The sequence below is a fragment of the Camellia sinensis genome, chromosome 10, assembly GCF_055761805.1.
Source record: "Camellia sinensis isolate YWXY chromosome 10, ASM5576180v1, whole genome shotgun sequence".
Classification (NCBI taxonomy): domain Eukaryota; kingdom Viridiplantae; phylum Streptophyta; class Magnoliopsida; order Ericales; family Theaceae; genus Camellia; species Camellia sinensis.
Window position 1 is genome coordinate 68,196,606 of NC_138970.1, and position 72,089 is coordinate 68,268,694.

At 38.0% G+C, this 72,089-nt stretch overlaps 2 long non-coding RNA genes and 1 pseudogene across 3 annotated transcripts; 2 read left to right on the forward strand and 1 right to left on the reverse strand.

Annotated features, from left to right (window-relative positions):
- Nucleotides 1-9,913: 9,913 nt before the first annotated feature.
- On the forward strand, nt 9,914-13,081 carry LOC145801646 (uncharacterized). 2 transcript variants are annotated; one of them, XR_014343275.1, is made up of 3 exons: nt 9,914-10,107; nt 10,838-11,010; nt 12,379-13,081. It is a non-coding gene; the product is annotated as an uncharacterized LOC145801646 (long non-coding RNA). The 2 variants fall into 2 exon arrangements; XR_014343276.1 differs by having other exon boundaries at nt 10,838-10,882; nt 12,379-13,080.
- An 8,516-nt stretch (nt 13,082-21,597) lies between these two features.
- On the forward strand, nt 21,598-24,231 carry LOC145801647 (uncharacterized). Its single transcript, XR_014343277.1, has 3 exons — nt 21,598-21,697; nt 22,428-22,472; nt 24,005-24,231. It is a non-coding gene; the product is annotated as an uncharacterized LOC145801647 (long non-coding RNA).
- A 10,992-nt stretch (nt 24,232-35,223) lies between these two features.
- Nucleotides 35,224-35,769, reverse strand: LOC114317423 (pentatricopeptide repeat-containing protein At5g39710 pseudogene; annotated as a pseudogene).
- Between the last annotated feature and the right edge of the window lie 36,320 nt (nt 35,770-72,089).

Genomic DNA, 72,089 nt, shown 5'->3' on the forward strand with positions numbered 1-72,089 from the left:
CGTTGCATTTAGATGTTGAAAACTTGTGATTGACTTAACATGTTCTCCAAAAATTTATTCCAAAATATATTTTATAGCGATCCCGGTATTTCCTGTTGTTGTTTAACTGTAATCCGGACTCGGTTCCGTAGATTCGTTGTTGTCTTATCCTCATTTCTATCCCCTTCTCTTTTAATTAGAGTTTTGGGTTGTGTTGGGCAAGTTGGGAATAAGTTGGTCATGTTTTAAAACTTCGAAATTTTTGCCCAGGTTTTGGTCTCTCCGCTCGAGCGGCGATTTGACGCTCGAGCGGCAGTTTGGACGCTCGAGCGTGAATTTCCTTCTCTCAGCATTTTGGACATCTGCAGAAAATTCTGGGAGAGTGAATCTGGCGCTCGAGCGGATCTTGGGATGCTCGAGCGTGAACCTGTGTCTGACGCTCGAGCGGGGTGTTTTACGCTCGAGCGAACCTGTTTTTATATCAGTCCGTGAAATCACTTTTTTGATCACTTTTTGATTTCCTTTCTCTCTCTTACTTTTTCAAAACCTCCATTGGAGAGCACCTCACTCTAAAACCCTAACTTCTCTCTTAGGATTGATCTAGTAGGAGTTGTTTTCTCACCTTGGGCCTTTACAAAAGTTGTGTTGATCGTAGAGGGCTATCTTTTAATCTGAAAATTTCGGGATTTGGAACATTTCCGGTTTCTTCATCTCCTTCGTTGAGCCCCATCATTCGAGGTAGGGATATCCTACTCCTCTTTATGAGCTTTGTCTTTGAATTTTAGCATTTTGATATGTCGGGGGTTGTTGGGTAATTTTGAAAAAGGTTTGGGCCTTTGTGCAATTTTACAAAAGTTGGGGATTAAACATATAAACCTATATGCATGTTAGGCATAGAGAAATGAGATTAATGTTGGGACATAGATGGAAATAGAACCTTAGGGTTGTTTTGTGAATTATGGTAATTTGCCCTAATTGGTTTAATTAATTAACACATATAATTAATTGAAGAAAACGAGGAATTGAATTGAGAATGTTGAAATTGGGAATGTATGGGACTAAAGAGTGTAGTCGAGTCTTTTATTGCTCATCTAGTTGAAATGTTGATATATTATCCATTTGTGCATTATTTCCTGCTTAGAAATAATTGCTTTGGGCTACCGGTGGAGGGTAGTGTTGATTGTTGTAGACAATGCATGATGATTAGGCAAACTAAAACTAATCAATTGGATGTGTCATAGAGTATGACGGTTGATAGAATACGTTAACTTTATGTGTTGGTTGAGTGTGTATATGGCCTATGTGTTTATATGCATTATGTGTAGACAGTTGATAGAATACATTAACCTTATGTATTGATTGATTGCATATGTGATTCTGTATTTATATGCATTACTTGTGTATGGGAGGAGATGGGGGATGTACTCCACGGTTTAGGGGAAGATGGGGGATGTACCTCTAAACAGGTTAATGGTTAAGGGAAGATGGGGGATGGACCCAGGGATGCAGCTCATATGCTCTCCCATTGAATTGTTGATATAGCTCATATGCTTATCTGTGGTAGTATTGATATAGCTCATATGCTTATCTGTGGTAGTATTGATATAGCTCATATGCTAATCTGTTGAAGTATCAATATAGCTCATATGTTTATCCATTGAAAGTTTGTTTGATTTGATATAGCACCTATATGTTTATCATCATCGTTTGCGAAGTATGGAGGTAGTTTATGTGTTTTTGATACAGCACCAAAATGTGTATCCACTTGGAATTTCGAAGGTGTTCTAGTGATGAACTATAATCTCATCAAATGTTTTGGCTAGAGTATTAAGCCTTGTTTTCAAACTCAAAGTTGAATAAGAAATGGAAAGTGAATTGTAACATAGACTTGACTGTCATGAAATTGTAATAAGATGTAAATGGAAGTTTAAGTATTGACCATCTATCTGTTGCTAATCTTTTGGCGTTGTTCATAGTCGGTTTAGTATATTTCTACTGGGCTGTGGCTCACCCTATAAGGGAACATCATTTTCAGGTACAGGTAGCATGCCACCTCCGAGGACATAGCTTGGGAGGCTAGAGGCAAACATACTTTTGTTGCCTTTTTTTCTTTGATTGTATTACATATAGATTCAAGCCAAGGACTTAATGTGTAATTAAGTTAGCATTCTCTTTTGTAACCGAGGGTCAACTTGGAAAGCTGTAAGCCTGTAACGCCCTCAAAATTAACCCATTATATATATATCATAAACATGCATTATTTAAAGAAGATGATTAATTAATTCATTCATCAGAGTATTACTAAATAAAGCATTACATGTAACATCGAATAAAATGCCCTACAGGCTTACATCTTTCCAAGCCAACACTTGGATTCAAAAATATGAGTTCTAATCTCAATACAAGAAAAGCCCTAGGCTTGAATGTTTACATGTACAAATAAATATCAACTATTAAGTAAAGATAATCTTCTTCAATCCAGATGCCAAACCCTCCCAAGCTAAGTCCTTGGAGGTAGTTTATCGCCTGAACCTGAAAATGATGTTCCCATAAAGGGTGAGCCACAGCCCAGTAGAGATATACTAAACCACATATAAGCAATGAATAAAGCAATAGCATTCAACAGATGGTCAACCAAAATAATCAATTACTTCATTTTACAGTCTCATGACACTATTGCCAAAGATACGTTTTACTTTCCAATTTTATCCATATGGCTCAGAACCTGGCAAAACTTACAACAGTGAATCACATATATCATATTCACATCCTTCCATTATCAACAACAAATGAGACTCAAGCTCATATCAAACACTTCATACTTCCAGATTGATACACATTTTAGTGCTGTATCAATAAAACACTTCTATATAAATAAGCACACATAAAAGTGATGCTAATGGAGTCCATCCCCTATCTCCTCCCAAACAAAATTCGGTTTAGAGGTCCATCCCCTATCTTCCCCTAAACCGTGGAGTACATCCCCTATCTCCTCCCACACACAAAACAATGTATGCAAATGCAATGCTCAATCAATACACGTATTTTCTGTATCAATGCCATAGTCAAAATTAATGATTTAACCAATGTGATTAGTTTCAGTTATTCCTAATCCACATGCAATGTCTACAACAATCACGACTATCCTCCACCGATAGCCCAAAACAGTTATTTCTAAATTGAAAATAACCATGTCAACAATTCAATAGACAAATGATACCAACTACCCAATTATGCCATTTAATCAATAAATTCCCCAATTCCATGAATTTAACCCTCTTTTCCCAAAATTTACCCAAGTCTTCCCAACATATCAAAATACCAAAACTTAGAACAAAACCTATAAAATGGAGTAGGAAATCCCTACCTCAAAGAAAATAACCCGAATGGAGAAGATAAAGATAAATGCCCAAATTCCAATGTGCTCCAAATCACCAAATGTTCAGATTAGAATGAAGCCCAAGCCGTCCTCTATCTTTTTAATGAAGGATCTAGGGTAGAAATACACCCTAAGTGGATCAAATCTAAGAGAGAAGGTGAATAGGGAGAGAGAAAAGTCGGACCTAGGGTTTGGAATCAAAAAGAATGTGAAAAAGACTGATCAAAATCCGCTGTTGCGTATATAAACTGGACAGGGTCGCTCGAGCGAAGACTTGGTCGCTCGAGCGACCAGACACAGAGAAACTACGCTCGAGCCAAGGAAGCCTTGCTCTTGCCATCAAGCCAAAAGCTCGCTCGAGCGAAAGAAAGCTCGATCAAGCGAAGAACTCAAACCCTCAGGTCTGTAACCAGACATACGCTCGAGCGAAGGAACAATTTCTCGAGCGAAGAACGAACTAACTCGCTCGAGCGAATAAAAGCGCGCTCGAGCCAAGAATGCCAAGCTACAGGTCCAAACCTGAAACAAACTCTCGCTCGAGCTACCAAACCCCGGCTCGAGCGAAGAACCAAAAACAACAGCTCGCTCGAGCGACAAACTCCTCGCTCGAGCGAAGATCCAAAATACTGGACAGCAACACTTGATTTCTAAACCCAACCAACCTGAAACAAACCTGCCCAACACATCCTATAATTCCAAATGAGAAATAAGGGACAACAACAACCGTTATACAATGACAGAATCTACGGAACCTAAGTCCGGATACAATAATCAAATGGGAGAAGACCGGGGTCGCTATAACCTCCCCCCCTTCAAAGAATTTCGTCCCCGAAATTAAGCATACGTTTTTGAAAACAGATTCCCTTTTTTAACAATTCATTAGTAAACATCTTGACCCAAAACTGGTCATTTCATCTCTTTATCAAGAGGCATCTCATATTAAATATATAACACAACATATATCTCAACCTGTATCATTATTATGCATTATTCCTTTCAATGTTAACAATCCCCATATCATATTCAATTGCATGATATATATAACACACTAAGCAATGTAATCAACATATGCAATGCTATACTAAACTTCTATAATGAAGCAAGTTTCAAGATACACCCCTTCACCAAAACATACTCAACGTTTTACAACTTAAGATATATGTAAAGCCCTTAAGTTCAACAATATTACAAACTCTAAATACAAGATTACAAATGAATAAACATATCCGGGTATTTTTCGCGGACTTCCAATTCACGCTCCCAAGTGGCTTTCTCCACTCCATGATGTTTCCACAAAACTTTTACCAAAGGGATGGTCTTGCCTCGCAAAACTTGATCCCGCCTATCCAATACCCGAACCGGTCTCTCCTCATACGAGACATCCACATCAACCACTAAATCGGTCCAATCCAACACATGTGATGGATCCGGCTCATACTTCCGAAGCATACTCACATGAAACACGTCATGTACTCCAGGCAACTGCGGCGGCAAAGCTAAACGATAAGCAGCCTCGCCAATCCTCTCAAGGATCTCAAACGGACCAATAAACCGAGGGGACAACTTCCCACTCTTCCCAAACCTCATCAAACCCCGCCTAGGTGATATCTTCAGAAAGACATGATCACCCACCTCAAACACCAAAGGTCTCCTCCTACGGTCGGCATACGATTTCTGACGACTCTGTGCTGTAACAAGCCTCTTACGGATAAGCTCAACTTTCTCCGTCGTTTCTCTCACCAACTCTGGACCCAACAGAGGTGCATCACCCACCTCGGCCCAACACACAGGAGATCTACACGGTCGGCCATACAAGGCCTCAAATGGTGCCATCCCGATACTAGACTGGAAACTGTTATTGTAGGCAAACTCCACCAACGGCAAGTGCCTCTCCCACGACCCACTAAAGTCTAGAACACAACCCCGAAGCATATCCTCAAGTATCTGAATAGTACGCTCGGACTGTCCATCAGTCTGAGGATGATAAGCCGTGCTAAAGGTCAACTTAGTGCCTAAGGCACTCTGCAAACTCTGCCACAACCTGGCAGTAAAACGAGGATCTCTATCTGAGACGATCGTCACTGGGACCCCGTGCAATCTCACTATGTCCCGAATATACAAGTCGGCAAGATGATCTACCGTATCTCTTACGCGCATAGGAATAAAGTGCGCCGACTTAGTCAACCGGTCTACAACCACCCATATAGCATCACTACCCCGCTGAGTCCTCGGAAGACCTACAACGAAATCCATAGTGACATGCTCCCACTTCCACTCGGCAATAGGCAAGGGTTGCAACAAACCCGCTGGCCTCTGATGCTCGGCCTTCACTTGTTGGCAAGTAAGGCACTTAGATACGAAAGCTGCCACATCTCTCTTCATACCCTGCCACCAAAACTGGCGACCCAAATCCCGATACATCTTAGTGCCTCCCGGATGCACCGCAAGGCGTGAATGGTGGAACTCTCGGAGTACTTCCTCTCGGCAAGACTCCGGCACAAACAGACGGTCTCGGTATCTCACACTGAGGTCGGGATACACCGTCAAACCTTTCTCAACCTTTCCACCGGAAATCTTCTCACGGAGAGATTCTACCTCAAGGTCACCTCTCTGAGCCTCAAACACTTGAGCCTCAAACACTTGAGTCACAAGCGTAGGCTGAACAACAACAGAAAACAAGGCCGCAGCCTCAACGGATTCGCCCAGAAATAAATCAAACTCCCCAAGTGCACCCAACATCTCCCATTCTCGAATGGCTATACTAGCTATGTCGCCAACAGGTTTCCTACTAAGGGCATCGGCCACCACATTGGCCTTTCCCGGATGATAATGCAACTCAAAGTCATAATCCTCTATGAACTCCATCCACCTCCTCTGCCTCAAGTTCAAGTCTTTCTGTGTAAACAAATACTTCAAACTCTTATGATCCGAGAACACCTCGAACCTCTCACCATAAAGATAATGCCTCCAAATCTTCAAGGCAAATATCACAGCTGCTAACTCTAGATCATGTGTAGGGTAATTCTGCTCGTGAATTTTCAACTGACGTGAGCCATAGGCAACTACTTTCCCCTCTTGCATTAACACACAACCCAGACCCTCTCGTGAGGCGTCACAATAGACCGTATAACCCAACCCTCTCTCTGGAATAATCAATACTGGAGCGGTAGTCAGTCTAACTTTCAATTCCTGAAACGACTTTTCACAAGTCTCACTCCATACAAATTTGACTCCCTTCCGAGTCAGTCTAGTCAACGGTGATGCTAATCTGGAGAAATCTTTCACAAACCAACGGTAATACCCAGCTAATCCCAGAAAACTGCGGATCTCAAATACACTCTTAGGCTGTGCCCAATCCTGCACTGCCTCTACCTTGGAGTTATCAACAGACACTCCGTCACCAGATACTACATGGCCTAAGAATTTGACTTCCCTCAGCCAGAACTCACACTTCCCAAACTTGGCATACAGCCTATGAGCTCTAAGTAACTCAAGCACCACCCTCAAGTGTGACTCATGCTCCTCCTCAGAAGGCGAATAGATAAGGATGTCGTCCACAAAAACGACTGCAAACCGATCCAAGAATTCCCGGAAGATCCGGTTCATCAAGTCCATAAAGACTGCCGGTGCATTGGTGAGTCCAAATGGCATCACCAGAAACTCATAATGGCCATACCGCGTACGGAATGCCGTCTTCGGAATATCCTCTTCCCTGACCCTCAACTGGTGGTAACCTGATCTCAAGTCTATTTTAGAGAAACAACGGGAACCCTTCAACTGGTCAAACAGATCATCTATACGAGGCATAGGGTACTTATTCTTAACCGTAGCCCGGTTCAATTTCCGGTAATCTATACAAAGTCTCAAAACACCACCTTTCTTTTTAACAAAGAGGGCTGGTGCTCTCCACGGCGAAACACTAGGACGTATAAAACCCTTGTCTAGCAACTCCTGGAGCTGAATCTTCAACTCAACTAACTCGGCTGGGGCAAAACGATAAGGTTCCATAGAAATCGGCTCCGTGCCGGGCACCAGGTCAATAGAGAACTCAGTCTCTCGATGCGGTGGCAAACCAACAAGATCCTCGGGAAAGACATCCGAGTACTCACAAACCACCCTTGGCAACTCCATCTGAGTCTCAACATCCTCACTAATCGAAAGGTTAGCAAGTAGACCACTAAGCTCACTCCGTCCTCGCGGAACATACCCCGGTGGCAACACATCACCAACCCGGTCCCCCAGAAAATGAAAATACTCTCCGCTCACAGTACAACAAGTGACCCTCTGGCGGTAGCAATCAATAACTGCCCGGTATGACGATAACCAGTCCATACCCAAAATAACATCAAAACCCCTCATAGGCATAACTACAAAGGAAAATGGGATTCTATGATAATCAACCTCTATATCACAACCCCTAACACCTTGTTTCAAGATCAATTCACCCCCAAGAGGTGACACTACACAAATAGGAGATGCTAACTGTGCTAACTCCAACTCCAAAACAGATGCAAATGCAGCAGACACAAAGGAATGAGATGCACCTGTATCAATCAAAACATTAGCAACCGAGTTGCAAAACAAGAAGGTACCTCTCACAACTGATGGTGCTGGCACAAGATCCTGCGCGGTAACAGCATATACGCGCCCAGACGACCTCTGATCAACCTGCTCAACCCTAGGAGTATAAGATTGCTGCACCGACTGAGACGATGAAGCCCCCTGATTGGCCCTCGAGGCCTGACCCGACTGAGCTGGCTGCTGACCCTGAATCGGCCTCAAACCAGATGCACCCGGTGTGCCACCCAACTGTGGGCAATACCTCTTCATATGCCCTGGTTGACCACACTGATAACACGAGAGTGGCTGACCTCTACCCTGACCCTGGCTCTGAGATCGAGCCGAAGAAGATGCTGCTCTCTGAACTCCTCCCCTCTGAGGACAAACTGGAGACTTGTGGCCCAGCTGGCCACACTTGAAACAGGTAATGTCTCCCTGACTGCCTTTCCCCGAACTAACACTCGGTACAGGAAAAGTCGATCTATAAAAACTACCTTGAGACTGTTGGGGATTAAAACCCTTCTGTCTCCTACCATCATTCTGACCATCCTGACTCCTCTTGGAGCCCTTCTGCCCTTCCTCCTCCTCCTGCATCATGATTTCCATGTGGGCTGCAGCATCAACCATACGCCCATACTCCCGAATCATAGTTCCCCCAACTCTTAGCTTGAGGCCACGCCTCAACTTCTTCTCAAACTCAATACAACGGCGTTCCTCAGACGCCACCAACTCAGGTGCAAACCTGGACAAACTAGTAAATGCAGCCTCGAATTCGGCCACTGAAGAACTCGCCTGCTTAAGCTGACAAAACTGGTCTCGCAGCTTCTCCCTGACTGCTGGAGATAAGAATTTCTCCTGGAAAGCATTCACAAAAGCCTCCCATGTACCTCCTATACGCCCCTTAATAAACTTCCACCACTGACCTGCATCCCCCTTCAACTGGAAAGATGCCAAGATCACTTTCAACCCCTCGTCTTCGATGCCAAGCATCTCAAACGTCTTCGTTGTCTGTTCGAGCCATTCATCTGCCTTAAGCGGCTCTTTAGGATCACCCACAAATTCATCCGGGTTAGATCGGAAGAACTCCCTCTTCAGAAAGGAAGGTCCTGCATCCGCAATACAAGCCTGAGCTTGATTCTCAGCTCTGAGAATGCCTACTGACTCCCTGAATGCCCCTGCTATCTCTCGGGCTAGAGCGCCCATAGCCTGCTGGCCTACTGGCTCGACCACATTGGCCTGGCCAATTCCCTCTTCAACTGCCGGAATCTCCTCTGGCACAGGCACCTCCTGCCTGCCCGGCCTACCACGCCTACCGCGTCCTCGTCCTCGTCCTGACATCCTAATAAAGGAAACAAAGACATTAGCACATTAATAAATGTGCCGAAGCAAAACACTCGCGTCCTAATGCAATGGACAACAATAATTCATTTCACGTAAGCACACAATCACATAAGCACCTACGAATTTCATTCCCGGATGAGGATAGTCCCAATGCGTTACTATAGTTCCGGTTGGAAGTTGTAACGACCCCAAAATCCGTATTAGAGATTACCTTTACGGCCTATTGTGTTAATGCATTTTGATTTATTGATATGTGTTCAAATTGAGGAATTATTTGTCGAGCCACGACTGTAAAATTGAAATTACCGACCTTTACGGGTTCAGAAATCAAAATTGAGTACTTGGGTATTTTAATGGGAATTTTTAAAGCTATTGGGGAAAATTAATTGAAAATCTATTTTGTCTGACTCGTTAATGCATGTTTAGGTGGTTAACTTTATACTGCAAATTGAAGGCCCTAGAGGTTTCAGAAACCAGAACAGGGGACATATTTATGATCAACACAATTTTTAGAGTCACCTGGGAACTGTAATTGAAATTTAATTTTTCGCGATTCGTAAGGGCGTGTTTGGCTATTCTTATTGTTAAAAGCTTAGATGTTGGTTATATGTATATATGGTTATGCTATGTGAGTGGTGAACTTATCATTTGGAAGTCAAATGAAATATTTGGGGGAGAGAGAAGAGAACCGTGAGAGAGAGGGAAGGAAGAAGAGGAAAGCTCCTCTAATCAATACTCATGGGGTTTTGAAGATGCTTGAAGGGGGTGAAGAAAGAAAAAGAAGATCATCCATGGGAAGCTTGGGAGGAATTGGAGAAAGCTAGGAGAAAGACAAGGATGGAACTAAGGTATGATCATCTATCTTGAATCCTTATGTTTGAGACATCAATTTCATGAAATCATGATAATAAGGGAAGCTTTGAACCCATTTGAGTTAGGGTTTTATGTATACATATTGATGGAACCTTGATTTCCTTAGAATTTCTTGATTGAAGAAGTATAGGCATTATATTTGTGTATTTTGAGGTTATGATGGTTGATGGAGAATAATATTGTGAAATTGGTCATGTATTAAAGGGTTTTGGACTTTGATTTACATGTAATTAAGGTTTGATTTTGGAAATGAAAAGCCCCAAAGTTTCAGCCATTTTCGGACAGCAATCTGCCCAGAGCCGCACGTGCGGCCCTGTTTCCCGCACGTGCGGGAGACAGCTTTGTCCAGCCATCTTTGAATGAGCATATCTTTTGCCTCGGGGCTCCGTTTTGAGTGATTCTTGAGCCTAAAATCAAGCCCCGGAAGTCTAGTTTTCAATGGAAGTGGTCTCACTCCCAAATTCTAAATAAAAAAATAGTTATGCCCAAATTAGTGACTACTGTTCACTTTCTGTCAACTAATTTTATACCATTTCTTCACCTAAACCATTTTCCATTGATTTCTCCTGTTTCTGTGACATGGAGTATAACTTATTAAGAAATAATGAGCTTGGTACCACCATGGCTAATTAAGTGAATGATCAAAGAGAATAAGTAAATGATCGAGTATAATCTCATATTATGTGTTGTGCACTGTACTTGTAGGTCGAGACGAGAACATCGTCCTATTACCACCGGGAACTGATCACTGTGAGTAGTAGTTCTGCAATCGTACGTTTACTTACCGTAAATAATTCTTATTGTTAACGCATTGTTCTTTGTAAGCATTTATGTTGTTTAGGGATCGATGAGAACATTGAAAGATTATGTGCACTTCGGTATGACGCTGAAACTACTCTACATTCTGATTATGGTTAATGGTTAACCTTAATGTATAATAACCTATAAATTACCTATAACTCCGCACAAGAATTATTAATATTATGCAACTGGTTAGCAAGAAGGGATTATGAATATAGATCCCGCTTAATGGGAACATGATATTTTGAATGTCCTATCCTGGACTCCTACAGCCTTATTTAGTTCGATACATGTTTTATGACATAGACATCTGCCTAAAATGGATTAACGAAATGAAAATCGAACAGAACCATGGGTTTCCTTATATGTCAAAGAATCGAATATCAATAACATTGTTATATGACTCACGTTACGGTGCGACTTGTTCTATCCCCACGAATAGTACTGTAACGACACATGTGTTTCTGTAAATAATTATTATTAATACTTTGTTATATGTAAGATGACTATGGCTACATGTAATGAATCATAAAGGGAAATTTATGTGCACCATTGTGAACGGTATTTGTATGAACCTGGCATTATTATGTTATGTTTATTCACTTCGTTTATGCTATGACATAATATGAATTGTTCAGTCTTCAAGAACTATTGATTCCTAGTACGAAACTAAGTGCTGCAATGCGAACCACCTCTTGAGTCCATACATACAAGAGCTGGGCTTAAAGCCGATTTGGTCCCTTTATGGGTCACCCGGTTATGTGAAATTACGAAAGATATAATTTGTGAAGATATGAAAAGAATAACTTGTGAACTTATGAAAGATATAATTTGTGAAGATATGAAAGGAATAACTTGTGAACTTATAAAAGATATAATTTGTGAAGATATGAAAGGAATAACTTGTGAACTTATGAAAGATATAAATTGTGAAGATATGAAAGGTATAATTTGTGAACTTATGAGGCCGAGGGCCACTTTTTGTGAATTTGTGAACTTATGAGGCCGAGGGCCACTTTGTGAATTTGTGAACTTATGAGGCCGAGGGCCACTTTGTGAATTTGTGAACTTATGAGGCCGAGGGCCAACTTGTGAATTCTGAAATTATGTGGCCGAGGGCCAACTTGTGAAGTATGAATCTGTAACTTGTGAAACTATGAATCACAAAGGCCGAGGGCCAATTTGTGAAGTTATGCATCTAAGTGAAGCCAAGGGCTAATTTGTGAATGTGTGAACCCATCAGGCCAAGGGCCAACCTATGAAGTTATGAACCGACAAGACTGTCCTGAAATGTGTACGGAATCAGACTAACCACAGGATTTTTGCATTTACTTATCTAATTAGAGAAATGTGTACATTGTAAGTAAATTAAGTTAATCTTTAAATTGTTTATGTACTACTGTTCACTGAGCTTGACTCACTTTGTCTTATGTCTGTTTCTGTAGGCACTCCACCTGGAGGTCAGTTTTAACCCATGGCATCCGTGCCTCTTTTGTCAACCTCAGAGTATCCAGGCACTTAAGTGAAGGCAGCCCTTTTTGCTAAACTTTTGATTTTACACTCTGATTGTTTGCTTAAGGTCGATGTATATATAATTCCTTTGCCTGTCCATGTTGTTTTACGCCCAATTCTAAGGGCTGGGTCTGTATATATACATATGTACATAGCTAACTCTCTGGTGCACGTCACTGTATGTTTATTTGCCTTATGTTCTGTCTGTGATCCTGGCATGATAGTGGTCGCTCAATGGATGCAGTTCTTTTATTTATGTTAATTTATATTGGTAAATGCTTCCGTTCAGGCCCCATATGATATGTATACCAGGTTATGCGTCCGTTTCTGTGTAGGTCATGCCCAAACTTTTAGGGGCAAGTTTAGGGCGTGACAAGTGGTATCAGAGCACGAGTTGCTATCTCACACACGAGTCCATTGAGCCTTAGGGTGTCTAGAAAAGACTTAGGCATCATGCATGACATTTTGAATGAAAATGGAAAAATTGATAGCAACGTTAAATGTACTCTGTTAACGCTAACGATTATAACCCATGTCCATTATATATTCTTTGTGTATATTGTGAATGATTGTTATGTAGAACATAATAAGACATGCAGATGCGATTAAATCAACAAAATTACACTGCAGAAGCGTGGTAAGGGTTCGAGCTGATCGGTAAGACCATTCATTTGTCAATGATTAAATAAGATGTAAGGTATCGGTCGTTATTTGTGGATTGGAAGTTACTTACCATCTGTTTAGGTGAAGTGATTAAACTCTAAGTATAGAATATTTCTAAGACTAAAGAAAATGATATAGTCCTCTTTGCCACAACAATGTTTAGATCTGTGATTTCGAGCAATTACTACACATGAGTATTTTGATAAAATGTGTTTGTGTGCTAACTGAAATTGTGCTGAGTACGATTGGCTGTAAGAAGAAGTTAGGCATATGATGACCCCTGTTAGAATTGTGTAATTTGCTTATGGAAACCTGCGATCTGGAATCTGTAATTTGAAATTTGAAGTTGAAATCTGAAAGCTAACTCTGTTATCCGTAATCTATTTTGTCATGTGTAAACTGTAATCCGTAATCAGGATTTCTTATAAAGAATGGTTGAACAACATGGAGGACCTTACCAACATTACGTGTCTGTTTACATGAGACTTGTAACAAGATAGACAGTTATGGACTACTTCGAGATCAAACTAAATGATTGATAAACGGATAAGTTACAGTAAGAATTAAAAATTCTGTTTCTGTATACTAATGACTTAAGATTGAGAAATTATTTCTGTGATATACTTCTGCGTAAATGTGCAAATGTTAGATATTGCAATTGTTCTGCACGACACTGTGAACTTAAAAAAAAAAAAAAAAAAAAAAAAAAAAAAAAAGAAAACGAGTGGGCATGGGCATATTCTATATTGATGGCGAGTTAACGGTATGTACTGGACATTTACCTCCTCCGGTGTACTTATATTGATTTGTATAATATGTGCGACGTGATTCCGAATTGATTTCTTATTTTATTAAACTGATCTGGCTAAGTGTTCTAACTCTGATATTAAGTGGTCAAATTATTTCGTCGCTAAATTGTTGAATTTCAAGCCAATATGGAATCTGGATGGATGTGAATACTGTAAACTTAAGGGAATCTATGACCTTATGGTTATGATTGATTAATCAAGCATGATTTTGAATTTGATTTTTGACTTTGTTTTGAGTGGCTCCCTTTGCTCAAAATAATGGTTGTTATAGTTGTATTTAATGTACGATTGAATTTATGACGGTATGACCAAGTATCTACAATGGTATGTTTGCGTGAATTTATAACACTATAGGTTATTTACTTTGGTATAGTCATAACTACTTGATTTCTCCTTGTGCTACTGTATTTAGAAGTAATACTGTGAAGAATTAACGATATTGATTGGGATTCTTCTTCCCATCGTTCCGATCTTGTTACGAATTAGTATGTATGGTTTTAAATGCATATAACGAAATGATTTTGTTGTGTTTTCGGAAATGGAAAATACAAAGAACAATTGTGAAGCTAGAGACTACATGCCTATACGACTTATTCATGTCTATTGAAATGATGTACAGCTTGGGTTACCATCTTATCACTAAGTGACTTCTATTATAGGAATTACCAAGTGCTGAGATTTGTATACGAACTATTAATGCCCGTTAACCATAAAGGTTTGAGCCGCATTTGATTTTACTAATAATTTACCCTGAACATGTAATTCCTTGATATGGGATTTGAGCTGTTCTTTGGAGTCTGTTAGAAATTTGATTTGAACTGATAATTTATAACAGGTACGACAGAAGTCACCAAGTCGTTGATTTAGAACATATGTGTTATTCCAGATTTAATTGTTGTAAGAAGCATATGCCTTTGAAACGTGAGTATGTAGTAATGTCTCCTTAACCTTTGAGGAATTATGATAATGGGGGTTGTTGTGAACCTAAAGAATTTGAATTATGTTTAATAGCTTATGAGTTGCATGCAAGCGAATACTCGAATGAATTCATTTCTGTGAGTAATAAATTGAAATGTACAAGATTCATGAATAATGAGATGATGTTTTGATGATATTGAGTATTTTTATTAATTGGGTTACCAATTAGCTAGTAAAGATGGATTACTTGTGACTCTTGGAGCAAACTCCATTGAAATTGACTAAATAGGATTGTGAATTGTTAAATAATTGAGAAATGTTGTGTACCCAAGACGAAACTGGACTTGTGGCAGGGTGAATCAAGTTTGGAGGACCAAACTTTTTAAGGTGGGGAGGATGTAACGACCCCAAAATCCGTATTAGAGATTACCTTTACGGCCTATTGTGTTAATGCATTTTGATTTATTGATATGTGTTCAAATTGAGGAATTATTTGTCGAGCCACGACTGTAAAATTGAAATTACCGACCTTTACGGGTTCAGAAATCAAAATTGAGTACTTGGGTATTTTAATGGGAATTTTTAAAGCTATTGGGGAAAATTAATTGGAAATCTATTTTGTCTGACTCGTTAATGCATGTTTAGGTGGTTAACTTTATACTGCAAATTGAAGGCCCTAGAGGTTTCAGAAACCAGAACAGGGGACATATTTATGATCAACACAATTTTTAGAGTCACCTGGGAACTGTAATTGAAATTTAATTTTTCGCGATTCGTAAGGGCGTGTTTGGCTATTCTTATTGTTAAAAGCTTAGATGTTGGTTATATGTATATATGGTTATGCTATGTGAGTGGTGAACTTATCATTTGGAAGTCAAATGAAATATTTGGGGGAGAGAGAAGAGAACCGTGAGAGAGAGGGAAGGAAGAAGAGGAAAGCTCCTCTAATCAATACTCATGGGGTTTTGAAGATGCTTGAAGGGGGTGAAGAAAGAAAAAGAAGATCATCCATGGGAAGCTTGGGAGGAATTGGAGAAAGCTAGGAGAAAGACAAGGATGGAACTAAGGTATGATCATCTATCTTGAATCCTTATGTTTGAGACATCAATTTCATGAAATCATGATAATAAGGGAAGCTTTGAACCCATTTGAGTTAGGGTTTTATGTATACATATTGATGGAACCTTGATTTCCTTAGAATTTCTTGATTGAAGAAGTATAGGCATTATATTTGTGTATTTTGAGGTTATGATGGTTGATGGAGAATAATATTGTGAAATTGGTCATGTATTAAAGGGTTTTGGACTTTGATTTACATGTAATTAAGGTTTGATTTTGGAAATGAAAAGCCCCAAAGTTTCAGCCATTTTCGGACAGCAATCTGCCCAGAGCCGCACGTGCGGCCCTGTTTCCCGCACGTGCGGGAGACAGCTTTGTCCAGCCATCTTTGAATGAGCATATCTTTTGCCTCGGGGCTCCGTTTTGAGTGATTCTTGAGCCTAAAATCAAGCCCCGGAAGTCTAGTTTTCAATGGAAGTGGTCTCACTCCCAAATTCTAAATAAAAAAATAGTTATGCCCAAATTAGTGACTACTGTTCACTTTCTGTCAACTAATTTTATACCATTTCTTCACCTAAACCATTTTCCATTGATTTCTCCTGTTTCTGTGACATGGAGTATAACTTATTAAGAAATAATGAGCTTGGTACCACCATGGCTAATTAAGTGAATGATCAAAGAGAATAAGTAAATGATCGAGTATAATCTCATATTATGTGTTGTGCACTGTACTTGTAGGTCGAGGCGAGAACATCGTCCTATTACCACCGGGAACTGATCACTGTGAGTAGTAGTTCTGCAATCGTACGTTTACTTACCGTAAATAATTCTTATTGTTAACGCATTGTTCTTTGTAAGCATTTATGTTGTTTAGGGATCGATGAGAACATTGAAAGATTATGTGCACTTCGGTATGACGCTGAAACTACTCTACATTCTGATTATGGTTAATGGTTAACCTTAATGTATAATAACCTGTAAATTACCTATAACTCCGCACAAGAATTATTAATATTATGCAACTGGTTAGCAAGAAGGGATTATGAATATAGATCCCGCTTAATGGGAACATGATATTTTGAATGTCCTATCCTGGACTCCTACAGCCTTATTTAGTTCGATACATGTTTTATGACATAGACATCTGCCTAAAATGGATTAACGAAATGAAAATCGAACAGAACCATGGGTTTCCTTATATGTCAAAGAATCGAATATCAATAACATTGTTATATGACTCACGTTACGGTGCGACTTGTTCTATCCCCACGAATAGTACTGTAACGACACATGTGTTTCTGTAAATAATTATTATTAATACTTTGTTATATGTAAGATGACTATGGCTACATGTAATGAATCATAAAGGGAAATTTATGTGCACCATTGTGAACGGTATTTGTATGAACCTGGCATTATTATGTTATGTTTATTCACTTCGTTTATGCTATGACATAATATGAATTGTTCAGTCTTCAAGAACTATTGATTCCTAGTACGAAACTAAGTGCTGCAATGCGAACCACCTCTTGAGTCCATACATACAAGAGCTGGGCTTAAAGCCGATTTGGTCCCTTTATGGGTCACCCGGTTATGTGAAATTACGAAAGATATAATTTGTGAAGATATGAAAAGAATAACTTGTGAACTTATGAAAGATATAATTTGTGAAGATATGAAAGGAATAACTTGTGAACTTATGAAAGATATAATTTGTGAAGATATGAAAGGAATAACTTGTGAACTTATGAAAGATATAAATTGTGAAGATATGAAAGGTATAATTTGTGAACTTATGAGGCCGAGGGCCACTTTTTGTGAATTTGTGAACTTATGAGGCCGAGGGCCACTTTGTGAATTTGTGAACTTATGAGGCCGAGGGCCACTTTGTGAATTTGTGAACTTATGAGGCCGAGGGCCAACTTGTGAATTCTGAAATTATGTGGCCGAGGGCCAACTTGTGAAGTATGAATCTGTAACTTGTGAAACTATGAATCACAAAGGCCGAGGGCCAATTTGTGAAGTTATGCATCTAAGTGAAGCCAAGGGCTAATTTGTGAATGTGTGAACCCATCAGGCCAAGGGCCAACCTATGAAGTTATGAACCGACAAGACTGTCCTGAAATGTGTACGGAATCAGACTAACCACAGGATTTTTGCATTTACTTATCTAATTAGAGAAATGTGTACATTGTAAGTAAATTAAGTTAATCTTTAAATTGTTTATGTACTACTGTTCACTGAGCTTGACTCACTTTGTCTTATGTCTGTTTCTGTAGGCACTCCACCTGGAGGTCAGTTTTAACCCATGGCATCCGTGCCTCTTTTGTCAACCTCAGAGTATCCAGGCACTTAAGTGAAGGCAGCCCTTTTTGCTAAACTTTTGATTTTACACTCTGATTGTTTGCTTAAGGTCGATGTATATATAATTCCTTTGCCTGTCCATGTTGTTTTACGCCCAATTCTAAGGGCTGGGTCTGTATATATACATATGTACATAGCTAACTCTCTGGTGCACGTCACTGTATGTTTATTTGCCTTATGTTCTGTCAGTGATCCTGGCATGATAGTGGTCGCTCAATGGATGCAGTTCTTTTATTTATGTTAATTTATATTGGTAAATGCTTCCGTTCAGGCCCCATATGATATGTATACCAGGTTATGCGTCCGTTTCTATGTAGGTCATGCCCAAACTTTTAGGGGCAAGTTTAGGGCGTGACAAGTGGTATCGGAGCACAAGTTGCTATCTCACACACGAGTCCATTGAGCCTTAGGGTGTCTAGAAAAGACTTAGGCATCATGCATGACATTTTGAATGAAAATGGAAAAATTGATAGCAACGTTAAATGTACTCTGTTAACGCTAACGATTATAACCCATGTCCATTATATATTCTTTGTGTATATTGTGAATGATTGTTATGTAGAACATAATAAGACATGCAGATGCGATTAAATCAACAAAATTACACTGCAGAAGTGTGGTAAGGGTTCGAGCTGATCGGTAAGACCATTCATTTGTCAATGATTAAATAAGATGTAAGGTATCGGTTGTTATTTGTGGATTGGAAGTTACTTACCATCTGTTTAGGTGAAGTGATTAAACTCTAAGTATAGAATATTTCTAAGACTAAAGAAAATGATATAGTCCTCTTTGCCACAACAATGTTTAGATCTGTGATTTCGAGCAATTACTACACATGAGTATTTTGATAAAATGTGTTTGTGTGCTAACTGAAATTGTGCTGAGTACGATTGGCTGTAAGAAGAAGTTAGGCATATGATGACCCCTGTTAGAATTGTGTAATTTGTTTATGGAAACCTGCGATCTGGAATCTATAATTTGAAATTTGAAGTTGAAATCTGAAAGCTAACTCTGTTATCCGTAATCTATTTTGTCATGTGTAAACTGTAATCCGTAATCAGGATTTCTTATAAAGAATGGTTGAACAACATGGAGGACCTTACCAACATTACGTGTCTGTTTACATGAGACTTGTAACAAGATAGACAGTTATGGACTACTTCGAGATCAAACTAAATGATTGATAAACGGATAAGTTACAGTAAGAATTAAAAATTCTGTTTCTGTATACTAATGACTTAAGATTGAGAAATTGTTTCTGTGATATACTTCTGCGTAAATGTGCAAATGTTAGATATTGCAATTGTTCTGCACGACACTGTGAACTTAAAAAAAAAAAATAAATAAATAAATAAAATAAAATAAAAGAGTGGGCATGGGCATATTCTATATTGATGGCGAGTTAACGGTATGTACTGGACATTTACCTCCTCCGGTGTACTTATATTGATTTGTATAATATGTGCGACGTGATTCCGAATTGATTTCTTATTTTATTAAACTGATCTGGCTAAGTGTTCTAACTCTGATATTAAGTGGTCAAATTATTTCGTCGCTAAATTGTTGAATTTCAAGCCAATATGGAATCTGGATGGATGTGAATACTGTAAACTTAAGGGAATCTATGACCTTATGGTTATGATTGATTAATCAAGCATGATTTTGAATTTGATTTTTGACTTTGTTTTGAGTGGCTCCCTTTGCTCAAAATAATGGTTGTTATAGTTGTATTTAATGTACGATTGAATTTATGACGGTATGACCAAGTATCTACAATGGTATGTTTGCGTGAATTTATAACACTATAGGTTATTTACTTTGGTATAGTCATAACTACTTGATTTCTCCTTGTGCTACTGTATTTAGAAGTAATACTGTGAAGAATTAACGATATTGATTGGGATTCTTCTTCCCATCGTTCCGATCTTGTTACGAATTAGTATGTATGGTTTTAAATGCATATAACGAAATGATTTTGTTGTGTTTTCGGAAATGGAAAATACAAAGAACAATTGTGAAGCTAGAGACTACATGCCTATACGACTTATTCATGTCTATTGAAATGATGTACAGCTTGGGTTACCAGCTTATCACTAAGTGACTTCTATTATAGGAATTACCAAGTGCTGAGATTTGTATACGAACTATTAATGCCCGTTAACCATAAAGGTTTGAGCCGCATTTGATTTTACTAATAATTTACCCTGAACATGTAATTCCTTGATATGGGATTTGAGCTGTTCTTTGGAGTCTGTTAGAAATTTGATTTGAACTGATAATTTATAACAGGTACGACAGAAGTCACCAAGTCGTTGATTTAGAACATATGTGTTATTCTAGATTTAATTGTTGTAAGAAGCATATGCCTTTGAAACGTGAGTATGTAGTAATGTCACCTTAACCTTTGAGGAATTATGATAATGGGGGTTGTTGTGAACCTAAAGAATTTGAATTATGTTTAATAGCTTATGAGTTGCATGCAAGCGAATACTCGAATGAATTCATTTCTGTGAGTAATAAATTGAAATGTACAAGATTCATGAATAATGAGATGATGTTTTGATGATATTGAGTATTTTTATTAATTGGGTTACCAATTAGCTAGTAAAGATGAATTACTTGTGACTCTTGGAGCAAACTCCATTGAAATTGTCTAAATAGGATTGTGAATTGTTAAATAATTGAGAAATGTTGTGTACCCAAGACGAAACTGGACTTGTGGCAGGGTGAATCAAGTTTGGAGGACCAAACTTTTTAAGGTGGGGAGGATGTAACGACCCCAAAATCCGTATTAGAGATTACCTTTACGGCCTATTGTGTTAATGCATTTTGATTTATTGATATGTGTTCAAATTGAGGAATTATTTGTTGAGCCACGACTGTAAAATTGAAATTACCGACCTTTACGGGTTCAGAAATCAAAATTGAGTACTTGGGTATTTTAATGGGAATTTTTAAAGCTATTGGGGAAAATTAATTGGAAATCTATTTTGTCTGACTCGTTAATGCATGTTTAGGTGGTTAACTTTATACTGCAAATTGAAGGCCCTAGAGGCTTCAGAAACCAGAACAGGGGACATATTTATGATCAGCACAATTTTTAGAGTCACCTGGGAACGGTAATTGAAATTTAATTTTTCGCGATTCGTAAGGGCGTGTTTGGCTATTCTTATTGTTAAAAGCTTAGATGTTGGTTATATGTATATATGGTTATGCTATGTGAGTGGTGAACTTATCATTTGGAAGTCAAATGAAATATTTGGGGGAGAGAGAAGAGAACCGTGAGAGAGAGGGAAGGAAGAAGAGGAAAGATCCTCTAATCAATACTCATGGGGTTTTGAAGATGCTTGAAGGGGGTGAAGAAAGAAAAAGAAGATCATCCATGGGAAGCTTGGGAGGAATTGGAGAAAGCTAGGAGAAAGACAAGGATGGAACTAAGGTATGATCATCTATCTTGAATCCTTATGTTTGAGACATCAATTTCATGAAATCATGATAATAAGGGAAGCTTTGAACCCATTTGAGTTAGGGTTTTATGTATACATATTGATGGAACCTTGATTTCCTTAGAATTTCTTGATTGAAGAAGTATAGGCATTATATTTGTGTATTTTGAGGTTATGATGGTTGATGGAGAATAATATTGTGAAATTGGTCATGTATTAAAGGGTCTTGGACTTTGATTTACATGTAATTAAGGTTTGATTTTGGAAATGAAAAGCCCCAAAGTTTCAGCCATTTTCGGATAGCAATCTGCCCAAAGCCGCACGTGCGGCCCTGTTTCCCGCACGTGCGGGAGACAGCTTTGTCCAGCCATCTTTGAATGAGCATATCTTTTGCCTCGGGGCTCCGTTTTGAGTGATTCTTGAGCCTAAAATCAAGCCCCGGAAGTCTAGTTTTCAATGGAAGTAGTCTCACTCCCAAATTCTAAATAAAAAAATAGTTATGCCCAAATTAGTGACGACTGTTCACTTTCTGTCAACTAATTTTATACCATTTCTTCACCTAAACCATTTTCCATTGATTTCTCCTGTTTCTGTGACATGGAGTATAACTTATTAAGAAATAATGAGCTTGGTACCACCATGGCTAATTAAGTGAATGATCAAAGAGAATAAGTAAATGATCGAGTATAATCTCATATTATGTGTTGTGCACTGTACTTGTAGGTCGAGACGAGAACATCGTCCTATTACCACCGGGAACTGATCACTGTGAGTAGTAGTTCTGCAATCATACGTTTACTTACCGTAAATAATTCTTATTGTTAACGCATTGTTCTTTGTAAGCATTTATGTTGTTTAGGGATCGATGAGAACATTGAAAGATTATGTGCACTTCGGTATGACGCTGAAACTACTCTACATTCTGATTATGGTTAATGGTTAACCTTAATGTATAATAACCTGTAAATTACCTATAACTCCGCACAAGAATTATTAATATTATGCAACTGGTTAGCAAGAAGGGATTATGAATATAGATCCCGCTTAATGGGAACATGATATTTTGAATGTCCTATCCTGGACTCCTACAGCCTTATTTAGTTCGATACATGTTTTATGACATAGACATCTGCCTAAAATGGATTAACGAAATGAAAATCGAACAGAACCATGGGTTTCCTTATATGTCAAAGAATCGAATATCAATAACATTGTTATATGACTCACGTTACGGTGCGACTTGTTCTATCCCCACGAATAGTACTGTAACGACACATGTGTTTCTGTAAATAATTATTATTAATACTTTGTTATATGTAAGATGACTATGGCTACATGTAATGAATCATAAAGGGAAATTTATGTGCACCATTGTGAACGGTATTTGTATGAACCTGGCATTATTATGTTATGTTTATTCACTTCGTTTATGCTATGACATAATATGAATTGTTCAGTCTTCAAGAACTATTGATTCCTAGTACGAAACTAAGTGCTGCAATGCGAACCACCTCTTGAGTCCATACATACAAGAGCTGGGCTTAAAGCCGATTTGGTCCCTTTATGGGTCACCCGGTTATGTGAAATTACGAAAGATATAATTTGTGAAGATATGAAAAGAATAACTTGTGAACTTATGAAAGATACAATTTGTGAAGATATGAAAGGAATAACTTGTGAACTTATGAAAGATATAATTTGTGAAGATATGAAAGGAATAACTTGTGAACTTATGAAAGATATAAATTGTGAAGATATGAAAGGTATAATTTGTGAACTTATGAGGCTGAGGGCCACTTTTTGTGAATTTGTGAACTTATGAGGCCGAGGGCCACTTTGTGAATTTGTGAACTTATGAGGCCGAGGGCCACTTTGTGAATTTGTGAACTTATGAGGCCAAGGGCCACTTTGTGAATTTGTGAACTTATGAGGCCGAGGGCCAACTTGTGAATTCTGAAATTATGTGGCCGAGGGCCAACTTGTGAAGTATGAATCTGTAACTTGTGAAACTATGAATCACAAAGGCCGAGGGCCAATTTGTGAAGTTATGCATCTAAGTGAAGCCAAGGGCTAATTTGTGAATGTGTGAACCCATCAGGCCAAGGGCCAACCTATGAAGTTATGAACCGACAAGACTGTCCTGAAATGTGTACGGAATCAGACTAACCACAGGATTTTGGCATTTACTTATCTAATTAGAGAAATGTGTACATTGTAAGTAAATTAAGTTAATCTTTAAATTGTTTATGTACTACTGTTCACTGAGCTTGACTCACTTTGTCTTATGTCTGTTTCTGTAGGCACTCCACCTGGAGGTCAGTTTTAACCCATGGCATCCGTGCCTCTTTTGTCAACCTCAGAGTATCCAGGCACTTAAGTGAAGGCAGCCCTTTTTGCTAAACTTTTGATTTTACACTCTGATTGTTTGCTTAAGGTCGATGTATATATAATTCCTTTGCCTGTCCATGTTGTTTTACGCCCAATTCTAAGGGCTGGGTCTGTATATATACATATGTACATAGCTAACTCTCTGGTGCACGTCACCGTATATTTATTTGCCTTATGTTCTGTCTGTGATCCTGGCATGATAGTGGTCGCTCAATGGATGCAGTTCTTTTATTTATGTTAATTTATATTGGTAAATGCTTCCGTTTAGGCCCCATATGATATGTATACCAGGTTATGCATCCGTTTCTATGTAGGTCATGCCCAAACTTTTAGGGGCAAGTTTAGGGCGTGACAGAAGTAGCAGTGATCAAGTGCCTTTCCAACAAGACTACTAGAAACTCAAGGGTCCAATCAACATCCTAGAAACTACATTCCATACCCACATAATCACATAAACATGTTATCACATAAGCATATAACATTACACTAAGTCTCTATCAAACGAGACGAACCCAATGTGATACTAATCACTTCCCACGTACCCAAAGTATTCAAACCCGGTACGCTCTGATACCAAGTTGTAACGCCCTCAAAATTAACCTATTATATATATATCATAAACATGCATTATTTAAAGAAGACGATTAATTAATTCATTCATCAGAGTATTACTAAATAAAGCATTACATGTAACATCGAATAAAATGCCCTACAGGCTTACATCTTTCCAAGCCAACACTTGGATTCAAAAATATGAGTTCTAATCTCAATACAAGAAAAGCCCTAGGCTTGAATGTTTACATGTACAAATAAATATCAACTATTAACTAAAGATAATCTTCTTCAATCCAGATGCCAAACCCTCCCAAGCTAAGTCCTTGGAGGTAGTTTATCGCCTGAACCTGAAAATGATGTTCCCATAAAGGGTGAGCCACAGCCCAGTAGAGATATACTAAACCACATATAAGCAATGAATAAAGCAATAGCATTCAACAGATGGTCAACCAAAATAATCAATTACTTCATTTTACAGTCTCATGACACTATTGCCAAAGATACGTTTTACTTTCCAATTTTATCCATATGGCTCAGAACCTGGCAAAACTTACAACAGTGAATCACATATATCATATTCACATCCTTCCATTATCAACAACAAATGAGACTCAAGCTCATATCAAACACTTCATACTTCCAGATTGATACACATTTTAGTGCTGTATCAATAAAACACTTCTATATAAATAAGCACACATAAAAGTGATGCTAATGGAGTCCATCCCCTATCTCCTCCCAAACAAAATTCGGTTTAGAGGTCCATCCCCTATCTTCCCCTAAACCGTGGAGTACATCCCCTATCTCCTCCCACACACAAAACAATGTATGCAAATGCAATGCTCAATCAATACACGTATTTTCTGTATCAATGCCATAGTCAAAATTAATGATTTAACCAATGTGATTAGTTTCAGTTATTCCTAATCCACATGCAATGTCTACAACAATCACGACTATCCTCCACCGATAGCCCAAAACAGTTATTTCTAAACTGAAAATAACCATGTCAACAATTCAATAGACAAATGATACCAACTACCCAATTATGCCATTTAATCAATAAATTCCCCAATTCCATGAATTTAACCCTCTTTTCCCAAAATTTACCCAAGTCTTCCCAACATATCAAAATACCAAAACTTAGAACAAAACCTATAAAATGGAGTAGGAAATCCCTACCTCAAAGAAAATAACCCGAATGGAGAAGATAGAGATAAATACCCAAATTCCAATGTGCTCCAAATCACCAAATGTTCAGATTAGAATGAAGCCCAAGCCGTCCTCTATCTTTTTAATGAAGGATCTAGGGTAGAAATACACCCTAAGTGGATCAAATCTAAGAGAGAAGGTGAATAGGGAGAGAGAAAAGTCGGACCTAGGGTTTGGAATCAAAAAGAATGTGAAAAAGACTGATCAAAATCCGCTGTTGCGTATATAAACTGGACAGGCTCGCTCGAGCGAAGACTTGGTCGCTCGAGCGACCAGACACAGAGAAACTACGCTCGAGCCAAGGAAGCCTTGCTCGAGCCATCAAGCCAAAAGCTCGCTCGAGCGAAAGAAAGCTCGATCGAGCGAAGAACTCAAACCCTCAGGTCTGTAACCAGACATACGCTCGAGCGAAGGAACAATTGCTCGAGCGAAGAACGAACTAACTCGCTCGAGCGAATAAAAGCGCGCTCGAGCCAAGAATGCCAAGCTACAGGTCCAAACCTGAAACAAACTTTCGCTCGAGCTACCAAACCCCGGCTCGAGCGAAGAACCAAAAACAACAGCTCGCTCGAGCGACAAACTCCTCGCTCGAGCGAAGATCCAAAATACTGGACAGCAACACTTGATTTCTAAACCCAACCAACCTGAAACAAACCTGCCCAACACATCCTATAATTCCAAATGAGAAATAAGGGACAACAACAACCGTTATACAATGACAGAATCTACGGAACCTAAGTCCGGATACAATAATCAAATGGGAGAAGACCGGGGTCGCTATAAAGCCCGTAGGGCATTTGCTTTTGTTATAAACATGTAATACTTTTGTAATGAAATACTCTGATGAATAGATGAATGTGGATCTTTTTTTTGTATCAATGCATGTCTCTATATGGATGGGTTTAATGTTATATTTTAGAGGGCGTTACATATTTAGTGATATTCACATGAAGCAACTATAACTTGTGGTTGGGACCTCCCAATTTGTAAGTTAGGGCAAATAGTTATTTCAAACGTTTTAGGTAATGTTTAGTACTTGTTGTTCTAGTTGAATTAAATAACCATCTCAAGTAAATCATTTGTTTGATTGGTTTTTAAACACACACACACACACACACACATATATATAAGCGAACGTAGTTCACATACAATAGAAATACTTCCAAAAATGCTAATCAAATAGTGCTAGAACTTCACTTGTATCCTTGTTTAAGCATGAGTAGTTGACAAGATAATGGGGAAGAGACTCCAACCAACAAAAAAGTGTGAAAAGCTAAAAAGAATTGAAGTATATGATTTTAATTTTAGCTAAAAAGTAGTCGACATGAAGCTTATGTTTAATAAAATGAATTTCCTATGTTATACGATTTTAATTTTAATTTCAATCCACATGAAGGTTATGTTTAATAAAATGAATTTCCTCCGCATACTTTTTTGAAAGTGGATTAATGTTAAGATAATCCATGAATTACTATCTTCTCTCTAAGCGTGGAAGCTTTCCTAGCAACCCTAAACTTTAGGATTGAAGTAGTGGAAAGTGTGAGAAAGGGAAAATTTTGAATCTTTTTTTTTCCTTGTTACAAACCATTGTAACATGGAAAGTTGCTTTCCGATTTCTTGCAAAATATACACAAATATTTCTTGCAAAAAATAAAGAATTTTTCTTTTTCACTATTTTTTCACCTTTGATTTCCAGGTCTTGTTACCATGTGAACCCTTCAAAGTGTGCACATGATGTGCACCTTATATCTTAACCATTGAATCCTCACAAACTAATCTCAGCCATTGAATAATTTAATGGAAAAAACTTGAAACCTTTTCAACCAGTTGTTGTCCTGAATGAAGAGCTCCTCTCTCTCTCTCTCTCTCTCTCTCTCTCTCTCTCTCTCTCTCTCTCTCTCTCTCTCTCTCTCTCTCTCTCTCTCACTCTCAATCTATCTTTCTCTCCCTCTTTCTCCCCTCTAAGAAAGCCCTAACGTTTTTCTCCTAACATGACTTAGACAATTTTCTCTCCCTTTTACGACGCTACTCAAAGACCTTTCCGCAAAGTGAAAACTCTTCCATCTCCATTTTCTGCAACTACATCTGAGCATTTTGCCTTAAGGTATGAAACTCTTCCTCTGTCTCTCTGTGTCTCTCTCTATTCATCATCAACTCTTCCTTTCTCATTTTGTGAAACTCTAGACCAACACCCCCTTTTGTTTCCCCTATTTCAAAACTCATCCTTTTACCGATATGAACTCCACTTGGGGTGGGTTGGTTTTTGAAACTACGAAAAATATGATGTGCATACATTTTGTTTTCATCTTTGTTTGATTTGGTGGTTGTTTTGGTTCCATAGATATACTTGAAATTTGGCTGCTTTTGCAAAATCTAGTGTGTGGGTAATTGAAGTTATTTTGACTGCTTTTTACGAAATTTGGGATTCATTTGGAGTTATTTTGGTTTTAAGATATAGTTGATTTGATTTTGTTACTTACGCATTTTTGTAAAATCACTTAGGTGATTTTGTTAAAATTTACGTGATTTTGTGTTTCTCAAAACTTTTATGAGATGACTTATGAGAATTTGTGTTAACTTATGCATTTTTGTGAGGTCATTTACATGTGTTGGCAAAAACTTACGTGATTTTGTGCTGTTCAAAACTTTAATAGATGACTTACTCGAATTTGTATTACTTATGCGTTTTTGTGAAATTACTTATGTGATTTCGTGAAAACTTATTTGATTTTGTGTTTCTCAAAACTTTTATGAGATGACGTACGGGAAATTTGTGATAACTTACGCATTTTTGTGAAATCACTTACGTGAGTTTGTGAAAACTTATTTTATTTTGTGTTGAAAATTTTATTAGATGAATTACTCGAATTTGTGTTTCTTATGCATTTTTGTTAAATCACTTACATGATTTCATGAAAACTAACTTGATTTTGTGTTCCTCAAAACTTTTATGAGATGACTTACAGGAAATTTGTCACACCCCATATCTTATTACTCGGATGACATTACCAATATTCATTAATTAAGTCGATTTACAAATGACAATTCATCAGTTGATGAAATGATGAATAATTAAATATATATGTTCCCTCTCGTGATACAACAATGACATTTTTACATACAAACAAAAGAAATGCCCTAAGTCTTACAATCAATAAGAGAGCGTTGTTCATTACAAATCATAGAGCTCAACCAAAGAAAACAATTAAAAAGCACTACAACTCATCACCACTCTATAACCATGCCAAGTGTTTGATCCTCAAATCCAAAAACATTCCTTGTACACATGTACAAGTAGGGGGTGAGCAACCACTAGCTCACCAAACAATCTCATATTATAACGTTAAAAAATATGCGGGTACTAAAATACTCGTACATATACGTGAAATCATATCATGTCAAAACCATATAATTTTATTACATAACCTCTTAAATCTAATTTATTTTAATTAACCACGACTAATTAACTTAAATAAATAAACATGCTTCAATAGCAACATGGCATTCTTTTCAATTCATTCAATTACTCATTTGTCAATTGAATCAAATAGTTAAACAATTCATAATGACATTTAACAAAACACCAAATACATTTTATACAGTCTTATGAGATGAATGCATATGCCTTGTCATGCTCAAAATATTTTTCTCATCCTTTGAAAATCTTATGCACAATGCCAATTTGAAATAACATTAATCTAACAATTTCAATATAATTCCAAGGTAGTAAATACAACTCAAGTAATCCGTAGGCTGGTGTTTGCAAGTAGGCATATCGAGCACTACCAAATCCCCACTTTACCGGTCTCTCACCGGAAGAGCAGTGGTACCTCCTCCGCGCGTGTTTTCGGTCTTTCACCCTGGACACTCATGCCAACTTAACCAACATCAAACTACACCCCCTATCAGGCTTACAAATGTATTTACCCAAAACAAATCAAAATAATCTTGTTTCACCAAAAACAATTGCTTTCTCAAAACAATAGTTTTCAATTGCAATTCGAAATCCATGATAACAATGAAATGGAATGACAATGCAATATGTAACAATGCATTAGAATAGTTCCAATTTCAATTCCACCACACAATGCTCCATTGTGATCAATTTCCATATCTCTATCAATGTAATACCATGATACAATCCCAAGAGATAATATAATAATGTCAATGTTCATGCATTTACCATATGTAAATCAACAATTTCCAACTTAGTCTTTTCAAGACAATTCAACAATATTCTTTATATAAAACAAACTTCCAAAATCAAACATTTTCTTACCTTTCCAAGAATCTCCTCATTAAAATACCAACATGGTAATCCTCTACAGGTTACCAAAACCAAAACTTTTATACAATAGGTTCAGCAATAGTAATAACATATAACACCAAAGCAGATTCAAGATCTCATCAATCTCTAACTCACATACTTTATCAATGAAATGTAATTAAAATCTTTCCAAAACTCATCCCCATCCCAAATATTAAATATAATCAAATTCCTATTTTTCTCATGAAAGTGAAATCTCGAGATCTTCAAGTTCAATCATAATTCTCAATAAGCATAAGTGAATATTCCAACACTTAATCAATTATATCAAAATCTTCTCTTGACTATAATTATAAAATATAATACGAGTGTTCACTTTCCAATTATCAACATCAAACCCATCAAATTATACCAAGGAAAATAATAAATAACTAAAAGTTTTGATAACTCATTTTTGTTTTAATCCAATTCATCCATTTGCTCCAAACGAGCTAAAAACACATTATTTTCTTTCCTTGTCAAAGACCGCCAAAACCATTCAAATATCTCATAAAAATTTTGAAGTACGAAATTATTATCATAACATTATTCAACTAGTAAAACTAGAAGCCCAATACTAGATCACCTCAACTTAACTAATAATCTAAGTTCAACTTTGTTTCACACCCGAACAACTTCATCTCACCTATTTTCTCCAAAATCTCATTCTTATGAAATATTAACATTTCCATCCCACTATATTAGAACTTATGGTATAATCTCAATAACACACTTTTAACCAAACTAATTTAATTCACTAAATTAGTAATTCTATTATCTTCACATTTTTCCAAAAGAAATAATACTAAACATGTAACGCCTTGAAAATTTGGCATGATATATCTATTTATGCAACAAAACCACCTAATAGACAAACACATATATATAGCTAACAAATCCATACACCCATTTCCACTAAATCCCAAATGCCAAATACATGTTGTTCACATCTCAATGCCCTAGTTCTAATCCCAAATATGCATTTTACAACAAGTATGAAATGGAAACAAAACAGATAATAAGTGCCCTACAGGCTTATAAATTTATCCAAGAACATTCTTGGTTACACAAAAATGGAGTTTCAACTCAACACAAATATAGCCCTGGGATTACATTCAACAAATAACAATAACACAAAAATGAAGTCTCAGCTCCGAGTCCTCTCAAGTCAATGCCTTGGCGGAGGCATAGCCCCTGTACCTGAAATGATTTCCCTTATAGGGTGCGTCACAGCCCAGTAGAGATATACTACACAACATATGAACAATGACAAGACTAAAGAGGAGTATGCTCATGCCATGCTCATGATAAAACAATTTATCTCTCTTTTTATAAAGCATGCAATGCTGAGATGCAACAACAAATATAAAACCATTTCCATTTTAAACCATATCTGATACATGAATACGGGCCTTGTGAATCTCTAGGAGAGTGTCTGCAAGTAGGCCCTAATGCACTACCACTGTCATTTTTACCAGTAAACTGGAAGGCTCGACACCTAACCGCGGGGTTCCACACCCCCTACCCAGATTTACCAAGTATTCATCTTTTCGCAAATAGATACATTTCCAAACATTTCTCCAAAAAAAAAAAAAAAAATACATTTCCAATGAAATAAATGTAATGCAATGCCCAATGCAATAAATGAGGAATGTGGTTCAATTTACCTAAGTCTTATGCATTTCTACAACAATCATGGCTATCCTCTACCGATAGCCCAAAACAGATATTTCTAACAAATATTTAAATAATTAAATTCTAAAAATTTTGATAAATACAATCTATTCCACATCTTATCAAATATGAACAACTACACTAGTTTTCCTATCACAATAACGTCCGGTAACCTCTCAAGGTTCATTTCTAACCACATCGGTTTTATACCAACAGATACATTAAGCAAAATAATATCGTTAATGCCCAAGAAAATATCATTTTCTTTCCACACACATTCTCCAAGCATTATTCAACTATGACATCCTATTTTGATCAAAAGCCCCCAAAATTAAATGCAATTCCTTTGTTTTCTTTAAAAATGCTCTTTTGGTCACAAACCGGTAAAAATTTCAAAACCAATCGAATTGAAGTCCATTTTTATTCAAATTTAAAACATAGTTCTTTCATAACCTTACAAGCATATTCCAAGTTTACACTTTCGTAATTTGGGCATCAACTTTTTATTTTTCTCAAAATTTCCCTTTTAAGCAAATAAATCATGAATTTTCTAAAAATTCTAATTAAATTATATGCAACTCTAATGTCACGCCCCAATTTCCATGCCCAAATGGTAATACAATGGTCATGGCTCTTTAAAGTAAAACTGATAATAAATCCTCATACTTGCATTACATGATGTAAATAGTCTTCATGCAATAATACAATTAATCCAACAATAATTAATTAAACAACAAATACCACCAAGGGTTTACAAGTTACCAAAACTTGAGCCTGGTTACACAAAACGGTTATTCAAACCCACACATACAAAGCCCTTGGCTTACAATCAGAGTCATATCAAATGAGCACATTATGCTCTCTGCACATACTTCCACGCCTTCAGTTAGGCGGAATCACCACATCTTTTTCTGCACAAAAATCACATAGGGTGAGCATAAAGCCCAGTAGGAAATTCTTAACAAAGTATATACATTTTATACCAGTCTCAAGAGATGGAATGCTTATGTCATGCCATGCCTTTTTGAAAATAAAACATATCTTCATCTTTTGAAAACCATCATACTCAATGATGTCATGTAGCTTCAACTGTTCAACATTTATCAGTTTTAACCAAAGGGGCGGTAAATACAACTCTGGTAATCCCTAGGCCGGTGTCTGCAAGTCGACTATACAAGTACTACCAAATTGTCATTTTTTCCGGTACCAACTAGAAGGCTCGACACCTATCAATTGTCATTTTTACCAGTGTCAACTAGAAGGCTCGGCACCTATCAATTGTCATTTTTACCAGTGTTAACTGGAAGGCTCAACACCTATCATCTACACCACCTGTCAAGACTTACCGCCATATTTACCCCAAAACCATTTCATGAAAACTCGTTTCTCAACATTCTCTTCTCAATGCAGGTTTTCAAATCAACTTCAAAGTTCAATGTAATCAAATGAATTGATATGTCAATGTAACAATAATCAATACAATGCAACAATTCTTACATTTCCAATTTTCCCACACAATACTACCATTGTGATCAAAATTCTCATTTCTCCTTTCTCCTTTCCATACAATTTCACATGAGGAATAAATATATTTCAATTCATCCGAGGAATAACACATCTTCCATATTTCAAGCGTTTTCAACAAATTATCCATTTCAAGACTAAATCAACATTTTGAATAACAATTTTCAAAATGAATAACAACTCTCATAATTCTCAAAATTTATCATTTATACGATATAAACAAGAAAATTTTCAAATATCACTTATTTTGGGCATTCAAAATAAGTATAACAATATCAACCATTGATTTTTAACTTCTTCTAAAAATTCCCAATTTCTAGGTTTTCTCACCAAAACCATCCATCTTCAAACATTTGAGAAAAATCTCACCAAAGTCCTCTTTCTTCAATCAACATAGTTCAAAACCGTCAATTTCTATTTTTAAGGAAACAAGAAAATAAACCCACTTTCAAAAATTATTCACCTTCTTCAATCAACTACCAATTTTCAAAGCAAATCAAAGGATGATTTCAAAATCATCTAGATCTTACAAAAACATATATATAACTCAAAGAAAAATCCCTACCTCAAGTTTGAAGAAGAAAAGAGTTCAAACCCCCAAAATCAACGACGATGAAACTTGATCTCCACCGCACACAACGAAGCCCTCGAGAAGTTACACAACTTTAACGAAGGGACTACTGCCAAAATCCCAATGGATTTGGAGAAATCAGAGAGTAGATGATTTCTAGAGAGAGAGGCTCTAGCTCTGGATCTTGGAGACTTTTAGAAAGAGAGAGGATTGCAAAAAAGTGATCTGAAATGTCACTTTCGCAAGTTGATAAAAGGCAGTCCGCTCGAGCATATAAAGTCCCGTTCGAGCATCAGACACAGACCCCCGCTCAAGCATGAAACCCTGAGCTCGAGCGTGAAATACGCTCTCCTAGTATTTTCTGCAGACACAGTCCCCGCTCGAGCGCCCGAATTCCCGCTCGAGCGTAGAACAAAATTTCAGAAGCCCGCTCAAGCCAAGAATGCCCGCTCGAGTGGAGAGCCAAGTTCTAGGCAACCAAGAGTTTGGAAAAACAAGCAACCAACTTTTTCCAAACACACAATTACAACCCAACAACCAACAATGAGGGGAAGACAAAGGAAACAAGACATGAACCACCATTCAACACATACAAACCCGAGTTCGGAACACCACAAGGAACGGGTCAAAACCAAGGTCATTATGTCTAAACTCCCTATAATAAAGTAAAAGTGCATAAAGAAGTGTAGGAAAAATCCCTACCTCAAGCTAGAAGAGGAAACACGCAAAAACCCCAATTTTTGACTTTATTGGATTTCGATCTTCACCGGTCAAAACATTGCTCTCACCAAGCTCTTCACTTTGGATTTATACAATTTGTTGTTATCAACATATTTGTATCATGTCGTTACTGTATCCCATATCCATAGCCATGCTTCAAACATCATAGATCATAGATGCTGTGCAACAAGCATACAAGTGCCTCATTGAATACGATTCACCTAAGTTAGCATGAAGCACAAGTGTCATCAGCACTTTGTCACTATGGTCTCTTGAGACTTATATCATATTGAGCAGAAACCAGTTACCTCACAATTCTTAATTAATAGAGTCATCATTAGTACTTAAAAGAACTTGGGCAAAATCACAAGGAAATAACGGGATGAAAAAGATGACGGCTTTCTAGGCACGGATCTCTGAAGCTCATTGATAACTTGTATATAAGAAAGATAGGATGGAAACAAGTAACTGGACTTCGTCTAATTCCCAACTTGGCCACTTATTTTTTATTTGTGTGTAAAGAATTAGTTCACTAGTCCTTGATAACATACACAAGTTAGTCATATAGTTTATCGGGAAGTACGAAAAGTTTCCCCGCTATTTGGAAGAAGCCCATCTTTTGCCATTTCGGTAAGAACATTAAATACTACAACCATGTTGCCTTCTTTGTGGTTGACCTCAGCAAGGACTTTTGCAAGTTCAGCATCAGTAAGCCTATAGCTTCTCAGTGTGTTCTCTATAACTTGACTCAAGTCCTCACGTCTCCCTTCTTTGAAAAGTTCTTTTATCAGAGCAATGATAGATATAGTAAGAGAAACAAATCCATGGTGCACCATTTCCTTGTAAAGATCCAATGCTTTCTGCAAATTTCCATCCCTACAATGACCATGTATAATAACATTATAAACTGCTTCACTAGGCTTGCAGTTTCTTTGAAGCATTGATTCAAAAACGTGATCTGCTTCATTCATCAAACCATGCATGCAGAATCCCTTTATGAGAGCTACCGCATTCTTAAACTCGATATAACTACAATTTTCTATCAGTGTAGTATATGTGACATCATTTCGAATGGACTCCTCACAAAACAATTTTCTATCGAATGGACTCCTCATTTCGTCCTAGCTTGTTTGCTAAGCCCATTTAATAGCACATTATACGTAACAACATCATGAAGGAAGCCCTTTTTTATCATCTCATCATGCAGATGAAGAGCACTTTTAATATCTCCTTCTGCACAATAAGCATTGATCAGAGTAGTATATGTGCATTTATCAGGAGGCAGATCCAATCTCCACATCTCCTGGAAAATATCACAAGCTGCAGTCAGTCTTCTCTGCGGACAGAGACCTTAGATCAACGATGAATAAGAAACAACATCTAGCGAAACTCCTTTATCATTCATTTCCCATCCCTTGACAGCTCTACCAGGATCTGACCAGAGTAAATCACACAGTAAATCAGTGTTAGGAATAAGAGTAGGACGGGGTAAGTTTCTAATCAGATCCAAGTTCGTAAGATCAGGGGAAAGGCCACCATACTCGAAGAGCCTTAACAAATCACTATACTGCCCATGAATGATAAGAAAAAAGGTTGTAACTAAGAAGAGAGAGAATGAGATATATTAATATTCAAACCCCTCCTCCTACTCATCATACCCCACGAGAGAGAGACAAGAGAGTGCATTATTCTCTCTTTAATCATTTTCTTCCACCAAAAGTAAGCAACCCTCTCAAATAATTTTCCACTACCACATTTTTATATTTTATTTAGGTCTTTACAACCTAACCTCCTTAAGAAATTTCGTCCTCGAAATTAAACTCAAGTAATATAATACATTCTACAGTCACCCACAAACTCACTCAGATACTTACCATTGCATCAACAAAATTCTTTAACCTCTACCTGAGCCAACAACAAGTACACCGGTAACAAACCAAATCATTACTTTGCACCACAATTGATTATATAAACCCTTACTAGTATAAACCATTAAATGATTCTTCTATCCACATCGATAACCCATAGCAACAAAATAGGATCTAATCCCTTAAGTATAACAAAACGACTCCCCAGAATACCAAGACGCCATACCTTATTGGCGATAACCCAACTTCAACGAACTATCTCCATCGCCTGATGCACAATGCATCTGGAGGCCAAAATAACTATCACTACTTCGAGACCTTAACAAAACGAAATAATAACTCTTCTAAAGCACTAACCACCAACTCAAATAGTGACCGTCAACCGTCACAAAACAGACAATACCTTACCAACCCTATTCTACATCACACTAATATTACGATAACCCACGAGATCAAACCAAAATTAAACAACTCTTACTACACTAACTCACTTATAGACAAGTACTAATACTACTCTTGAGGCTAGTTAACTAAATAGTCAACCTCTCACCCTAGGAGTATACAAAACCAATCACGATAAGACACATATAAAGATTAACACTGAAACAGTTCTAAAATTCCCAAATAGTTAATAAATAGTTTAACCTCGCTGAATTAAAATCAATTACAACCATAGAAACATAATCATGGCATGATAACACAGCCTCCCAATTAAACATAAGAGATTCACCCTACTCCATAACATATACAACGTACATCCTAATATCAAAATAACATTTCTATCACAATTCCCAAACATCGATAAAAAGGTCCCAATACTTCTCACGGACTACCACCTCACGTTCCCAAGTCGCCTCCTCAACCCCGTGGTGTCTCCACAACATTTTCACCAAGGGACAAAAACGAACAAAAGATACACACACACATTTGGAGAATATGCCGTTACTGACAAGGAATATTCTATTTATGGACGTCAGTGAGCACATGCCATTACTACGACAGAATCTTCTGTAAGCTGACATCATCGTGCGTAAGCAAAACATGCAAAAAGGAAATAAAACACGAATGCAGGGATATGGAGTTTCAAACCCCCAACCTCGGGCTCAGCCTCTCCATCCTTAGACGCCGAACCAGACCACTTAACCAAGTCACTCTTGTGACAAAATTAGTCGAATAAATGTATGCAATACATAAATATACAATATATATACATATATGTATACAACTTTCCCGCTTCTCTCTCTTCCTTCGAAAACTGCGTCTGACACGTGGCCTTGCTTTTGTTCATTGGCCGACAAAAGCAGCTCTCCTCAATTACCGCTCGTCTCGGCTATCTCTCCCTTCTTGTCTTCTTCTCTTCTGCATTCTTCTGAAACAGTATCTTTCCTCTTCTACTTATTCACTCATTTCTCTTTCTTCTTCATCATTCTCTTCCATCTCCTTCTTCTTCATCACTCTCTTCTGTTTCTTCTTCCTTATCGAGAGAAAAAAGAGAGATTGAAAGGAGGAGAAAAGTTATCCCAAAACTCAGTCTGTTCTCTGTTATTTCTCTATGACTCCTTTCTTTCTTTTTACACTCCTCACTACACATGGCCTCATCTCGTCATCTCACTGTCTTTCCGAACCTCAATGATCCAAGCTCTTCTGGACTGAGTGCCCCTGCTCCTACTTTTCCTAACCTTCGTGGACTGAGTGCCTCTACTCCTACCCTTCTTAACCTTCCTGAACAGAGTGCCCCTACTCCTACTCTTCTTATTTTTCCCATGATGTCAGTTGAGCAAATCATGGCTGCTCAATCTGATATTGAGGCCGACCACTTCATACTGAGATCTTGCATGGAGACAGTGACTGCGGTTACCAAATTAACTCACCGGCTGTAGAATAGGACCAGTGAAGTACAACAATTAAATGCCCAACTTTCTGTGCTCTAGCGCATGTACAATGATGCGCGAACAGAGATTTACGCGTTGAAGGCGGAGAATAAAGCGCTAAAACGGAAGACCACCGTTATGGCCCGATTCGGAGCACCTTCATACTTGCCTTTGACAGCTAGCAGGGAGTCAACTCTCCCGGCGGTCTTGTATGCACTGAGGCAGGGCCTTCAAGGGTCTCCCAAGATGACAAAAAGAGAAAGAGTTCGGTGGGAGAGTCGAGTAAGTGAAGTCGGCATGTGGTTATTATCAAAAACAAGATCCCTCTCCTTTTTTTTTTTTATGCTATCTCTGCAATCAGGGATGTCATCCCCTAACTTCAATAAAATCAGTTTTTTTTTTTTTTTTCACTAATGGTGTAATTGGCATAACACTTTGAGCTTGAAAACAATTTTGTTTGACTAAATTTCAGAATGATTAAATTTTGAACTCTGAACTGGACATTGATTCCATACTGACCTGAATCAAAATCATGGCTTAACGAAAGAAAAACGAAGCAAAACAATCCAAACACACTTATATACACTGATTGGTAGTGCAAATCAATGCATTGGCAATAGAATTACAGAGCAAGAAGGTACTTCTCACAACCAAAGGTGCTGCCACTAACTCTGGCGTGGTAACAGCATACACACGCCCAGTACGTCTCTGATCCACCTGTTCCCCTCCTCCTGCGCCGGAATCTCATCCGGTATTGGCATCTCATGCCTCCTCGGCCTACCATGCCTACCACTCCCCCTTCCACGTCCAAACATCCCAATAAAGGTAACACTCGAGATTGGTACAGTCACAATTGTGCCGAAACTAACTCACTCATGTCCTAAGGCAATGGACAATAGTTAATTCATTCCACATAAGCACATACAGATTTTCTTTCCAGGTAATGATTGTCCCATGACATTGCTAGAGTTCTAATCGGAAGTAGCAGTGATCAAGTGCTCTTCTGGCTGGACTTTCAAGAACTCACAGACCGAATCAACATCTCAGAAATCAAACCCCATATCCACATAATCACATAAGCGTGTTACCACATAGCACCTCATCATACCGATATCTCTATCAAGTGAGATAAACCCACTGTGGTACTAACCACTCCCAACGTACCCAAAGTATTCGAACCCGGTACGCTCTGATACCAAGTTGGTACGCCCCGAAAATTTGGCATGATATATCTATTTATGCAACAAAACCACCTGATAGACAAACACATATATATAGCTAACAAATCCATACACCCATTTCCACTAAATCCCAAATGCCAAATACATGTTGTTCACATCTCAATGCCCCAGTTATAAACCCAAACATGCATTTTACAAAAAGTATGAAATGGAAACAAAACAGATAATAAGTGCCCTATAGGCTTACAAATTTATCCAAGAACATTCTTGGTTACACAAAAATGGAGTTTCAACTCAACACAAATACAGCCCTGGGCTTGCATTCAACAAATAGCAATAAAACAAAAACGAAGCCTCAGCTCCGAGTCCTCCCAAGTTAATGCCTTGGTGGAAGCATAACACCTGTACCTGAAATGATTTCCCTTATAGGGTGAGCCACAGCCCAGTAGAAACATACTACACAACATATGAACAATAACAAGACTAAAGAGGAGTATGCTCATGCCATGCTCATGATAAAATAGTTTATCTCTCTTTTTATAAAGCATGCAATGCTGAGATGCAACAACAAATATAAAACCATTTCCATTTTAAACCATATATGATACATGAATACGGGCCCTATGAATCTCTAGGAGAGTGTCTGCAAGTAGGCCCTAATGCACTACCACTATCATTTTTACTAGTAAACTGGAAGGCTCGACACCTAACCGCGGGGTTCCACACCCCCTACCCAGATTTACCAAGTATTCATCTTTTCGCAAATAGATACATTTCCAAACATTTCTCAAAAAACAGACACATTTCCAATAAAATGAATGTAATGCAATGCCCAACGCAACAAATGAGGAATGTGGTTCAAATTACCTAAGTCTCATGCATTTCTACAACAATCATGGCTATCCTCCACCGATAGCCCAAAACAGATATTTCTAACAAATATTTAAATAATTAAATTCCAAAAATTCCGATAAATATAATCTATTCCACATCTCATCAAATATGAATAACTACACTAGTTTTCATATCACAATCACGTCCGGTAACCTCTCAAGGATCATTTCTAACCGTGTCGGTTTTATACCAACAGATACATTAAGCAAAATAATATCATTAATGCCCAAGAAAATATCATTAATGCCCAAGAAAATATCATTTTCTTTCCAAACACATTCTCCAAGCATTATTCAACTATGACATCCTATTTTGATCAAAAGCCCCCAAAATTAAATGCAATTTCTTTGTTTTCTTTATAAATGCTCTTTTGGTCACAAACCGGTAAAAATTTCAAAACCAATCAAATTGAAGTCCGTTTTTGTTCAAATTTAAAACATAGCTCTTTCATAACCTTACAAACATATTCCAAGTATACACTTTCGCAATTTGGGCATCAACTTTTCATTTTTCTCAAAATTTTCTTTTTTAGCAAATAAATCACGAATTTTTCAAAAATTCTAATTAAATTATATGTAACTCTAAACTCCCTATAATCAAGTAAAAGTGCATAAAGAAGTGTAGGAAAAATCTCTACCTCAAGCTAGAAGAGGAAACAAGCAAAAACCCCAATTTTTGACTTTGTTGGATTTTGATCTCCACCGGTCAAAACGTTGCTCTCACCAAGCTCTTCACTTTGGATTTATACAATTTGTTGTTATCAACATATCTATATCATGTCATTACTATATTCCATATCCACATCCATGCTTCAAACATCATAGATCATAGATGTTGTGCAACAAGCATACAAGTGCCTCATTGAATACGATTCACCTAAGTTAGCATGATGCACAAGTGTCATCAACACTTTGTCACTATGGTCTCTTGAGACTTATATCATATTGAGTAGAAACCAGTTGCCTCACAATTCCTAACTAATAGAGTTATCATCGATACTTAAAAGAACTTTGGCAAAATCACAAGGAAGAAAGGGGATGAGAAAGATGATGGCTTTCTAGGCACGGATCTCTGAAGCTCCTTGATAACTTGTATATAAGAAAGATATGATGAAAACAAGTAACTGGACTTCGTCTAATTCCCAACTTGGCCACTTATTTTTTATTTGTGTGTAAAGAATTAGTTCACTAGTCCCTGATAACATACACAAGTTAGTCATACAGTTTATCGCGAAGTATGGAAAGTTTCCCCGCTATTTGGAAGAAGCCCATCTTTTGCCATTTCGGTAAGAACATTAAATACTGTAGCCTTGTTGCCTTCTTTGTGGTTGACCTCAACAAGGACTTTTGCACGTTCAGCATCAGTAAGCCTACAGCTTCTCAGTGTGTTCTCTATAACTTGACTCAATTCCTCACTTCTCCTTTCTTTGAAAAGTTCTTTTATCAGAGCAATGACAGATACAGTATGAGGAACAAATCCATGGTGCACCATTTCCTTGTAAAGATCCAATGCTTTCTGCAAATTTCCATCCCTACAATGACCATGTATAATAACATTATAAACTGCTTCACTTGGCTTGCAGTTTCTTTGAAGCATTGATTCAAAAACGTGATCTGCTTCATTCATCAAACCATGCATGCAGAATCCCTTTATGAGAGCTACCGCATTCTTAAACTCGATATAACTACAATTTTCTATCAGTGTAGTATATGTGACATCATTTCGAATGGACTCCTCACAAAACAATTTGAAGAGAAGCTGTTTTGCCTCCCTCGTCCTAGCTTGTTTGCTAAGCCCATTTAATAGCACATTATACGTAACAACATCATGAAGGAAGCCCTTTTTTATCATCTCATCATGCAGATGAAGAGCACTTTTAATATCTCCTTCTGCACAATAAGCATTGATCAGAGTAGTATATGTGCATTCATCAGGAGGCAGATCCAATCTCCACATCTCCTGGAAAATATCACAAGCTGCAGTCAGTCTTCTCTGCGGACAGAGACCTTAGATCAACGATGAATAAGAAACAACATCTAGCGAAACTCCTTTATCATTCATTTCCCATCCCTTGACATCTTTACCAGGATCTGACCAAAGTAAATCACACAGTAAACCAGTGTCAGGAACAAGAGTAGGACGGGGTAAGTTTCTAATCAAATCCAAGTTTGTAAGATCAAGGGAAAGGCCACCATACTCGAAGAGCCTTAACAAATCACTATACTGCCCATGAATGATGAGAAAAATGGTTGTAACTAAGAAAAGAGAGAAGGAGATATATTAATATTCAAACCTCTCCTCCTACTCATCATACCCCACGAGAGAGAGACAAGAGAGTGCATTATTCTCTCTTTAATCATTTTCTTCCACCAAAAGTGAGCAACCCTCTCAAATAATTTACCACTACCAAATTTTTATATTTTATTTGGGTCTTTACAAAACATAACTTAACCCAACTCATCTTTCAAACATAATCATATTTCATGACAAGCTACTTAAATAGACAATCTTTCCCAAATTCTCTTCAAATAACAATTTTCACAACATTTCTAAAGTTAACTAATCAATATGATATTTACATCAAAAATTTTGAAATATGTCCAAGAGTACACTTTTAAGATTGAGAGTTCAAAAGTCCTCATTTCATCCTTTCATTTTTTCAAAAATGAGCAAAAACTAAATCATCAACACATCACCTTTCACAAAATATCAAAAATATAACACTTGTAGAGTTTTTAATCCCAAAATAACTCTATTATTCCAACTTAACAATTTACTCAATATTCATCAACATTAATTTATTTTTCTCAAAAATAAGTTCCAAAATCAAAGATGAAAAATATTTCAACTTTAAGTTTCTCAAAATAAATTTTCCATACTACCCATACAACTATTAAAATTAAATTTTGGATTTTTAGCAAAATTTATCAACACAAGATGATTTTCTCAAATCAATATTCTTAACATTTCAACATAATTTTTCTTCCAAAAATTACCAAACAAAAATCTAAAAAATATATATATGCAATACCTCTTATAATGACATATTTTCTCAAAATAACCTTAACATAATTTTAAAGTAATAATATGAAGAAAGTCCCTACCTCAAATGTGAAGAAAAGCTAATCCGAAAATGTAAACATCACCCGATCATGAATTTCAAGACCACCATTACGAAGATCACGACGAGCTCTCTGACTTTCATTTACAAAACTTTTACAAAATCTCACTCTAAAGACTCCCACTCTAAGCTCAAAGCTTGAGCAACATGGAAGAGAGAGAAAGGGGGGGGGTCACGCCCCAAGCTCCGTGACAATGCCGCACACTCATATAAGTGAGCATGCAAGGCTAAGAATCCAATCACATGACCCACCATGTAAAATACTCAAATTAAATCCTTAATTGTCATAATGCCAAAATCCATAAAAATAAATAGTTCTTATATGAAAATGTCCACCAAGTCCACTAATTTAATCCACTAACAAAACAATAATCCAAGTACTTAAATCATGGTCCCACTCTCGGCACTCCCACATGTAAAAAAAATCCGCGCAGCTCTACTCTTCAGAATCTGAAAAAAAAATAAGGATAAGCTAGATAGCCTAGTAAATAACCAACCATCACTGCTAGCTGGATCAAGTATATAAAAATAAGTAAATAAATCGATAACCAATAAATATAATTTTTTTTCTACAGTTCAATAAATGAACAATTATTTGTAAGGTGGTTTCATAGCTAAAAATAAACAATGTACAATACATTTTAAACGAAAAGCCAACAAGATAATTCAAAGTAATTCGTTGTTCAAATCGATGGTTCGATATTCAGATGGTTCAATGATTTGATTCACAAAACCCATGTCTTAATGACTACGGTCACTTAGCCCGTGACAAGGCCCAGAACCACACATAGGCCGGTGGTAAAGCCCCAAAAGAAACTAGTTTCTGTGCCAATAAATAACCCCCATTGGCTAGGGTCCAAATCATAGTCAGACTAGAGTGATGTTCAAAATTCAAACAATACACAACTTTTAAATAAAACATTTGATATTTTCAGAATAAACGTTTAGTACAATTTTCAGAATAGTTTCACCAAATATTCAAATAATTTTCATAATAATATTCGATGTTGTTTTATACTTGATCCATATTTTATTTTAAGAGAACATAAAGGCTATAAATAAATATTTAGGATTTTAAACGATTCGATAGGAATAAAAATGAACCAACAGTGATAGAGGTTTACTTACCTCAAACAGCTAAAATAATATTTCCCAAGCTAATCTCAAATTACTAAGATCCACCTCAATCTCACAAACCTAATAAAATATTACACCGCATAAACAATTATTATATGCACCCATCTATCTCTTCTTGTAACAACAATAAAATAAATTAACCCAATTGCCTATTAAGAACTCCCACAATTTAGCATCAAAACAAAGCCATCACGGTTTCAGAAATTCTCAACCCATATTATTCTATTGTTGTTTATATACACGTAAAAGTTTGTAATTGCTTGTAGTCAATCGTGTATCCCACAAATACACCACCATTAAACTTAACCCATCACATATCAATCTCAAAATATGAACCACCCAAATGGGATGCAAAATACACTCTAAAATTGAGCAAAATTGAGACCCCCAACATAGACTACATCAATATATCTATTTAATCATATATGCCCATAAAATCATCTATTGATATATTAACACTAAAATCATAGATAGAAATACAATAAAATAAATCTTACCTAAGTGATGAATAAAACAAAACCACCACTCTTATGAATCCTCCCTCTTCCTTGGTTTGGGTTTCTTTTCTTTAATTTTAAACTTTTCCAAACCCTTGCTTGCTGCCTTCACCTTTAACTCTTCCAAACCCTTTCTGCAACACAAGCCTCTCTTCTCTTTTTCTTTTCTTTTTTCTTTTACCTTCTCAAACCCTAGCCGCCTATGGAGCAATTCATAGCCTCTGTTTTGTTTGTTTTCCAAGACTTAAAGCCACAATAGGTGGGCTTATTAACCTAATTTCTCAAAGTTACAAAATTACCCATCTAAGTAATAGGAAATATAATGCCATATCATAACTAATTCTTTGATATTAATAAATGACTCATATAAGTTAATTTAATTACTAATCTATCCAATAAAATAATAATATTTAAAACTTGGGTTTTACAGGGGGGGCGGTACCCTCTGCCCAAATCAAGGAAAAGAAATGGAAGAAGGAAAGAAGAGAGAGAGAATGCGTGGGGACATGGGTTCACTTCCCCAAAATTGATATCCCTAAAAGAATTATATAATTTTTTGTAATAATACCTTAAAATTTTATAATATAAATTATAAAATGGTATAATTTTTCTCACTGCAAAATATAATATTTTTGTACACCACAAAATATAATATTTTGCTCACCACGAAATATACACCCATTTTATTCACTATAAAAATATATAACTTTTCACCATATAGTACACACCATAAATCAACTATTAAATATTTATTATAATCCTATATAATAAATAATAATAACTCCCAAGGTGGTTATTACCAATCACATAATTAAAAATGACCAAACAGTTAAACATGAGTCATTAAACAAACTCAAATTAAATTAAATCCAAGTCATGGATCCCACCCACAAGCCAAACATGGTCCAATTATATACCAAAATAGACCTAACAATTTATCTGAAATCATAGTCCAAACACCCAAAACTCAAATTTCAAATTATGCTATAAATTAAACTGAACACCAATCAGTCTGCAATTTCTCATAAAATAAATACTCACCATTAAATTCCGAAATTTTTATCCAACATACTAGACTCTTATAAGAACAACATAATAAAAATTTTCATAATTTCTGAGATCGAAAATTATATTTTTTTTTAAAAAAAATTATTACAAAATTGAACCATTTTTGCACATAACTTTACACAAACACTCCAATCTAAATATTACTCAATTAATTTATGCACTGACTATTTAAAAAAATATATATATTTTGGGTTATCATAAAATTTATGTTAAGTTATGCATTTTTATGAGATCACTTACGTGAGTTTGTGAAAACTTATTTGATTTTTTTGAAAATTTTATTTGATGACTTACTCGAATTTGTGTTACTTCCGCATTTTTGTGAAATCACTTGCGTGATTTCGTGAAAACTTATTTGATTGTGTTCCTCAACTTTTATGAGATGATTTACAGGAAATTTGTGTTGATTTACGGGAAATTTGTGTTAATTTACGCATTTTTGTGAGATCACTTACATGAGTTTGTGAAAACTTACATGATTTTGTGTTGTTCAAAATTTTATTGGATGACTGTCACGCCCCACTCTTTATTACTTGGATACCGTTACCAAAGCCATTATTATAAATTCCATTTCAGAGATAGCCTACAGAAACCCATTAAATTTACATGGAGTTCATAAGTAAGAATTCTCTCTTTCAAATATAAAATGAATGCAACATGAACATAACTAAACAAATTGCCCGCAGGCTTACGTCTTTAAAGTAAAAGAAAGGGTTTAACCCTTTTTACATCAATGGCATTTCGCCCACAAAGAAAAGGCCCGTGGCCAACAGTTAAGGAAGATCCATGACCTTGTAACGTTTCTCGAGATACATCTGAAAAAGATAATCAACGTGGGATGAACATAAAGTCCAGTGGAGATCTCAGCATGATCCTCAACAATAACGACTTACAGATAGCTATGATCATAATGCTAGTCTCATACATATAAATAATGTGGCGTTTTATAACCAAAGTATAGTTACATAAATATTTTTCTCAAGAACATTCAGTTTATTCAACAACACCAAGGTTCGCTTTTACCAAGGTTCGCTTTTACTACCCTTTTCCCATTTAAACAATTATTACACGATAACCATACTTTCCATTTGTGACAAAACACCACATAGTATCCGTTTTGTTTGAAAACACGTTCATCAAATTCGATTTCTTCACATTATTCATAACCCAAATATAAACATGGTCCGTCTCTACGAGTTCATCACCTTCTCAAACTTGGACTCAAAATTTAATGGGATACCTTCAATAAAATAACTTATGGTAGGAAAACTCCCTCGACACTCTCTAACATGTCCAAATATACTTAAACACATCTACTCAACACATAAGACAATTCAACCTTACTAAATCATGATCATCATAACACGTAACACGCATAATTAAATAAGAGAACCATGATAAATAATCTCCGCATTACTTGCCAGAAGCACAGTAAGCCACTGATTCATCTTTCCACAATGAAATGCCAATTTACTAGACACCAGCTAGAAGGGAATGGTACCTCTGCCAATTCTCCAGGCGCTAGCTGGAAGAGAATGGTACCTCTGATTCTCAGCACAACCAATTCTCCAAGCGCTAGCTGGAAGGTAATGGTACCTCTGGTTCTCAGTGCATTACACATTTTTCAACCATCACGTCAAACCACATTCATAGATAACACAAGTGTACTACAGACACATAATCATTTCAACATTCACGATGTCATCCTCCACCGATGACCATGGACAAAACCTGTAACAGTATGTATTAAACACATAATACCATTAACCACTTCGCATGAAACTTCAGATCCAATTACAACAATAGTAAAATAAAATATATTTGTGATTCAATCGCAAGTTAATTTCCAAAATTAACACAGTGTTGGTATTTCATTCTTCTATTTCAAAATTGATTACCTTATCCTTCCACATTAATATCCTCCACCCTTTGCCCCAAACCATTTATTTCATTTCACAAGAAAAGTATGACCAACTCAACTTCCTTCTTTTTAGATAAGGGATTTCAATCATGGCTAACAAAGTCAATATTTACTCAATTTCCATATAATGGTAGTGTAACCCAATGATATTCTAATCTCATGGTTAAATCCCCTTTTTGACCATTAACAATTATCAATTCGTTATATTTAAACATAGTCAATCCAACACAAGTTAATGCTCAAATCATAAGACCCCATTTAATCTCAAATCAATTATCAAATCATTAATCACATTTCTTAAATTCATAACATAATTATTTCACAATTTCAATCCCTTTTTTATTAGGCATTATTACAAAAAAAATAGGGCTTTATCTCTCTCTAATCATGAATATATTAAATCACACCCCAAATTAACTCAACAACCATTTATTCCACAAAATCTCAAGCTCAACATCCAACCTTAGATCCCCTATCATGATTTTCAAAGAAAAATCCATAACAACATGGTTTTTATGCAATAAAAACATACCACATGTTTATCTAAAATGGAGGTATTGAAAAAAATCAAAGAAATCCCTACCTCAAGAGAGAAGAGGAGAAGAAGCTCAAAAATCAACTTCGCTGGAATATGATCTCCACCGGTCAAAATGAAGCCCTCGATACGCTCATCATTTTGGTATAAGGAACTAGTTTCCAAAACTTGATGGATTTATGGGATCAAAGAGAAATGTAAAGTTTTGGAGAGTTTGGGTAAAGAGAGATGGGAGAAAAAGAGAGAAACATTGTAGAGGGAGAGTGATATATCAGAAAATGAGAGGAAATGGACCAAATGTGCAATACATAGTTGAAATGCACAAAAAACGAGACAGAAAACATGCCTGGCCGTACGTGCGGCGCCCTCTCCCGCACGTGCGGCTCTCACCCCTGCACGTGCGGTCTCCCCCGCACCTCCACTTCCGCACCTGCCTTTTAGGCAGTGTGCACACAGCCCAAACCCCTATTTCCCGCATGTGCGGCTTGATCTACCGCATGTGCGGCCCTAGCCCTTTATCTCGACAAAACTTCGGACCCTCCCACGACACTCCGGAGTCAACCTCGCACCCATCGGGAGAAGTGAAAACTCAGAATTGAAACAAAGAAGAACGAAAATTCTGTGGAGGAGTTCTCAAAAACAACTAACTCAACTATTGACTGGACCACACTTTGAAACCTGACACTTAACGAAAGCAAATCCGACATAACTCAAGAGAACAAGGTAACTCACGTACCGGTCATCACAACGACATACTCGAATTTGTGTTACTTATGCATTTTTGTGAGATCCCTTATGTGAGTTTGTGAAAACTTACATGATTTTGTGTTGTTCAAAACTTTTATGAGATAACTTACTCGAATTTGCATTAGTTAAGCATATTTGTGAGAATGCTTATGTGTATATAATATAATATATTATTTTAATATGGTTTACCTTTAAGTTGACCTTCTTAGCAGGTGAACAATGTATAACAAGAAATACAAAATTGTACAACTAAAAAAAAAAAAATACATAAGAAAATAGATATGCCTTGTGTACCATATGCAAAGCATACTTAAGAAAAACCCATTGCATTATGATATTCTTTCTTGTACCGATACGGACCAAACTAATTAAAAAAATGGTACACTAAGTGGTATGATATTAACAAAACTGGTAGGGTTTTATTATACCTCTTCTCTTACACTAGGATGAACTTATTGAAGAATTTGTCATTTGGAAAAAATGGAAAAATTAAATGCTTAGGGAATGATCACTACGTTTACTTAAAAAAATAAATAATAATAATAATAATAATAAATTAAAAGCTTTATTAACAACATGTTATAACTAGATGTTGTTTAATGATTGCTACTATAGGTTCATAGCAACCTTTTTCAGCAAGGTAAGCTTCATTTTTGTTTTCAAGAATTTTGAAGTTTTATTAATAGTTAGATGTTGCTTAATAACTTATAGATGTTGTTTTTGATGAACGAGGTAAAGGAGCTCAACTATACAATTTTGTCTATGAGCTAAATTTGTTAAAATGAGGCAAAAGTGACTGATTTCTGTATCTTTTGTTCACAATACCAAATGCAACCCAATGGATATTATTTAGGCTAAAGTGGCTTGAACGGTGCTCTTTTCCTGATGGATGTTGAGTTGAGCCAACACCCAGCAATTTATCTGTAGTATTTGAGAATAATTCTACTTGTCAACCTTTCAATTTTGTGTGGTATAAGAATAAAGCCCACCTATCTAGGAAATTTCTCTCTCTCTCTCTCTCTCTCTCTCTCCATCTCTCTGCTTTGCTGGTGAGAACAAAGAAAAGATTTCTTGAAAAGCAATGGTTGGCAATTTATCTGATAGTGGTTGACAAATTAGTATTAAGGATTTTTCCATCTAAACAAGCCACTATTTTCTATGTGAGATTGTAAATACAGTTTCATGGTTAGCCCTTTGACCTCTAATGCACACGATGAAAAGCTAATTATTGAGGCATAGCTACCAAGAAAGCTAGAAGCATTTTTCAGGAACAAAGTTGTACAAGAACTAGAGTCCAATGCAGACGAAGCTCAGTTATTGTTGCAACTGCAAAGATCGAAGTAGCAATTAAAGAGTTCCACACTAGATTTATATGTGTTGTGGTTGTGCCTTAGTATGCCCATTTCATAGTTGTTTTTGGATAATTCTTGCGAATATATTTGACTCGAAACACCCCCGCCCCAACCCCCCCAACATTAATTTCACCTATGTGTGGAGATAATAACCACCCAAAAGGGGAAAATGGGAAGAAGTACAAGCTCACCATGTTGATGAACTGATGACCAACTCTAAAAATTACTTCTTCCACTTGATTCTTGAAAAGATAATTGTAATTGGTAAGAACATCCTACAGTGTATGTTGCACTCGAGAAAGAGGGCGGGTTGAGGTATTTGTTTCTTTCTTGGTCCTGTAGCTATGGTAAATGTTATTAGCTACTTCTGCAAGAGCAGAATAAGGAAAATAAGATAGTAATGTCATATTCATTTTAGCTACACTAGGCACATCTAATAATAAAATCATTTGTTTTGAAAATCAAGTTCTACTCTATGATATAACATATGCTCATTCCTGATGAATTTGTTGTTGAAGTGTGACCTTGGCGTGTTAAGTCATCTCTACAACCATGTGTGGACTCCAGAAACCAACTTCAATTTGTTTTAGCTTAAACAATGCATAAAACCACCTGTCAAATGGAAAAAAGTTAAAATAAATCTTGGCTAGTTTATTTTATATTATTACCCTTTCATTTTTCACCTAGTTTTTTTTTATCAACAAAGTATAAATATCATTAAAAATATGAAATGAAGTGTGATCTTTATTAGCTTCGACTTAGCACTAGGCTCCTATATGTTTATTTATGATTGCAAATATCAGTCTTCTTCATTCTTTTCTAGGAGATTGGCATGTTTTCAATGCAAATGCTCACTTGATGCTTCTTTAAATATTGATGTAGCTACTGCCCGAATATATATATATATATATACACTTATCTATAAGAGGGAGTTAGTAGTTGCTCCAGTAAATATGGCTCTCCTTTTGCTTTTCGGTTTTGTCCTCCTTTATTCTGTTCGACTTTTGTTTTATTGAAGAGTTTTGGATCAATTGGTAAATGCACAAATTACTCACTCTCTATGTAGGAGAACCAGTACATCTCCGTCTTGCTAGCCACATCTACCTCTTCTCCTCCACTATGCCATCTCTCTCTCTCTCTCTCTCTCACTCTTACTCCGTCCTTACATCTCTCTTTCTATCTCTCGACAATGACAATGAGATCACATTATGGACGATGATCACTGGCTCACAATGATGATCTAAAAATTGTATTGGAGATGGGTTAAATGTAGACGATTTGGATGACGATGGGTTTATGATTTGTACGACGATCTTCAAGCTGTGTTGGACCAAATCTATGGGTTTTGTAACGCCCTCAAAATAACAACAATAAACCCATCTAATAAGACATACATTTACATATAAACTAACCACATTCTTTCATTCATTAGAGTTCCATTACATAAGTATTACATGTTAACCTCATAACAAAATGCCCTACGGGCTTACAGCTTACCAAGTTAACACTTGGTTACAACAAAGAGTTCTAACTCGTTTACACATTAAGCCCTTGGCTTGAAATTACATGTAATACATCAAAAGTAAAACGACAAAACTATGCCCGCCACTAGCCTCCCAGCTATGTCCTTGGAGGTGGCATGCTTCCTGTACCTGAAAATGATGTTCCCATATAGGGTGAGCCACAGCCCAGTAGAAATACACTAAACCAACCATGGACAATGACTAAAACATTAGCAATTGATAGTTGGTCAACACTGATTCAATCGCATAAATTACATATTTATGTCAACGACTTACAAGTCCCAATTACTTTTCATTTTCCCTTTTCAATAGATAAGCATGCTAGCTCTATTATCATTTCCACAGATATGTATAAAAACTATATCTCACAGATAAGCATACAAGCTGTATCCACATTCTACAACAGATATGTATATCAACAATATCCACAGATAAGCATACAAGCTGTATCCACACTTCACAAAGATAAGCATATGAGCTCTATCTTCACTTCTCTAGACAAGCATATGAGCTCTGTCTACGGAGTTCATCCCCTATCTCCTCCAAATACCTATCCGGTTTAGAGGTACATCCCCTATCTTCCCCTAAACCGCGGAGTACATCCCCTATCTCCTCCTCTACACATAACGTATATAAACACATTGGTTCTATATACAATCACACAATACATACAATTAATGTATTCAATTAACCGTCAAGTTCCATGACACATTTCATTGATTAGTTTCAGTTTACCTAATCATCATGCATTGTCTACAACAATCACGACTATCCTCCACCGATAGCCCAAAGCAGTTATTTCTAAACAGAAAATAAACGCACAATCGATATTCAATCAACATTTCATTCCTCATTCTTCTCAATTAATTATCCCAATTAATTAAACAATGTAATTAGGTCAATTCCCATAATTAACATTTCAACCCTTAGGTTCCATTTTCATCAATGATTCAACAATCATTCCATTTTTCTACGCCAAACATGCATCTAGGTTTATTATGAATAAAACCCCAACTTTTGTAAAATTACACAAAAGCCCCAAACTTTTACAAAATTACCAAACCAAGCCCAACATCTCAAAATACCAAAATTTAAAGACAAAACCCATAGAGAGGAGTAGGATATCCCTACCTCGAAGTTTAAGCCACAAAAGAGATGAAGACTCCAAGATCAACTTGCTCCAAATCCAAACTTTTTCAGATTAAATCGAAGCTCTCAACACCCTCTATCTTTTTAACAAAGGCCCTAGGCTAGTTTCACACTCTAGGGAGATCAAATCTTAGAGAGAATATAATTTTAGAGAGAGAGAGTGTCGGATTAAGGGTTTGCTCAAAGAAAAGAAGTGAAAAAGTGATGTTTTAGACGCTGCTGTGCGCTGATATAAAACACTCTCGCTTGAGCGAAGGATTGGTCGCTCGAGCGACCAGACACAGAAAACTCTCGCTCGAGCCAAGACGTTCTCGATCGAGCGAAGAAAAACCCAGACCGCTCGAGCCACGAAAAGCTCGCTCGAGCCAGAAACTACAACTCTCAGGTCCAAAACCGGGGCAACACTACTCTCGCTCGAGCGAAAAACTCCTCGCTCGAGCGAAGGACCAAAAAATCTGGGCAGCAACACTAGGCTCCCAAGCACAACCAACCTGTAACAAACCTGCCCAACACATCCCATAACTCAAAATACAAAGTAAAGAGGATGCAAACTAGGAAATAAACAACTACCAACATTCACGGACACATGTCCGGATCACTGTACAACAAGGGTAAACCCGGGATCGCTATAACCTCCCCCCCTTAAAGAATTTCGTCCCCGAAATTAAGCACAAGTTTTCAAAAACAGGTTTTCCTCCATTTTGAACAATGTTACAATTTAACATTCAACAATTCGACCCATTACCGGTCATTCCATCCCTTTAACAAGAGACATATCACAATATGTAAACAACATATGTATTATTAACATGCATCAACATTATGCACTAACTTTCCAATGTCAACAATATACTTAACACCTATAATGTTACATTCAACTTCCATATGAGGCAAGTTCCAAAACATACTTCCAATAAGCAAAACATTTTCAATGTTTCACAACTTAAGACATATATAAAAGCTCTTAAGTTCAACAAAATGTAAAATTTAAATACAAAATTACATATCAATAAACAAGTCCGGATATTTCTCTCGGACTTCCAACTCACGTTCCCAAGTGGCTTCCTCCACTCCGTGATGTTTCCACAAGACTTTCACCAAAGGAACGGTCTTGCCACGCAGGACCTGATCCCGCCTATCCAAGACCCGAACCGGTCTCTCCTCATACGAGGCATCCTCATCTACCTCTAAATCGGTCCAATCCAACACATGTGATGGATCTGGCTCATACTTCCGAAGCATACTCACATGAAACACGTCATGTACTCCGGACAACTGCGGCGGTAAGGCTAACCGATAAGCAACCTCACCTATCCTCTCAAGGATCTCAAAAGGACCAATAAACCGAGGGGATAACTTCCCACTCTTCCCAAACCTCATCAAGCCTCGCCTAGGTGATATCTTCAGAAAGACATGATCACTACCTCAAACGCCAAAGGCCTCCTCCTACGGTCGGCATAACTCTTTTGTCGACTTTGGGCTGTAACAAGCCTCCTACGGATAAGTTCAACTTTCTCCGTCGTCTCCCTCACCAACTCCGGACCCAACAAAGGTGCATCACCCACCTCGGCCCAACAAACTGGAGACCTACACGGTCGGCCATACAAGGCCTCAAACGGTGCCATACCGATGCTAGACTGAAAACTGTTGTTGTAGGCAAACTCTACCAATGGCAAGTGCCTCTCCCACGTCCCACTGAAGTCCAGGACACAACCCCGAAGCATATCCTCGAGGATCTGAATAGTACGCTCGGACTGCCCGTCAGTCTGAGGATGATAAGCCGTACTAAAGGTCAACTTAGTGCCCAAGGCACTCTGCAAACTCTGCCACAACCTAGCAGTAAAACGAGGATCTCTATCTGAGACGATCGTCACTGGGACCCCGTGCAATCTCACTACGTCCCGAATATACAAATCGGCAAGATGATCTACCGAATCTCTCACGCGCATAGGAATAAAGTGCGCCGACTTAGTCAACCGGTCTACAACCACCCAAATAGCATCACTACCCCGTTGAGTCCTCGGAAGACCTACAACGAAGTCCATAGTGACATGCTCCCATTTCCACTCGGCAATAGGCAAGGGTTGCAACAAACCCGCTGGCCTCTGATGCTCGGCCTTCACTTGCTGGCAAGTAAGGCATTTCGATACGAAAACAGCCACATCTCTCTTCATACCCCGCCACCAAAACTGGCGACCCAAATCCTGATACATCTTAGTACCTCCCGGATGCACCGCAAGGCGCGAATGGTGAAACTCTCGGAGTACCTCCTCTCGGCAAGACTCCGGTACAAACACACGGTCTCGGTATCTCACACTCAAGTCGGGATACACCGTCAAACCCTTCTCAGTCTTCCCACTGGAGATCTTCTCTCGGAGGGATTTTACCTCAAGGTCACCTCTCTGTGCCTCTAACACTCTAATCACAAGTGTAGGTTGCGCAATAACAGAAAACAAGGCCGCAGCCTCAACAGATTCGCCCAGTAGCCAATCAAACTCGCCAAGTGCTCCCAACATCTCCCATTCCCGGATGGCTATACAAGCTACATCACTAATGGTTTTCCTACTAAGGGCATCGGCCACAACATTGGCCTTTCCCGGATGATAATGTAACTCAAAATCATAATCCTCGATGAACTCCATCCATCTCCTCTGCCTCAGATTCAAGTCTCTCTGTGTAAACAGATACTTCAAACTCTTGTGGTCCGAGAACACCTCGAACTTCTCACCATAAAGGTAGTGCCTCCAGATTTTCAAGGCAAAGATCACAGCCGCTAATTCTAGGTCGTGTGTGGGGTAATTCTTCTCATGTATTTTCAACTGACGTGAGCCATAAGCTACCACTTTCCCCTCTTGCATCAACACACAACCCAAACCCTCTCATGTGGAATCACAATAAACCGCATAACCCAACCCTCTTTCCGGAATAATCAACACCGGAGCAGTGGTCAATCTAACTTTCAGCTCTTGGAACGACTTTTCACAAGTCTCACTCCACACAAACTTGACTCCCTTCCGAGTCAGTCTAGTCAACGGTGACGCTAACTTGGAGAAATCTTTCACAAACCGACGGTAATACCCAGCTAATCCCAGAAAACTGCGGATCTCAAACACACTCTTAGGCTGTGCCCAATCCTGCACTGCCTCAACCTTGGATGTATCAACAGACACCCCTTCCCCGGATACTACGTGGCCTAAGAATTTGACTTCCCCCAGCCAGAACTCACACTTCCCAAACTTGGCATACAGCCTATGGGCTCTAAGTAACTCAAGCACCACTCTCAAGTGTGCCTCGTGCTCCTCCTCAGTAGGCGAATAGATAAGAATGTCGTCCACGAAGACAACCACAAATCGGTCTAAGAACTCCCGGAAAATCCGGTTCATCAAGTCCATAAAGACTGCCGGTGCATTGGTAAGCCCAAATGGCATCACCAGAAACTCATAATGGCCATACTGCGTACGGAATGCCGTCTTAGAAACATCCTCCTCCCTGACCCTCAACTGATGGTAACCCGATCTCAAGTCTATCTTAGAGAAACAACGGGAACCCTTCAACTGGTCAAACAAATCATCTATACGGGGCATAGGATACTTATTCTTAACCGTAGCCCGATTTAACTTCCGATAGTCAATACACAGTCTCAAGGCACCATCTTTCTTTTTAACAAAGAGGGCCGGTGCTCCCCACGGCGAAACACTAGGGCGAACAAAACCCTTATCTAGCAATTCCTGGAGCTGAACTTTCAACTCAACCAACTTTGCCGGAGCAAAACGGTAAGGTGCCATAGAAATCGGCGCCGTACCCGGCACTAAATCAATAGAGAACTCGATCTCTCGGTGAGGTGGCAAACTAACAAGATCTTCGGGAAAGACATCCGAATACTCACAAACCACCCTTGGTAACACAATCTGAGTCTCAACACACTCGCTACTCTCAAGGCTAGCAAGTAAACCACTAAGCTCACTTCGCCCTCGCGAATCATACCCCGGTGGCAAAACACTACCAACCCGGTCTCCCAAGAAATGGAACCACTCCCCACTCAAGGTACACAATGTAACCCTCTGGCGGTAGCAATCAATAACAGCCCGGTATGACGATAACCAGTCCATACCCAAAATAACATCAAAGCCCTTCATGGGCATGACAACAAACGGAAAAGGAAGCCTATAGTCGACGACCTCTATATCACATCCTCTAACACCCTGTTTCAGGATCAACTCACCACCCAAAGGCGATACCACACAAATAGGAGATGCTAACTGTGCTAACTCCAATTCCAAAACAGATGCAAATGCAGCAGATACAAAAGAATGAGATGCACCCGTGTCTATCAACACATTAGCAACCGAGTTGCAAAACAGAAAAGTACCTCTCACTACTGATGGAGCCGGTACTAAATCCTGGGCGGTAACGGCATACACGCGCCCCGTAGGCCCCTGGTCTACCTGCTCACCTCTCGGAGCAAAAGACTGCTGCACAGACTGGGATGACGAAACTCCCGGATTGGCCCTCGAGGCCTGCACAGACTGAGCTGGCTGAAAACCCTGCGTCTGCCTAGAACCAGACGCTCCCGAAGTGGCACCCAACTGTGGGCAAAACCTTTTCATGTGCCCAGGTTGTCCACACTGATAACAAGTCAAGAGCTGCCCCCTACCCAAACTCTGACTCTGCGGTCTAGCTGAAGAAGAAGCAGCTTTCTGACCTCCACCCTTCTGCGGGCAAACAGAAACCTTGTGACCCAACTGGCCACACTTGTAACAGGTGAAATCCCCCTGACCACCTCTTCCGGAGCCTACACTCGGCACTGGGAAGGTCGATCTAGCAACACCACCCTGCGACTGCTGAGGGTTAGAACCCCTCTGCCTCCTGCCATCACCCTGACCATCCTGACTCCTCTTGGAGCCTCTCTGCCCCTCATCCTCTTCCTGCATCATAAGCTCCATATGAGCTGCAGCGTCCACTAGGTGTCTATACTCCCGGATATAGGACCCACCAACTCTCAACTTGAGGCCCCGCCTCAACTTCCGCTCAAACTCATAGCAACGGCGTTCCTCAGACGCCACCAGTTCAGGTGCGAACCTGGACAGACTAGTAAAGGTAGCCTCAAACTCGGCCACTGACAAGCCCTGCTGATTAAGCCGGCTAAACTGATCCCTCAGCTTCTCCCTAGCTACTGCAGACAAAAACCTCTCCTGAAAAGCATTTATAAACGCCTCCCAAGTACCACCAACACGAGCTTTCTCGTACTTCCACCATTGACCCGCATCTCCCTTCAGCTGGAAGGATGCCAAGGTCACTTTCAGTGCTCCGTCCTCGATGCCAAGCATCTCAAACGTCTTCGTTGTCTGTTCGAGCCATTCATCTGCCTTAAGCGGCTCTTTGGGATCCCCGATAAACTCGTCCGGATTACACCGGAAGAACCCCCTTTTCAAGAAGGAAGGCCCTGCCTCAACTGCCTGATTCTCAGCCCTAAGAATACCCAAAGCTCCTGCTATCTCTCTGGCCAAGGCACCCATAGCCTGCTGACCTACTGGCTCGGCCACAGTGGCCTGCCCAACTCCCTCCTGCACTGCCGGAATCTCACCCTGTAACGGTACTTCCTGCCTCGCAGGTCTACCTCGCCTAGCACCTCTTCCTCGTCCTGACATCCTAATAAAGGTAACACAGAACGTTAGCACATTCATAGGTGTGCCGAAACTAAACACTCACGTCCTAATGCATGGACAAGTGTAATTCACTCCACATAAGCACATAAACACATAAGCACTTACGAATTTCATTTCCGGATAATGATAGTCCCAAGGCGTTACTAGAGTTCCGGTTAGAAACAGCATTGATCAAGTGCTTTTCCAACAAGACTTCCAGAAACTCAAGGATCCAATCAACATCCCAGAAATTAAATCCCATACCCACATAGTCACATAAGCATGTTATCACTTAAGCACATAGCATATGATACCACATCTAAGTCTCTATCAAGCGAGACAAACCCATTGTGATCCTAATCACTTCCCACGTACCCAAAGTATTCGAACCCGGTACGCTCTGATACCAAGTTGTAACGCCCTCAAAATAACAACAATAAACCCATCTAATAAGACATACATTTACATATAAACTAACCACATTCTTTCATTCATTAGAGTTCCATTACATAAGTATTACATGTTAACCTCATAACAAAATGCCCTACGGGCTTACAGCTTACCAAGTTAACACTTGGTTACAACAAAGAGTTCTAACTCGTTTACACATTAAGCCCTTGGCTTGAAATTACATGTAATACATCAAAAGTAAAACGACAAAACTATGCCCGCCACTAGCCTCCCAGCTATGTCCTTGGAGGTGGCATGCTTCCTGTACCTGAAAATGATGTTCCCATATAGGGTGAGCCACAGCCCAGTAGAAATACACTAAACCAACCATGGACAATGACTAAAACATTAGCAATTGATAGTTGGTCAACACTGATTCAATCGCATAAATTACATATTTATGTCAACGACTTACAAGTCCCAATTACTTTTCATTTTCCCTTTTCAATAGATAAGCATGCTAGCTCTATTATCATTTCCACAGATATGTATAAAAACTATATCTCACAGATAAGCATACAAGCTGTATCCACATTCTACAACAGATATGTATATCAACAATATCCACAGATAAGCATACAAGCTGTATCCACACTTCACAAAGATAAGCATATGAGCTCTATCTTCACTTCTCTAGACAAGCATATGAGCTCTGTCTACGGAGTTCATCCCCTATCTCCTCCAAATACCTATCCGGTTTAGAGGTACATCCCCTATCTTCCCCTAAACCGCGGAGTACATCCCCTATCTCCTCCTCTACACATAACGTATATAAACACATTGGTTCTATATACAATCACACAATACATACAATTAATGTATTCAATTAACCGTCAAGTTCCATGACACATTTCATTGATTAGTTTCAGTTTACCTAATCATCATGCATTGTCTACAACAATCACGACTATCCTCCACCGATAGCCCAAAGCAGTTATTTCTAAACAGAAAATAAACGCACAATCGATATTCAATCAACATTTCATTCCTCATTCTTCTCAATTAATTATCCCAATTAATTAAACAATGTAATTAGGTCAATTCCCATAATTAACATTTCAACCCTTAGGTTCCATTTTCATCAATGATTCAACAATCATTCCATTTTTCTACGCCAAACATGCATCTAGGTTTATTATGAATAAAACCCCAACTTTTGTAAAATTACACAAAAGCCCCAAACTTTTACAAAATTACCAAACCAAGCCCAACATCTCAAAATACCAAAATTTAAAGACAAAACCCATAGAGAGGAGTAGGATATCCCTACCTCGAAGTTTAAGCCACAAAAGAGATGAAGACTCCAAGATCAACTTGCTCCAAATCCAAACTTTTTCAGATTAAATCGAAGCTCTCAACACCCTCTATCTTTTTAACAAAGGCCCTAGGCTAGTTTCACACTCTAGGGAGATCAAATCTTAGAGAGAATATAATTTTAGAGAGAGAGAGTGTCGGATTAAGGGTTTGCTCAAAGAAAATAAGTGAAAAAGTGATGTTTTAGACGTTGCTGTGCGCTGATATAAAACACTCTCGCTCGAGCGAAGGATTGGTCGCTCGAGCGACCAGACACAGAAAACTCTCGCTCGAGCCAAGACGTTCTCGATCGAGCGAAGAAAAACCCAGACCGCTCGAGCCACGAAAAGCTCGCTCGAGCCAGAAACTACAACTCTCAGGTCCAGAACCGGGGCAACACTACTCTCGCTCAAGCGAAAAACTCCTCGCTCGAGCGAAGGACCAAAAAATCTGGGCAGCAACACTAGGCTCCCAAGCACAACCAACCTGTAACAAACCTGCCTAACACATCCCATAACTCAAAATACAAAGTAAAGAGGATGCAAACTAGGAAATAAACAACTACCAACATTCACGGACACATGTCCGGATCACTGTACAACAAGGGTAAACCCGGGATCGCTATAGGTTTAACTATGCGTTCAACCAATTTCAAATGAGGTATCAAAGAGCCTCTATTTTCAAGCCATTGTTCTTATATTGAAGGCCATCATCTTCAACCGTAGCTTTTGTTTGGGTATCTGTAATGCCCCAAATTTTTAGCCCAAATGATAATGCAACAATCATGGCTCTCTTAAAGGAAAACCAAATATAACTTCTCATACTTGCATTACATAATAATAATAGTTTCTCATGCGATATTACATTGATTCAACAACAAGTAAATAACCAAATAAGCACCCCCAAGGGTTTACAATCTTCCAAGGCTTAAGCCTGGTACACAAAATGGTTATTCAAACCCACATATACATAGCCCTTGGCTTACAAATAGGATCACAGCAAATGAGAACTTTAGTGCTCTCAACACACACATTTCCACGCCCTCAATTAGGTGGATTCACCACATCTTTTCTTGCACAAAAATCCGGTAAGGTGAGCATAAAGCCCAGTAAGAAATCTTTAACAAAGTATTTACATTTTATACAAGTCTTAAGAGATTATTGCACATGCCATGCCATGCCTTTTTGAAAATAAAACACATCTTCATCTTTTGAAAACCATCATGCTCAATGATGTTATGCAACTTCAACTATTCAAAATTTATCAATTTAATTAAAGGGGGCGGTAAATACAACTCTGGTAATCCCTAGGTCTGTGTCTGCAAGTAGACTATACGAGTACTACCAATTGTCATTTTTATCGGTATTAATCGGAAGGCTCGACACCTATCCACGCGACTTTCTGGTCTTTCACCAAGGACACTCAGGCCAACTTAAACAATTTCATCTACACCACCTATCAAGACTTACCACCGTATTTACCCCAAAACTATTTCATGAAAACCCATTTCCCAACATTCTTTTCTTAATACAAATTTCCAAAGCTTAACATAGTCCAATGAATTGAAATGCCCATGTATGCTTAATAATGCAATGCAACATTACTTCCATATTCAATTGTTACACACAATATACCATTGTGATCAAAATTCCCAAATCCACTTTTCAACACAATTCCACGAGATGAATATATATATATATATATATATACTTTTATATCCAATTCATTCAAGAGAATAACGTAATTCCCACATTTCGAGCAATCTCAACAATTTAGTCAATTCAAGACTAAATCAACATTTTAACAACAATTTCCAAAATAAACAACATTTTTCATTTTTTTCACAAAATTCGTTATTTATATATAAATAAACAATTTTCAAAACATCTATTTATTTTGGTACACAAAATAAATATGACAACATCTTCCAAGGATTTTCAACATCTTTCAAAGAAACGACCCAATTTCTAGGTTTTCTCACCAAAACCATTCTACTCCAAGATATTTAGAAGAATCTCCCCAAAATCATCTTTCTTCAATCAATATGGTTCAAAACCTTCAATTTCTATTTTACAAGGAAAAGAAATTAAACTCTCTTTCAAAATCACTCATCTTCTTGAAATCAATAACCAATTTCTCAAAGCTAATCAAAGGATGATTTCGAAAATCATCTACATCTTGCAAAAACATATATATATATATATATAACTCTAAGAAAATCCCTACCACAAGTTTTGAAGAAGAAATGAGATAAAACCCCCAAAATCAACAGTGTCGAAACTCGATCTTCACTACACACAACGAAGCCCTCGAGATGATTACTAACTTTGGTGAAGAACTTAGGTCTAAATCCCAATGGATTTGGAGAAATCAAAGAGAGAAGATGACTTCTAGAGAGAGAAGCTCCCGATCTAGAATTCTAGAGAGTTTTAGAGAGAGAGAGGACTGAAAAAGTAATATGAAATATCAGATTCATGAACTGATATAACATGGTCCGCTCGAGCGTGGAATGCCCCGCTCGAGTGTCAAATACACTAACCCAGTACTTTTACAGACAAGTCAAACTTCTAAAACCAAACATTTTCCGCTCGAGCGCATAAACGGCCGCTCGAGCAGACAAGCAACTTCGAATGCATTTTGCATTTTTGTTTTGGGGGCGTTGCCCCTCAACCCCGCCAGGGCGCTGCCCTAGGACCCACCAAGGGGCTCTGCCCCCTGGACCCCCACGAGCTGACCAGGCAACTCGACCCCCGACCGGTCCAGTCGAAGTGGCAAAACATGAAAGAAGGATCGAAACCAGGATCGCAACAGTATCTCTATTTTTTTTTTTTTTTGGTTTCATTTTCTATTTTAATTTGTTGTAACTTAATATTTCTTTTTTCCTTCTGATTTCCAAGTGTCAATCTTCGAAGTTGAAACACAGATAGAATAGCTAATAATCTTATTTTTTAAAAGGTAAATAAATATTATCACTGATTCTTTATTCTTTGTGGATCTTTCTTTCTTGTTCTTACTTTTGTTATCATTTTTCTCTGCTTTTATTTCTTTGGTTTGTTATTCCTTGCTCTATTTTATTTATATTTTTTTTTCAAGGGAAGTAGACCGAGGTCTCAGATTTTGCTTTCTTTTGGGTACAAATTTGTTTTCCATATTTTTTTTTTCGTTTCATGTTTTTTAGCTTCAATGTTATACAGTGGCTATAGATAGAACATATGAAAGTTCAAAAGTTTCACTCTTTGTTACTTTTTATCAAGTAATTCGAACCAAGGGAAGGCCACTTTAATCTTTTCAGTGAACTTTGCAAATTAGGTATTCATGAAGCCAACCACACAATTCAAGTAGTTTCTAAACATATAGCCTTTTTAATGCTAATGTGATAGTCATACCTTTTTCTGCAATCTCTGTTGTGACTACCTCTTAACTATTTGTATGGTTTTATTTATTTATTTATTTAATATCTTATTACCAAAATAAATAAATAAAAATAGTTCTTATTCTTCCAAGTATTGATGGATGCTTTCTAATCTTTTTGATTTTTAAAAGTTTAGGATTGCATTAGCTTGGTGATTGAATTTGTTATATTTGTGGGCTAACTTCTTGATGTTGTCATTTCATATGGATAATACTAATTTCATCAATATGGGATTTGTGGCTTTTTTGTTATAGTGATTCAGGTGCTCATTTTCTCTCTCATTGTTATGGTCAAAAGGCCTACTTTTATGTGATGACCGGTTTCGTTATACATCATTTCACTTATTGTCTTCATTGGGTCTATTGTGTTCGGAAGTTTTTTCTCAAATTCTTGTCCTTGTTTATTTCGGGTTTGTGTGCCACTTGTTTCGGAGGGTGCACGGTCGAGTCCGGAGTGTCTAGAATCGAACTAGAAAAATTCTGGGCTGGAGGACCAAGGCCGCATGTGTGGGGCCTTGGGCCGCACGTGCGGGGTGGTGTGGGTTTTTCAGCTTACACACTGCATTATATGCAGGTGCGGAGTGAGGTACAGGGAGGGGCCACCGCATGTGCGGGGGTGAAGGTCACACGTGCGAGAAGACGCTTTGCATATGCGGGAGTGGGCGCCGCACGTGCAGGCCTTTAGGCAGTCCGAAAATTTGCTTTTTCTCCTTCTTTACGCTATTTGTATATCACTTTTGTTGCATCTCTTTCTCTCTAAAAACTCATTTCTCTCCCTTCTCTCTACATTTCTACATCAAAACAAGATCAAATCCTTGATCTTCTTACATCCATTAGAAATTTGCCCATAGCTTCTTCATCAAAGTTAAAGGGCTCCTCAAAAGCTACATTGTGTACGGTGGAGATTGGGTTTGGCACCATTGATTTCAAGGGTTTCATCTCTTTTTCATCTTCAAAACTTGAGGTAGTGACTTCTTTGAGTTATATATACATGTTTATGCAAGGTTCATGTGATTTTGGAGTTTTCTTAAAGACATTATAAAAGGTTTTGGTTTTAGCTCAAGAAATTAGTGGTTTTGCAAAAGAAATCCTTCTTTTGTTTCTTTGAAAGATTTTCTTGAATAATTGAAGCATATTGTTGTAAAAATGACGTTTTTGGTGAGATTTTACCAAGAAAAAAAGAAATGCATTGTTTGGGTGAGAAACCTAGAAATTTCGAGGTTTTGTTGGATGTTGAGAAATTATGATTCTACTTGTGTTAAATGAATGTTCAAATGGAGATTTCATGATATTAGATGTAAAATGTCAAATTTCTTAGTATATGCGAAATTAGTAAATTTCCTTGGGATCTATTGTTTACGTAGATATGTATATAAATCTTGAAATGAAAAAATGTTGAGACCATATGAGATGTGGAAATCTTGCAACACTTGGATAGATGTAAAAGTTCATGAATTATACATGTTAAATGTGTTGGAAAAAGGAAGTGGAAATTGTAATCGCAAATGGAACAATTGTGGGAAAATTATGTAAATGGTTGGATGGTACATCGCATGGGTAATCACTACATGGCATGGATAATTGTTGCATTGCATGGATAACTGTGGCATTGACATTTCATTATATTGCTTGTTACAAATATTGAATTGGGATTTGAAACTTGAATTGAGAAAGAATTATTGTGAAATGAGAACTATTGTAAGGTCTTGGGGTAAATATGTTGGTAAGACCGGATAGGAGCTGTAGATGGAATTGATTAAGTTAGCCTGAGTGTCCGGGGTGAAAGACCGAAAACACGCACGGAGGAGGTACCACTACCCTTCCGGTTAACAACTGGTAAAGTGGGTTTTTGGTAGTGCTAGTTATGCCTACTTGCAGACATCAACCTAGGGATTACCTGAGTTGTATTTACCACCCCAGTAAATTAAATTACAATTTCTGAAGTGTAGAAAAATTCAAGTTATCATTATGCATGGTGCTTTTCAAAGAGATGTAAACCGCATAGCATGACAAGTGCGTTTCATATTGGGAATTCTTGCATAAATGTATATACTTTGTTAAGATTTCTCTACTGGGCTTTATGCTCAACCCTATGGGATTTTGGTATAGAAAATGATGTGGTGATCCCGCCGAGTTGAGGGCGTAGACATATTTTGTGAAGAGTGAATGACTCTTATTTTGTTGTGATTCATTTTGCAAGCCAAGGGCTATAAATTATGGGTTCATGAAACCATTTCTGTGTAACCGGGCTTAAGCCTTGGAATATGTAAGCCCTCAAGGGCATTTTATTTATTTTTAGGATTTGGTGTTCTACATGCTATAGATTCATGTGTTTTGTATCATTGAATGTATAATTCGCATATGGGACTTTTGTACAAACCTTATTGATTAATGATGTAATGGTTGGTGTAGCGATCCCAGTTTTCGATCCTTCTTTCATGTTTTGCCACTTCGAATGGGCCGGTCAGGGTTGAGGGGCAGTACCCCCAAAACAAAAATGCAAAATGCATTAGAAGTTACTTATCCGCTTGAGCGGCCGTTTATGCGCTCGAGTGGAGAATGTTTAGTTTCAGAAGTTTGACCTGTCTGCAAAAGTACTGGGATAATGTATTTGACGCTCGAGCGGGGCTTTCCACGCTCGAGTGGACCATGTATTAAATCAATTCATGAACCTGATATTTCACATCAGCTTTTGTATATCTCTCTCTCTAAAAACATTTCCTCTCCCTTCTCTCTACATTTCCTACCAAAAACCTCACAAGATCTTTGATTTCTTCAAATCTTTTGGGATTTGGACCTAAGTTCTTCATCAAAGTTGGTTAGCTCCTCGAGGGCTTTGCTGTGTGCGGTGAAGATCGAGTTTGGACACCGTTGATTTTGGGGGTTTCATCTCATTTCTTCTTCAAAACTTGAGGTAGGGATTTTCTTAGAGTTATATATGTATTTTTGTAAGATCTAGATGATTTTGGAAATCATCCTTCGATAGCTTTGAAAATTGATAGTTAATTCAAGAAGTTGAGCGATTTCGAAAGTGGGTTTGTCTCTTATTCTTTTAAAATTATCTTATGGGTTTTGATCTTCATTGATTGAAAAAAAGATGATTTTGGAAAGTTTTTTTTCAAAAGATTTGAGTTGTATAGTCTTGGTGAGAAAACCTAGAATTTGGGGATTTTTTTTTAAGAGATTGAAAATCCATGAATGATATTGTAATATTTATTTTGTGTGTCAAAATAAATGGATGTTTGAAAATTTTCCTATTTATATTTATATAAATGATGAATTTCAAGGAATATGAGAATTGTTGTTCATTTTGGAAATTATTGTTCAAAACGTTGAAATAGTCTTGAAATGACTAATTGTTGAGGATACTTGAGAAGAGAGAATTGTATTATTCCTTGGATGATGAATTGGAATAAAAATGTTTATATTCATCTTGTATTATTGGCATATCAATTCATTTGATTACATTAAACTATGAAAGTTGATTTGAAAACTTGCAATGAGAAAAGAATATTGAGAAACAAATTTCCATGAATTGGTTTTGGGGTAAATACGGTGGTAAGTCTTGACAGGTGGTGTAGATGAAATTGAAAAGTGTCGAGCCTTCCAGTTAATACTGGTAAAAATAATAGATTCTAGGTGTCAAGCCTTCCAGCCAATGCTGGTAAAAATGACAAATTTGTAGTACTTGTATAGTCAACTTGCAGACACCGATCTAGGGATTACCAGAGTCGCATTTACCGTCCTTGAAATAAATTGTTAAGTTTTGAACAGTTGAAATTGCATGACATCATTGAGCATGATGGTTTTTCAAAAGATGAAAAATGTGATTTATCTTCAAAAAGGACATAGCATGGCATATGCATTTTATCTCTTGAGACTTGTATAAAATGTATATACTTTGTTAAAAATTTTCTACTGGGCTTTATGCTTACCCTACGAGATTTTTGTGCAGGAAAGGATGTGGTGATTCCCCCTAACTAAAGGCTAGAAAATAAGTGCATTGAGAGTACAAAACTCTCATTCTGCTGTGACGCTGTCTGTAAGCCAAGGGTTGCATCTGTGTGGGTTTGAATAACCATTTTGTGTAACCAGGCTTAAGCCTTGGAAACTTGTAAACCCTTAGGGGTATTTATTTGTTTAATTACTTGTTGTTAGACTTGTGTATTATCGCATGAGTAATTATTTACATTAAAATGCAAGTGTGGGATTGTATAATTGGCTTTCCTTTAAAAGGGCCATGATTATTGTATTGTCATTTGGGTATGAAAATTAGGGCATTACAACTTGGTATCAGAGTTACCGGGTTTGAATACTTACAGCTCATGGGAAGTGGTTACTAACCACAATGGGTTCATTTAGCTTGTTTAGGAAGTGTTATGCATCTTATGACTATGTGATAACATGTTTATGTGACTAAATGGGTATGGGATTGGACTTTTGGGATGTTGTTTGAGCCTATTAAATTCCTTGAGGTCTTATTAGAAGGGTACTTGATCAATACTCATTCTACTAAGAATTCTTGGTTTTTCCTGGGACTAATCTCATCATAAGAGTATAATCCGTATGTGTTTACATGACTAAATGCTTATGTGGAGTGAAATTGAATTATGTATATGGTAAAGAAATATATGGAATTATTGTAGTCAAACGTGTGAGTCCAGTTATGAGCACATATGAGTTAATGTCCTAAATTATTTCTCTTGTGTCCTTTATTAGGATGTCAGGGAGGGGTTAAGTCCATGGTGGTAGAGGTGGGAGGCGTGGTAGAGCTCGCCGAGGTGTGAATGAGGTACCGATCCATAGGGTTCCGTTGTAAGAAGAAGGGTTCGGCCAAGCTAATATGGCCGAACAAGCAAGCCAAGCTAATGTGGCCGAGCAGGTGGGACAAGCGGATCAAATCGCAATTGGGGCCCTAGCCTGAGAAATGGCTGGGGCATTGAGGGAGGAGAATCAAGCCTGAGGGAATAACGTGGATTGAAGGACGAGTTTCCTTACTAGAGAGTTTTTACGAGCCAAACCAGATGAATTCCATGGTGGCCCCGAGCCCAAGAAAGCAGATGAGTGGCTTGAACAAACTATGAAGACATTCGAGATGCTTCATATAGATGATAGCGAGTTGAGGGTGACTCTAGCGAGTTACTACCTTAAAGGGGATGCGGGTCAGTGGTGGAAGTATGCCAAGGGTAGAGTGGAGCCATCATGGGAAGCCTTTGTGGTTGCTTTCCAAGATAAGTATTTACCTCCCGCTGCTAAGGAGAGATTGAGGCAAGAGTTCAAAGACCTCAAACAACTCGATCTAACCGTGGCCGAGTTCAAGGCAGTCTTCTCTAGTTTATCTAGGTTTGTACCAGAGTTAGTGGCAACAAAAGAGCGTCGTTGCATTGAATTCGAGAAAAAGTTGAAAACCAATTTTTTTTTTAAGATTGTTGGGAACATGATTCAGAACTATGACCGTCTTGTAGAGTCGGCGGCATACGTTGAGATTTTCGTACAAGCCGAGGAGGAGAGGCTTCGAAGTTCGAGGCCTAGGAGCCAAGAGTCTCAAGGAGACTATAGGCCGAATAAGAAGAGCAGGGGTACTTTTTCATTCTAGCCACAACCACTGCAATGAAAATCCACTTTTCCTTTGCCTAGTGCGGTTCCAGGAAAAAGTACATCTAATGGCTTCACGTGTTTCAGGTGTGGCCAGCCGGGTCACAAAGCCTTTTCGTGCCCACAGAAGGGTAGAAGACAGTTGATGTTGCTACCACCACCACCTAACCGATCTCAGAGTCAGTCTTAGTCTCAGAATGGAGGCCAGGGATTTAATTGTTATCAGTGTGGTCAGCCGGGGCATGTAAAGAGCACTTGCCCTTAGTTGGGAGGCGGTTTTGGCGCATTAGAGTCAAAGCAGACTCAGAGCCACCAGCAGGCTCATTCAGCTCAGGCTTCACGTGCTAATCAGGGATCCACTTCAGCTCAGTCGGTACAACAGGCCTATTCTCCGAGAGGGGGACAAGTTAATAAGGGGCCACAGGGGCGCGTGCATGCTGTTACCGTGCCAGAGCAGTTGCCAGAATCCTCAGTTGTGAGAGGTATTTTTGCTGTGTGTAATTATTTGGCTAATGTATTGATAGACACAGGTGTGTCTCATTCATTTATATCTACTGCATTTGCTTCTACATTGGGATTAGAGGTAGCACAGTTAGTGCCTCCACTCAGAGTAGAGTCACTTGTTGGGGGTACTGTTGATTTAGACCGGGGTTGTCGTGATTGTGAAATAGAAGTTGCCGGGCGTCGACTTCCGTTTGCTTTTGTGTTGCTAGATATGTCGAGTTTTGATATCATTTTAGGCATGGACTGGCTGTGTTCTTATCAAGCTGTGATTGATTGTTACCGTCAGAGGGTTACAGTGTGCACTTCGGGTGGTGATCGTTTCTATTTTCTGGGGAACCGAGTTGATAGAGCCTTGTCGCCAATTGTTGACCCTCGTAGTAGGAGCAAGCTTAGTGGCCTTCTTGCAACTCTCTTGGACAGTGAGAGTGACGAGACTCGTGTTGAGTTACCATGGGTAGTTTGTGAAAACCCGGATGTCTTTCCAGAAGATCTTACTAGTTTACCACCTCACCGGGAGATCGAGTTCTCCATTGAATTAGTGTCTGGCACGACACCGATTTCCATGCCACCGTATAGATTTGCACCTACCGAATTGTATGAGTTGAAGATTCAACTCCAAGAACTTTTAGACAAGGGCTTCATTCGCCCTAGTACATCGCCCTGAGGAGTGTCGGCTCTCATTGTGAAGAAGAAAGTCGGGTCATTGTGGTTGTGTATTGATTACCGCAAGTTGAATAGAGTTACAATTAAGAACAAGTATCCTCTACCCAGAATAGATGATTTGTTTGACCAACTTAGAGGGTCTCGTTGCTTCTCAAAATAGATTTAAGGTTGGGGTACCATCAATTGAGAGTTCGGGAGGAGGACATTCAGGAAACGGCCTTTCATACGCGTTATGGCCACTATGAATTCCTTGTAATGCCTTTTGAGTTAACCAATGTGCCAGCTTCCTCTATGGGTTTGATGAACATAATTTTTCGGGAATACTTGGACCGTTTTGTGGTTGTCTTTGTGGACGACTTCTTAATTTATTCAACCTCCGATGAGGAAGATGAGGCTCACTTACGAGTAGTGCTTGAATTGCTTGAGAAACACCGTTTGCATACCAAGTTTGAGAAATGTGAGTTTTGGTTAACCAAGTTAAAATTTTTGGGGCACGTAGTGTCAAGAGAGGGAGTAACAGTAGACTCCTCAAAGACAGATGTTGTACAAAATTGGGAACAACCCAAGAATATTTTTGAGATTCGGAGTTTCTTGGGGTTAGCGGGGTACTATCGACGCTTTGTTAGGGACTTCTCTAGACTAGCTGCACCTTTGACTAGGTTGGCTAGAAAGGGTATCAAATTTGTGTAGAGTGAGGCTTGTGAAAAGTCATTCCAAGAACTTAAGACTAGACTGACCACTACACCGGTCTTGATAATTCATGAAAGGGGTTTGAATTACACCATCTATTGTGATGCATCCGGGGATGGACTTGGTTGTGTCTTGATGCAAGAGAGAAAAGTTGTGGCCTACGGTTCACGACAATTGCAAACTCATGAGAAGAATTAACCCACCCATGATTAGAATTGACGGCAGTAATTTTTGCCTTGAAAATTTGGAGGCATTACTTGTATGGTGATAAGTTTGAGGTTTTTTCCGATCATAAGAGTATAAAGTATTTGTTTCCTCAA